Raw genomic sequence first — 70837 nt, 5'->3', positions numbered from 1 at the left:
CTTAAACAAACTATCTATGCATAGGGCAAGATATCAAGATAACCCAAGGCATGCAGGAATGCAGATTCCTTATCGCAGAACATTTGAATTAAGCAGTATCAGCACGTCTGGTCTTTGTCTGTTTTTCTAGTCAAGTAAGCCAATTACTTCTACACACTCTTTGAATGACTATGGGTGGAGGAGTGGGTGACCATGTTTGCGGCAGTGGCAAACACATTCTGTTTGCAAGATGGCTTGGGTGAATGAGGTTTTGGGGGCCGTTTGGCTGAATTGTCCACCCTGCACCCCTACCTGTGTTGGAAGCCACAGCGTGGGTGGGAGGTTCTGTGGTTGTTCGGTTCTTGTGTGTCATTGTGTTATTATGCAAACTTTATCCTAATTTGTGTAGGGTGTCCTGCCCTGCATTTCTCAAGGGTTAATTGCTGGTGATTGGTAACTATTTGTTGAAGTCCTTTGAGGTGAGAAATGCTCTGAGCCAAAGACACAAATGGTCCATGGAATACTTCCTGAGAATGTCCCAAGGTGGCTGTCGCCCTTAGTAACACCCATGCTCATGATGCCAATTAAGGGGTCCCTCCCTGGTTCCTCCACCCAGCCTGAGATTTCATAGACATTAGGGCTGGAAGGGACCTCGGGAGATCATCGAGTCCAGCCCCCTGCCCAAAGGGCAGGAAGTCAGCTGGGGTCATAGGATCCCAGCAAGATAAGCATCCAATTTACTCTTGAAGGTGTTCAGTGTAGGTGCTTGAACCACCTCCGCTGGCAGGGTGTTCCAGACCTTGGGGGCTCGGACAGTAAAGAAATTCTTCCTTATGTCCAGCCTGAAACGGTCTTGCAGGAGTTTGTGACCGTTCGACCTAGTCATCCCGTGGGGCGCTCTGGTGAACAGACGTTCCCCCAGATGCTGGTGGTCACCCCTGATAAACTTGTAGGTGGCCATCAGATCACCCCTGAGCCTACGCTTTTCCAGGCTAAAGAGTCCCATGGCTCTCAGCCTGTCATCGTAAGATCTGTTTTCCTGACCTCTGATCATGCGCGTGGCTCTCCTCTGGACTCTCTCAAGCTTCTCCACATCCTTTTTGAATTGTGGAGCCCAAAACTGGACGCAGTACTCCAGCTGCGGCCTCACCAAGGCCGAGTACAAGGGGAGAATGACGTCCCGGGATTTGCTCGAGAAGCATCTATGGATGCAAGCCAGCGTTTTGGTCGCTTTACTAGCCACAGCATTGCATTGGAGGCTCATGTTCATCTTGTGGTCAGTGATGACCCCCAAGTCTCTTTCTTCTGTAGTGCTATCCAACGTAGCACTGCCGAGCCTATAAGGATGCTGCAGGTTTTTCCTCCCAAGGTGGAGAACCTTGCATTTTTCGGTGTTAAACACCATGAGGTTCTCGTCTGCCCATTTGCTGAGCTTGTCCAGGTCAGCCTGGATCACCCACCTATCTTCTGGCGGGGATGCTTTGCCCCAAAGTTTGGTGTCATCGGCGAACTTGGCCAGTCCACTCCTGACTCCAATGTCCACATCATTAATGAAGATGTTGAACAGGATGGGTCCCAGGACAGAGCCTTGAGGGACCCCACTGGTCACAGAGCACCACGATGAGTGACTCCCATCGATTACAACCCTCTGGGTCTGACCACGGAGCCAGTTTTCCAGCCAGCGGATCGTGGTGGAGCCAAGGCCACAACTGGCCAGTTTGGCCAAGAGGTGATCGTGGGATACCAGATCAAAGGCTTTTTTGAAGTGAAGATATATGACATCAACCTCTTCTCCCTTGTCCAGATGATAGGTCACCTGGTCATAGAAGGAAATGAGATTGGTCAAACAAGACCTACCCGCAACAAACCCGTGCTGGCTATCCCTCAGGATGTTAGCCTGGGCCAGTCCATCAAGGATGGCCTCCTTAATAAACTTTTCTAAGATCTTCCCCAGGATAGAAGTCAGGCTAATGGGCCTGTAGTTAGCCGGATCCACTCTCCTCCCTTTCTTGAAGATCGGCACCGCATTGGCCTTCTTCCAGTCTTCGGGCACTACACCAGAGCGCCAGGAGTTTTCAAAGATCTGTGCCAGGGGCTGGGCTATGACGCTCGCCAGCTCCTTGAGTACCCTGGGGTGCAGATTGTCAGGGCCGGCTGACTTGAAGGTATCCAGCTTCACAAGGTGTTCCTTCATGAGGTCAGCATTTATGGAGGGTAGGGGATCCCCATCACCCGGATCTCCCTGTCCCATAGCAGGCATGGGCATCCCATGGGACTGATGAAAGACTGACGCAAAGTACCTATTTAATAGGTTGGCTTTTTCCTGGGCGTCAGTTGTCAGTTGCCCCATCTGGTTTAGCAGGGGTCCAACATTGCCCTTGCTTTTTCCTCCGGCTTATTTGAAAAAGGACTTTTTGTTGTTCTTGATGCTTGAAGCTAGTTGGAGTTCAGTTGCAGCCTTGGCTTTCCTGGTTTGCTCCCTGCAGGACCGGACCAGCGCGGAGTAATCCTCCTTGGAGGTGAATCCCATCCTCCATCCTTTGTAGGCTTTCCTTTTTCGCTGCAGGAGGTCCGCTAGGTCCCTAGAGAGCCAGGGGGGCTGCTGTGCCTTCTTGCTGCCTTTCCTCCGTGTTGGAATAGATTTAGCTTGTGCATTGAGATCGCTTCCTTGAGAAGCAACCACTCTTCTTGAACTCCCATCTCCCTGGGGTCACGGTCCCTGAGGGCCTGACCAACAAGCCTCTTGAGCTTGTCAGAGTTGGCTTTTCTGAAGTCAAGGACTTCTGTGTTGCTGACTGACTTGCCAGCTTTACGGCGGATGGTGAAGGCGATCAGCTCGTGGTCGCTGTCACCCAGCTTCCCATTGATCACTAGGTCGCCCATTAGGTCGTCCCCTGTAGCCAGTACCAGGTCGAGCAACGCTTTGCCTCTCATTGGCCCATAGACTTCTTGAGTCAGGTAGAGGTCATCCACGCACGAGAGAAAGCTTTGCGACTGCTCGGATTTAGCTGAGTGATCTTCCCACGAGATGTCCAGGTAATTGAAGTCACCCATGACAACCAAGATCCTGGAACAAGCGGCCTCAGTCAGTTCCCGGGCGAACTCCTGGTCAAGCTCAGGACTTTGAGTGGGAGGTCTGTAGTAGACTCCCACCGTTGTGTCCCCTGTGCCATTTTTCCCACGAATTTTTACCCAGAGGGTCTCTAGCTGTCCATGCCGGTCGCCAACATCAGCTTGCAGGGACATGTAGATTATGTGCTCCTACAGTTAGTCAAGGTCTGCAAACCTGTACCTTCTCTGGAAAGGGTTCAGAAGGGGGCTACTTGTATGGCGGAGGGCCTGCAGGTAAGATCTTATGAAGACAGACTGAGGAACCTGAATCTCTTTAGCCTTCACAAGAGAAGGCTGAGAGGTGATTTTGTGGCTGTCCACAAACTCATCATGGGGGGGTTAGCAGGGAATAGGGGATACTCTGTTTACCAAGGCGCCCCTCAGGGTTCCTAGAAACAAAGGCCATAAACTGAAGGAGAGTAGATTTAGATTGGATATCAGGAAGAACTTCTTTACAGTGAGGGTTACCAAAATATGGAATGGGCTTCCAAGGGAGATGGTGCTTTCCTCTACCCTGGAGGTGTTCAAGAGGAGATTAGACACGTACCTGGCTGGGATCACTTAACCCCAGCACTCTTTCCTGCCCAGAGCAGGGGGTCGGACTCGATGATCTAATAGGTCCCTTCTGACCCTAGAAATCTATGAAGGGGAGTGCAACCCAGGGTCTTCCCTCCTCCTTGTGTTGGCTAGGGCTAACTTTTCCCAGCACCCCACACCAGGCTGTTCTCTCCTCCTTGGTCTTTGGGGCTCCCCTGGCCACCCACACAGTCTCCAAGATATGGAAGGCACAACTTGGCACAGCTATGGGTGCACCTTGCCTCACAACATAGCCTGGCAACATGTAGGGTGTCCCATGGGGTCCCTACAATGTTGGCTGCTTTGCCAGCTGCTTCTGTGGCAGCACTGGCCCTGCATGGCCCTGCACACTTTGCCACCCCTCAGTAACACTTTTCTGCACCCTGGATGCTTGGCAGTGGGATGCGCCTAGCACTGCACACTGTTTAATGGTCTGTGAATTCAGGGGTCCCTGGGGTCCCCTCCAAGCTGCAGGTGAGGGCTGGCCAAGCCAACCTTTCACAGTTCCCCCAAAGACAGACCCCACCTTTGTCCCCCCTGGTCCTCAAGGTCCTCCTAGCATCCACCCTGGCTTTCTCTGCAAGCATCCAAAGTTGTTTTGTCCAGCAGCCAAAAATTTCTTTAAGTCTTTGAATTAGGGGCTCCCTTGGCCACCCCAACAGTTTCCCAAGTGATGGGAGGCAAAGGTAGCCACCCTGAGGGGTGCACCCCTGCCATGGCTGGTCAGAAAACCATTGCCAGGCCTGGTCTTTGGTCTTTCTTGCCTTTCCCCCCGCCCTTTTTTGACAGTGCTGGCCCTGCACAAGCATGCATGCTTTGCCACACCTCAGCACCACCAAGGGTGAGCCAAGGGGGGGTTGCATTCCAGGGGCTTCATGGCTCATCTGTCATCCCTGCTTGGGTGCTAGTTCCAGGGTGTCCCCGGCAGTTCCCGCATTGTCATAAGAGCTACCCCCTGACGCTGAGCCCCAAGGAATTTTATTCTGTCCCCTCCCCTCCCCATCCCCATGTGCCATGCTGTTGCTGCTTGGGGATTCCTTGGGTTTCCCAGTACTGGTTAAAGGACCTTTCCTGCCATTTCAAAAATAATTGCAATTGATGGTATATACCAAAAGAAAGGGGAAAGATTCGTCATTTACATAAGTAACTTTTAAAGATTTATTCACCATAGGTTACATAAAGAGCAACCATTACAGGATTTTCAAGGTAGAAAATAAACCTTTGTTGCAAACATGCTGGTGCTGCCCTGGCCATTTTTTCCAAAAGAGTCCCAAAACCCTGTTTAAGTGAGAAATGGGCCAGGTAGTGACTGGCAGGTCAGGCATGGTGGCCACTTGTGATAGCAAAGTCTCAGCTCAGTCCGATCCACAATCTTGCTTTTCCCAGCAGCCAAAAAATTATTTTGGTCTTTGAATTAGGGACTCCCCTGGGCACCCCAGCAGTTCCCCAAGTCATGGATGGCAAAGCCCAAGGGGTGCACTCTGCCATGGCTTGCCAGCGAACCATTGCCAGGCTTGGTCCTTGGGTCTTTCTTGTCTCCCCCCCCCCCCCCCCCCCACCACTCTTTTTGACACCGCCTCCAAGCTGCATGCAAGGGCCAGCCAAGCCATCCTTTCAAGTTTCCCCAAAGCAGCACCCCACCTTTGTTCCCCTGGTCCCCTAAGGTCCTCCTAGCATGCACCCTGGCTTTCTTTAGACAGGGTCATTGCTGCAAGCATCCAAAGTCACTTCGCCTAGCAGCCAGAAATTTCTTTCGGTTTTTGAATTAGGGGCTCCCTTGGTCACCCCAGCAGTTCCCCAAGTCATAGATGGTAAAGGTAGGCACCCTGAGGGGGTGCACCCTACCACGACTAGCCACCAAACCATTGCCAAGCCTGGTCCTCGGGTTTTTCTCGCCTCTTCCCACCTCCCCTTTCTGGCAGCTCCTATTATAAAGCCACAAAAAGGGGTTCTCTCAGCATGAGGCACTCTAGGTCCCTCACCAATGCAGGATGGCACCAAACTTTGGGGCAAAGCATCCCCGCCAGAAGATAGGCGGGTGATCCAGGCTGACCTGGACAAGCTCAGCAAATGGGCAGACGAGAACCTCATGGTGTTTAACACCGAAAAATGCAAGGTTCTCCACCTTGGGAGGAAAAACCTGCAGCATCCTTATAGGCTCGGCAGTGCTACGTTGGATAGCACTACAGAAGAAAGAGACTTGGGGGTCATCATTGACCACAAGATGAACATGAGCCTGCAATGCAATGCTGCGGCTAATAAAGCGACCAAAACGCTGGCTTGCATCCATAGATGCTTCTCGAGCAAATCCCGGGATGTCATTCTCCCCTTGTACTCGGCCTTGGTGAGGCCGCAGCTGGAGTACTGCGTCCAGTTTTGGGCTCCACAATTCAAAAAGGATGTGGAGAAGCTTGAGAGAGTCCAGAGGAGAGCCACGCGCATGATCAGAGGTCAGGAAAACAGATCTTACGATGACAGGCTGAGAGCCATGGGACTCTTTAGCCTGGAAAAGCGTAGGCTCAGGGGTGATCTGATGGCCACCTATAAGCTGATCGGGGTAACCACCAGGATCTGGGGGAACATCTGTTCACCAGAGTGCCCCACGGGATGACGAGGTCGAACGGTCACAAACTCCTGCAAGACCATTTCAGGCTGGACATAAGGAAGAATTTCTTTACTGTCCGAGTCCCCAAGGTCCGGAACAGTCTGCCAGTGGAGGTGGTTCAAGCACCTACATTGAACACCTTCAAGAGTAAATTGGATGCTTATCTTGCTGGGATCCTATGACCCCCGCTGACTTCCTGCCCTTTGGGCAGGGGGCTGGACTCGATGATCTCCCGAGGTCCCTTCCAGCCCTGATGTCTATGAAATCTATGAAATAATTCAGATTATACACTAATGAAACTGAATTAATAACGCTAATTACACTCCCATTGAACTCTAATTATAATGCTAATGAACACGTTTGTGATTTTAGACTCATCTGTCTGGGTCACAAAGTTTCCTGACTCGATCAAAAGACTTCAGGCAGTGGGAAGTTTTTTGACCTTTTAAGTCACGGTACGTCTTCTGAGGTACTTAGGGCCATAATTACACTCTAAGTACACTCAATTAATAATTCTGATTATACTCTAAACTAAATTAATTACTTTAATTACACTCTAATTAAACTGAATTAATAAATCTAATATCACTTCAATTAAATCAAACCACAATAAGCTTTGAAATCTTGGTTCATTTACCTTTCTTGCTATTTAATTTTTAAGGAAGTGTACTGTTTCACGTATCATTACCACTTCAGTGTAGGTCTCAGCAGCTTCAGACTTTAGCATTACAACATTAATGTTTTAATTTTTCATTGTGTCTAGGACATTTTCCTCTGTAATCAAAATATTACTTATGTCTTCCTCCTGCAAAATCTGAAAATACCTTTTTAAGGTTTCTATATGTTTTGTACATCTAAGCATTAGCTGCTGTAACTTCTTGAGGTCTGCAAACACAGCAAATGTCAGGATGTGACATCAAAACAGAGGAATTCATAGTTTTCTTGTCCATGTTTGCTTTCATTGTCGCAAATATTTGACTTCTCTTTATCTTTTTTTCTTCTTAACTGGAGACTCACTCATCTCATGTTTTCCTCCTCTTGCAAGTTTTTGCCTCACCGACTAAAGAAAAATTCCCAATAATCTGTTTTATGTTTTCTTCTGGGACAAGGGATGGCTCCATAAACTCATTTTCAGAAGAAAGAATACCTTCCATATTCTTGTGAGTGGCAGACAACATGGAAAGGTCATATTTGTTGGGATCTAAATATTTGTTTGGGATTCTACAGATGTTTTTAACAGAGAAGTATGTGCGACTGTATTCGCCTTTACATTAGCCTTGCAAGCTGCGCCCTCTTTTCTTTTGCCTGTAGCAACTTCTACAGAGTCATCCCTTTTGAGAGTTGAGCTCAAAGTTTTTATATTATTTTTGTTGGTAAATGTATGTGCTTCAGGGCTGAGGCCCTCTCTGGTGCTTTTAGCACTAAACTACACCACCCCATTTTCCAGCAATTTATTGAGCGTGAATTTTAGAAAGAATGTTCACATAACTCCTGTTCCTTAATTGTTAGCGTTGTATCTTTTAGCTTGATCTTTTCTAAACATGCAGCTTTTTCAGAGAGTGCTTGAAATTCTATTATTCTTCTCATATCTACCGTCACCTTGCAAGCAATGCATTCTTTGCTCACAGTAGCTGAAAACTGATTTGACATTAAAGTGACTGTTGTCTTCAATTCAGAATTAAGATATTCCACCCCATTCTCAGAGGTTACAGTCTCATGAAAAACCGCATCATTGTTTTGTTTTCCTAGGCTTCCTCCTCCTTTCATCAATCTTGGATCCTTAATGAGGGAGATGTTGAACTGTGCCCAGTGGTTAATACCATTTACAGCCAGCCAAAAGTATAAGTGCACTAACAATAGGATTGCTTATGTAGCAAGATGTCACTCATTGAAAAGTGAGACCTCTCACTCCAGGTTGCATTTACAGTCAATAACTCTGTCTCTGGTCACAATTTTATATACCTATATAACAACATTAGCCTAGCTTGACTGTTGTAAGCTAATAAAACTGGATACTACCTCATATAATTACCATTTGTTTTCTGTGCTATTTTTGGTTAATCTTAATCCTGATTTACAATGAAGTAGAGCTTTGTTTTGATACCAGTCCTGACTGTGCAGTTATTTCATATGTAAGCAGCAAATAAACTTCTTGGTATTTAAGAGGTCAGAGCACTGTTGTACAGCTTGCCTGCATGGGGATATATTCTGACCTTTCCTTTTGATTGATGCCAGGAGGAGAATTATTTTAAGACTTAAATCCATTCCCCTTCAGCAATTCCCAGGCAGCAGTCTTTGAACCTAACACTAGAGGAAGAGAACAAGATACCTTCAGGCATGCACACCTTCCTTGGGTTTTTGATGGACAGCTCCTGGACCATCCCATTTACCTTGTCTGTGATGAATAAAGAAATGCTTTAACTGTTTCAATGCCGCCTAAAACTGCATTGTGTGTGGGCATAGGTGACCATGGGGCTCCCAGTAGAATTTGGGTTGAATGACAGGGAGAGCACAAGAACTTCTGTGGGTTGAGTATGGGAAGTCCGGGACACCATTAGGGCTGGATTGCTGTTTGCATGGCACCATAACATTGAAGGGACCACTTGTGGACTGGTAGTGTGGTCTGGGAAGCCCCACGGTCGGACACTAGGCAAAGTGTATTTTGGAGTCTTTGGAGAATGAATGGAGCTGAGTTGAAAAGGGAATTTATGCTTTTCCTTGTTTGCAAGTAAATTTTGAAAAGTCCTTTGGTGAAATCTTATTTTAGTCAAAGTTACATAACCACTACTAAAAGAGTTAAACCAATAGGAAGAAAGAGGCAAAAAAATTAACCTAAATTGCCAGCTTTCTCCGCCCCCCCCGCCCATTCAAATGTCATGTTACAGAGACATGAAAGAGAGAAGAGTACTCTGAGTTTGGAATTGGAGGTGAGAGCAGATGAGGCAGCATTGCCACACACACACGCACAGACACATCCACACCCACCCACCCGAAAATCAAAAGAATCCCGTCACCCCTCTCTTCCCAGATATGCCTAGGTAATGAAAATGAAGAAAGGTACATGCATTGACTACATAGTAAAAAAAGGTATTGTAATAAGAAGAAACCCTAAAAAACTACTAACTGCCTGTAGACTTGAAATTTTATTCAGACCTTGCTCAGCTTTGTGTACACTCAAACTTTACATGAGAACCTGGTGTCCCACAAGATGCCCCCCTAGGGCTACTCTCTATCTTTCTCCCCTTCATCCCTGAAGTGTAATGGGGCTCTCCTCTTGCAGATAGGAGATAGGTGCAGGGGCTTCTGGGCTCTGGGGCCCTGCACCTCTGGCTGCTGACAGGCAGAACCCCTGCACCTATCTCCTTGTCAACTGGCAGGCTTCATGGCCTCAGCAGGGGCTATCAGGCCTGCAGCTGTCACCCTGCTACATCTTAACACACACAGTGTCACCCATGTCACAAGTTTTGCTTGTCCACAGCTTGAGGTGCAGTTTCCCCCAAACCCCTGCACATATCTACTTGAAACTTGGCAGGCTTTGTGGCCTCAGCAGTGGCTACCATCCCTGCAGTTTTCACCCCCTGTGCCTTAACACATGCACAGTGTCACTTATGTCATGAGTTTTGCTTGTTAGCAGTTTGAGGTGCAGTTTCCCAGAACCCCTGCACCTATCTCCTTGAATCTTGGCAGGCTTTGTGGCCTCAGCAACAGCTACCATCCCTGCAGTTTTCACCCCACTGTGGATTAACACACACGTGGCATGAGTCTTGCTTTCAGGACTTCGAGGTGCAGTTTGCGAGAAACCCCTGCACCTATCACCTTGAAACTTGATACGTGTCATACTCTCAGCAGAGGCTAACATCCCTGCAAGTTTCCTCTGAATCAGCCAAAAGACAACAAAGTTATAGATATTTCATTGATTTCCCCATTATACCGTATGGCTGACTCTCCGAATCAGCCCCAAATCTTCCAAAGCGATTTGGCTGAATTGAATCAGAAAAATGATTCGGATCTCCTCCTAATCAAATCTCTGGCATCCAAATCTGCCAAATCCAAATCTGAATCAAATAGTTCCCTGTCTGCACAGGCCTAATCTCCAGCATCTCTTCTAAGGATGGTAACTAGCTTGTCATAAAACGGGATCATTCTGCATGGAGCCCCAGAATGAGAGTTGTTATCCTTGACATGATGGAACGCAGACTTTAGGGCCTTGATCTTACTCTGATACTGTTCCCAGGCATGATTGTAGCCATGTTCCTTCAGTAGTTCAGCAATTTGTTGCATACATTGGCTTATTTCTTCAGTTTTCCAGTTGTGTAAGTACCTTCCTTTCACCCCAAATATCAGTCAGTGCCTCAACTTCTGCATGAGCCCAGTTTGGTCCCCAGCCTTGTGAATATCGGCATCTTCTCCAAGAGACATTGCTTTTTATGTCTCCTCCATAGCCCAACCTTGCCAGGTGAGAGTGTTTGCAGACCAACCTGCTCCCTTATGCCCTGGTCTTGTGTATATCTTCCGAGCAGAGACCTGTTAACCTTTTATGAAGAGATGCATACTAATACAGGTGTGATTGGTTCAATTTCCAGACATTTGTGGCAGTTTTTCCCTTTGGAGTCTAGGCATTGGCATTGATAAACATACTTAAAAAACAATTGTGCTGATGACTGGTGAAAACAGTGGTAAATCACCAGAGGGAAGAAAATCAGATCCTTTTAGAAATGAGCTTGATTGAAAACCATTTCCATTTGATCAGCAAGCAGTCCACAGCTATAACCAGCCTGCACGGGCAGTTTCCACAGGGTGATCATGGTTTTTGCAGTGGTGGGGTAAAAGGGTCTGGGGCACAACATAAACCAAGTGGTGTATTACATATGCTTCACCAGAAATTGTAGAACTGGATCCCATCATGTGCCCTTCTGTCATGGCCGTGCTCTGCTGTGTGTTTCTCTGTCTGTGCACGCCGATTGGCTGCCGGGGCGACCAATCAGGGTGTGAATAAAGCATTACGGACCAACGGACTAAGGCTTTTATAATATTAGAAAGCTGTGTCAAGCTGTGTTAACCCGAAGCAGGACACAGTAGGGCACTGTAACAGGGCCTGGGTTAGATAGCTATTGACATGTAAATGGTGTGAGTATTTTCATGCAAATTGACCAGTTTTGCAGGCTTTGGGGAACAGGGACCGGGGACATCCAGAATTGTCTCTGTGGACTGCTTGCTAAATCTAAGAGTATAGCTTCCTCGATTCCTAATGGACTAAGCAACAAGAAAACAATAATCTTCTTGGCCATAGAAGAGTCACATTGCAGAAGTCTGCTTCTAGAAGAGGAAACTATATGGTTTATGGAACTGGGCTGAAGTCTGTTCAGACTCCTGCAAAGACACGTTCAGATGTCTGGCTCAATGCACAGGTTGATGAAAGGACTGACTGTATGAGGTTCTGACACGTTTGGAAGAAGATGAATTGAGGGCTCATAAGGCTATAGTGGCTTGCTGGCTATACCTTAATGGCAACGATTGCCAGATCTCAGCACACAAAAGCAGCTCAGACTGGTGGGAATGCATTGTTATGTCGACTTGGAATGATTATCAGTAGCTAGAGACATTAAGAATGAGCTGGGACACCTTCCTCCACATAGTATGTTGTCACCGCACATTGAGTGCCAGAAAACTGTCATGTGGAAGCCCATCGCCCCAGAGAGGCAAGTTGCCATGGCCATGATGAAACTGGCCACTTAAACAAGCCTGCGCCAAGTGGCAGATTAGTTCAGTGTGGCTCCCTGCACAGTCATTCTCTAAGTGGTATGGATCACTAAGGAAGATTTACTAACATTTACACAGGATGGGAAGGAAGTGCCCATGATGCACTCGTCTTTCGAAACTCACTGCTGCCTGGGATGATGGAGAAGGGCCAATATGCCTTAGGAATGGAGGAGATTGTCATCTGGGGTGTTTCAGTGCCACCCGTCATAATTGTTGATTTGGCTTACCCAGTCCTGCCCTGGCTCATGAAACCCTACAGGGGGCAAGTGACTGACCCACAAAACCAGACCTTCAGCTATCACCTAAGCAAATGCTGCATGGCTGTAGAATGTGCCTTTGGGTGCCTGAAAGCTTGTTGGAGGTCACTGAACTACAGGTTGAAGGTGGAGCTAGAGAACATCACTGCTTTCATAGCAGCAGCCTGTGTGCTGCATAATATTTGTGAAACAAGGGGGAAATTTTCAGTGAGTCTTGGGCCCAAGACGTGAGGGAAGTGAGAGCAGCTGCCAGATGTACATCGAGACAAGCAGGACGGAGGGGGAGGGGCCCGGGGGTTAGACATTCAAGCAAACTAAATTCTTGGCTTTTAGCAAGGCTTTCAATACAGTATCTCATCCCATTTTCATAAATAAGAGGCTGTGACATAGATGTTTACATGGTCCAATGGGTGGCAAATTGGCTTAGTGGTCGCACCCAGAGAGTGGTAGCTGTTGGGTTGGTATCAGCCTGGAAGGATGCGGGCAGTGGGGTCCCACAGGGTTCGGTCCTTGGACCTGTACTCTTCAATATCTTCATCAGTGACTTGGATGTGGGTGTGAAGTGTACTCTGTCCAAGTTTGTGGATGATACTAAATTGTAGGGTGAAGTGCACACTCCAGAGGGTAGGGAACGATTGCAGGCAGACCTGAACAGGTTGGAAAAGTGGACAGGACACAACAGGATGCAGTACAACAAGGATGAGTGCAGAGTGCTGCACCTAGGGTGCAAAAATATCCAGCACACTTACTGGGTGGGAAGTGGCCCTCTCAGCAACACAGAAGCGGAAAAGGATCTCGGAGTCATAGTGGACTCCAGGATGAATGTGAGTCGTCAGTGTGATGAAATTATCAGCAAAGCTAACCACACTTTATCATGCTTCAGCAGATGCGTGACAAATAGATCCAAGGAGGTGATGCTTCCCCTCTATGTAGCATTGGTCAGACCACAGTTGGAGCACTGTGTCCAGTTTTGGGCGCTGTACTTCAAGAAGGATATTGATAGACTCAAGAGGGTCTAGAGGAGAGCCACTCATATGGTTAGGGGCTCGGAGGACAAGTCGTATGAGGAGAGACTGAGGGACCTGGACCTCTTCAGCCTCTGCAAGAGAAGGCTAAGAGGTGATCTCATGGCCGCCTACAAATTCGTTAGGGGAACGCAGCAAGGGATTGGAGATGCTCTGTTCACCAAGGTGCCTCGGGGTAACAAGGAACAATGGTCAAAAACTGACAGAGGAGATTTAGGCTAGACATCAGGAAAAACTTCTTCATGGTAAGGGGGGCCAAACTTTGGAATGGGCTTCCAGAGGAGGAGGTGCTCTCCCCTACCTTGGGGGTCTTCAAGAGAAGGCTGGACAGGCATCTGGCTGGGGTCATCTGACCCCAGCACTCTTCTGCCTAGGCAGGGGGTCGGGCTCGATGATCTGTTGAGGTCCCTTCTGACCCTAGTATCTATGAATCTATGAATCAAACAGCGGAAGGGGAGCTGTGGTCAGAAATTGCCTGGTGGCACACATAATTGCTGCTCAGGTGGGCGAATGTGCTCTGGAACTGTGCAGCTGGATGTTTTTTTAATTTCATTTCATATTTCATATTAGTCTGGAATTCAATAAAGCCTTTCTGAGAAATCGTTTTGGATACCTTTCTTGATAATGGGGTCTGTGGGTTGACATGTGTTTGCTTGTGGGGGGGAGGTATGGGAAGGGAAGTGGTAATCCTCCATGCAGAAGGGAGGGGTGCTGTGGGTGCGGGACATAGGGGGATGGGTCTGGGGTGGGTGAGGGTGCTCAGTTAGGCCGGCGCCTAAGTGAGAATGGAGTTTTAGCACAAGACCATGGGGGGAGAGGGGATGTGGATGCAGGCACTGGAAAAAAAAGGTCTCTCCTTAGGCAGCCAAAGTTTCTTAAGTAAAAGGTTTAAAATACAAAGGAAAAAAGGGGATTAATGCTGCATCAGCTACACCTAGAAACAAGAGGCAGGTAATTCTGCCGTAATTACCTGCCTCTGGTTTCTAGGCAGGCCTGGATCGTAGTAACCAGAGATGCAGGAAACTGGAATTGACATGCAAAAAGGGTAACTGACAGGACAGTGGCACTGACTGACAAGTTGATGGCACTGTCAGATTTAGCATATCCCACCAAAAGGCAGACGGTTTTTCCTTGGACTCTGCAGCATAAGATGGCTTCATCCAGCCGTACGAATATGCCCAAGCCCAGGGGCTTCAGCGAGGCAGACAGCATGCTCTTCAATGCCTTTGACAGATTGGAAAGGACAATGCACATTCTGAAAAAGAAAAGTCTCCTGCTGATCAACACCGGGTATGAAGTGTTAAACCTCTTGATGAAGGTCCACGAGAGCTTTTTATTCTCAAAGTGGACAATGCTGAGAGAAATCCTAGAAGCTTTGGAGGCATTTGAACAAGAGGAAATGTTACATCTGGAGACTATCAGAGACTTATGTCTAGACTTGGAGGAAAAAAATGGACAGCTATGGGGAGATGAAACCATGTCTGACTTGTCAGAATCATGAAGAAATAACTTTGCAGCTGATGTGATGAGGAGACTGTGTGAGAGAGACCCTAAAAGGACAAAGGAAAAACTTAGCTATTTGCAGTTTAATTCTGAAGATACAATGATGACTGATTGTGTATGAAAATAAAATAAAAAATTTGCTCAATGAAAAGAGTGTGGTCCCATTTTGGTGGGTGGGGTTGCCTGGAAATGGTCCTGGACAAGAGAGCAGGACTGTGACTGTAAATGTTGGCGGTGAAAAAATAGGCATGGAGGGTGGGTGGTGGTGGGTGGGGTATGGTTAGGCTGCCGATCAGTGCCGCTAAGAAAGAGCTAAGCTGTCTTAAGTTTCCAAATTCCAATTCCCTGAGGCAAAATGGCAGGCATGCGCCCCACATCTCACACCATATGTTGGCTGCTATGGTGGCTTATGTTGGCTGCCGGGGGTCCCCTCCAAGCTGCAGGTGAGGGCTGTCGGGGGTTGGGGGGAGAAGTAGATACCATGTCGCCTCATGCACCCCCTGTCTGACACCATGTGCTGGCCGCTTATGAGGGTTTATGCTGCCTGCCATCTCACCCAGTGTCCCGTCTCACCCCATGACACCCCATGTACCCCAATGTCTCAACCCATTTCCTCAAAATTGACTAAGCTAGTAGATTTGTCAGGAAGAGCACCCAGTGAGAGCACCTGAAAATGAATAGCTGGGTGAATGGCAGAAAATTTGGAGGAGTGGAAGGACTGTAATAGAAAGCCACCCGAAAAAAGTAAACCAATCATTCCTAAACTGCCCCCTGCTGTAATTTAGTACTAGGAGGTCAAGAGGGTAAAATTGTTCTGAGATGTCCCCTAACGTATGAGTCTTAAACGCATTACGTGCAAAATAGCAACGTCAATTGTCATGGTACATTGTGAGAGTGAAATAAACCTAGAGAACATCTTTAGCTAGAGAAACCTGATAATGCATACAAGTGCCCCGTGATGCTGCCAAACCCAGTCAGTCTCCCCAGGTGGAGGCAGATTTCTGAGGCAAACTTGACCAGATTTAGAACTGCAGACTGGTTAAAAGCTAATCCAACCAGTTCCAAAAAGGTAAAAGAGGAGAGGTTAACCAACCCCTGGAAAGGTCACACTAGGTAAGTTTAAAAGTGTCTTCTGAATAAATATGTAACTTCCCCTTCTGTGTCTGTTACACAACTGCTGTGCACTTGTATAACAGTGTCAGCAGGGACAAAGGAAAGCAGCCCCTGAAACCATACAGCTTTTTGGCCTGAAAAGACAACCTGGTGTTCTTTCTTAGCAGTCCTGTTCCTGTGTCCTGAATGGGGTAGTTGCTGTAGTCTGCTAGTCCAGCTGCAGGTCCGATATAGCTCAAACTAATCAAATTCTAGTTGGGACAGAATTCAGTTTGGGTAACAGAATTTACATTTACGTGTTGCCAGTTTGAATCTGACCCAGATAAAGAGGAAACATTGTTTTACTGTCAGTTTATATGAAATAGATTGGTGGATCTTGTTTGCCTTCTAATATGTAAGAATCTCTGTTCAAAAACTACTACCACAGAAGTAATTGGTTGCCTTGTAGCCAAATCCTAAAGACCATGGAGTACCTGGACAGTAGAGAATAATGCGTACTCCTAATGGCGAAGAATACTGGCAGGATTTTAGGGACAGGGCACAGCACAGCACAGGACTCCAGTTTGCAAGTGTGTCATTCTGGTAGCTGCTGTTTCAACATCATTATCACAATTTGTAGCTCAGTGGGAAATCGGAAAGCTGAGACAACTGGCCAGCACCGTTGTTGATAAAGTCAGAGTGTTTCAGAAGAAGCAGCCCTTCGCCAATCTGGAACTGGCTCACCATGAACTCTGTATAATGTGTCGGTGGGAAAGGAGATTCAAATCCAGCTAAGTTTTGAATGGGAATATCACTGAAGACGAGTGGCTGTAGTGTTCAAATGAGTGAGGAGAGAGACACCTGAGATGAATGGGACAGAGCAGGGAAACTTCTAAGAAGTACAGGCTGGTCAAGGTTACTTGTTCCGCTGAAGCTGTGGCATTCTCACTCCTGCTGCCCCTTTTCCTGTTGCCTCACCCCTCTTGATGCTGGAGATCTGAGTTTAGCCAGTGCAGGATATGTTGGCTTTCCTCGGTCGAGACTGTGTTACCCTGCTGCTGGGGAGTTTTTACAGACTAAGTGGAAAGCTCCTGAGAACAGTGTGATGAGAAGTTAAACAAATGATGGCAGAACGACTTATGCAGTTGGTGTTCAGTCCTTGTTCATTAGAGCATCTTTGCATAATGCACCTGTTTATCAGTGCAAACCAGAACCTCCCTGCATTGAGACTGTGCATTGGCATATTAGCAGGTTGTAGCTCTGCCAGCTTTATGGGGCTCCTTGGCAGGACTGTACAGGCAGGAGAGGGAGGGATTCTTGGTATCAGAGTTCTCCAACTGCAGCATATAGTAATTTCTTGCATTGAAGAGACTGCTTTTCTTTACCTACTCCCCCTTCCCTTTCCTATAAATGGTCCCTAGTACACATGACAATGTGTGATTATAGTCTGATCCAGCATTGTTTACAGGACTTGGGTTTATTTTTATTTATTTTTCTCCCCTCTCTGTCTCTCTCAATTTAGAAAGAAAAATCAGGAGGGCGCAGCTCCTGCTATCACATTAAATACAGAGAAACTCAGTTTCTCTCTGTGGCTTTCCATGGATCATATACAATAATGTCTACCTTCTTTGGCAAGACAAAGGCATCTGTATTTTGAATACAGGCATGTGTATGAGGAAGCTGGGTTTGGAAGCTGTTTGAGTATAATCAGATACAGGTTTCCCTCGCCAACCACTGGGGTTAGGTTCCTGAAAGTTCCTGTGGTTGGCAAAACCATGGTTGGCAAGACAAAAGGTTTATGGGACAAAATGTCAAGTGGCAGGCTGATGCATGGCCATGGAAAACCGTGGTTACTTATAACTGTATACCGTGGTAGCCAAAATGGTATATAGAATATGAAGTGTGGATACTCAAAACTGTGGTTGGCGAGGGAAACCTGTACTGGGTTTGTGGTTACTACTTGTGGAGATTGCTTTGCTTTAATCAAGCACATTTCTAAAGCACCTTTTCTTTTCTAGGTGTGAATCAAGCAGGGCCTCCAGGCAGAATAGTTTCACAGCCCTCTGGGTTTCATGGAACTGGGAAGCATGATGGGAATGATGCTGAAAGTAGTTGTTCTTGAACAAAAGAAACTGCTGCTAACAAGAAGTGCTCAGTGCCTTCAGTTCTTTTTTCTGTCCCTCTTCAGCTTGCTTTGCTCCCCTTTTGCTGTCAGACTCCCATAGCAAGCCTGGTTTCCTGTGTTGTGTATGGTGTTCAGTTCTGTTCAGGAGCATCAAAAGATAACAGCAGCTGATCTTAGGAGTTCACCATGGCAACAAAATAGGTCAAATTAGCCTAGCAAATTATGGGCAAATTAGACTTCCAGAATGGTCACTTGGCCTCATCTTTCCCTCTGTGGCAAAATGGTTGCCTGTTACTATTGTTGATCATGAAGGAACATGTGCATGTGTTCCTCTTGTCTCCTTCCTACTGTATCTCTGCCAACGTACCTGCCCTTATAGCCTCCAAACCCAACTGTTCCTGGGACACTGGTGAACTGACCTGGTTTCCACAAGGGTAGGAGGGGGGGAAGACTTTGCTGGGATGATCAGGTGCTTAGGACGTGGAACCTGTGGTCAAAGGGGGATTCCTCAAAGCAGTGAGGGGCAGCTTTTTCCTGCCCTTAAGGCACTTGAGGCCTGATGTAAAACCCAGTAAGCAGGAGCTGGGTCTTGGATGCAGGAACCCTCCGGCAACTTGCTGCATCATACCTTGGCATTATGTGCAGAGGAGGTTGGCACCAGCTGGGATTTGCACTGCTATCTGGGTGAAGCAGTAGTGCAGTTTAATAGTGGTATGTAGCTGTGTGTGATGGTATTTGTTCTCAAGCTGATTGGAGAAGATGAGGGGAAGGCAAAGTTGTGATGACACTTTGGTCAATATAGTTTTAATCTACTGCTGGCCCAACTGAAACGAGGAAGGCCTGGAATTTTATTATAAGGTTCTCCTTGCCCCATCTTGTCTCCCAACTTCTCTGCAGTTGAGCATCTCTTTGGAGAGTTTCCTTCTCAGATTTACCAAGGTGGTTTTTATCTGGTCTGTCTGTCACCTTGTTGTTTGTACTATGCCTAGAGTCATCATGTGAGTCTGCAAGCTAACACAGTACATTCATGCAGAAGGAAACCTTCCTGGCCCTAAATAGCTTATGGACCAACCCATGTTGAGAGGCAATGATTTGCCTATGGTCACATAGCAGTCCATAGATTCACAGATTCACAGATATAGGGTCGGAAGGGACCTTGCAGATCTTCTAGTCTGACCCCCTGCCCTGGGCAGGAGAGAGAACTGGGCTCAAATGACCCCAGCTACGTAATTGTCAAACCTCCTCAAAGACCTCCAAGGTAGGAGCCAGCACCACTTCCCTTGGAAGTTGGTTCCAGATCCTTGCCACCCTGACAGTGAACTAGTGCCTTCTAATGTCTAGTCTGAACCCACTCTCTAACAATTTATGGCCGTTATTCCTTGTTACTCTGGGAGGTGCTTGGGGGAAGAAGCTGTCTCCCATTCCCCGCTAGTCCCCCCTAGTAAGTTTATAGACGGTCACCAGGTCCCCCCTCAGCCTTCTCTTGTGCAGGCTGAATAGGTTCAGGTCCCGTAGCCTCTCGTCGTAGGGCCTACCCTGCTGCCCTCTGATCATGCGAGTGGCCCTCCTCTGGACCCTCTCCATGTTGTCCACATCCCTCCTGAAGTGCAGCGCCCAGAACTGGATGCAGTACTCCAGCTGCGGCCTGACCAGTGTCGCATAGAGGGGGAGGATCACCTCCTTGGCCCTGCTTGTGATGCATCTGTGGGTGCATGACAAGGTGCAGTTAGCCCTATTGACTGTGTCCACGCATTGGTGGCCCATGTTCATCTTGGAATTGATAATGACTCCAAGTTCTCTCTCTGCCACCGTGCTTTCGAGAAGGGAGTTTCCCAGCCTATAGGTACGCTGCTGGTTCTTACTGCTCCAGTGCAGCACCCTGCACTTGTCAGTATTGAATCCCATCCTATTCTCATTTGCCCACCCCTGTAACCTGTCCAGGTCCAGCTGTATCCTGTCCCTCCCTTCTAGCGTGCCCAAATCTTGGTGTCGTCCGCGAATTTAAGCAGGGTGCTTTTCACCCCCTCGTCCAAGTCGCTGATAAAGAAATTGAACAGTGTGATCCCAAGGTCCGAGCCCTGGGGGATTCCATTGCCCACATCCCTCCAGGTCGAATATGACCCGTCCACCACTGCTCTCTGAGTGAGACCCTCAGCCAATTAGCAATCCATCTGACTGTGTAGGCATCAGTGCCACAGTCACCTAGCTTTCTAATGAGAATGGGGTGGGTGACAGTGTCAAAGGCCTTCCTGAAGTCCAGAAACACTACATTCACTGCGTCCAATGATTTTGTGACCTGATCATAGAAGGCAGTCAGGTTGGTCTGACAGGACCTGCCTCTAGTGAACCCATGCTGGTTGCCCCTGAGCATCATCCCCACTGCTGGTCCTTCCCACATGTGCTCCTGGATAATCTTCTCAAAGAGCTTCCCTGGGATTGAAGTAAGACTAACGGCCCTATAGTTGCCTGAGTCCTCCCTCCTCCCTTTTTTGAAGATGTGGACCACATTGGCCCTCTTCCAGTCATCCAGCACCTGGCCAGAGCACCACAAGTGTTCATAAAGCCATGCCAGGGGCCCCACGATAACCCCTGCTAATTCCCTCAACATCCTGGGGTGGAGAGCATCTGGATCTGCTGATTTGAACACATCCAGCCCCTCCAGAAGTTCTCTAACCTGGTCCTCCCTGACCCTAGGTCTGGCGGAGTCTCTCGTGAGTCCATCCCAAATCTCGGTGGGGGAGTCCTGGTCCCTGCACAAGAAAATGGAGGCAAAGAAATTGGTAAAAAGGTCTGCTTTTTTCTCTGGTGCAACCACCAGATTGCCTAGTGTATCCTGCAGGGGCCCCACATTACCCAGTGCCGCCTTCATACTCCCTGTGTATTTAAAAAAGGACTTTTTGTTGTTCTTGATCCTTGATGCTAGCCCTAGTTCCATATCTGCCTTAGCTTTCTTAACAGCCCCCTACAGACCCAAGCGATGGAGGTATACTCCTCTTTGGTGATAGCCCCTCCCTTCCACTCGGTGTATGCAATCAGGCATTCCCAAATGTCCTTGGTGAGCCAGGGGGGCTTTTGGGCACTCTTGCCCACTTTGATTCTCATTGGGATTGTCACCCCTTGGGCTCTGACTATCGTCTTCTTAAGGAACGACCACTCATCTTGGACACCCAGTTCCCGTACTCTCCAGGACCCCAGTGCCTCTCCGATCAGTCTCCTCAACTCATTGAAGTTGGCCCTCTGGAAGTCAAAGGCTACTGCCTTGCTGCAGGCCCTTGACACCCTGTGCTGGATGGTGAATTCCAGCAGGCGGTGGTCATTGTCACCCAGGTGGTCAAGAACCTGGAGTCCCCTCACCAGGTCGTTGCCTGTGGCTGAACCTTCCTGACACTCAGTCCAATGCCCACTCTGAGGCCACACTGCTTCTTGTGCTGTCTACCCATAGCAAGTTGCATGCCACACAAACCTAGAACAGATTTTTTCCTCTCTGTCCCACTTTGAGCAGAGCAAAATGTTCAAGTTTGCATTTGCATGTGTGTGTATTAAGGTAGAGAGAATCTCCACAATTGCCTTTGAACTTGCATGCACCTGAGACCACCTCAAACATGGAAAGTAACTACTGAATTTGTACTTGTTTCAAAGGTGAAGGACTGTGAAGAGCCTGCAAGTTCTGAAGCAGTGAAGATTTTGGAACTGGGGGCCATGAAGCGGCTTCCATAGATTGCTTGTTGCATCTCTTGTGACTTGAAGGGAAGGGGTCACAGAACTGCACAGTGGACTGCACAGTGGACCTGCCTCTCTCTTATGACATCCACCAGAGTGACCCTGAAATATCTGTGCCTTCAGGAATCCTGCCGCATTCCAGTGGTGGCACCGAGACTGACTAGAATCTGATGACAAAGGATACTGAGCCAGGCACTATGGGTTCCCATCTGTCTGCTTGTCTAACTCAGTGCACAAATATACCAGTGACAATCATGAACAGCTATAGAAGTCTTGACTAGAACTGGACTTACAGAACCAGCTAGTTACAGGCAGTGGGTTGTTGTGCTGAACAGCCAAAGTCTGAATCTAACCATTCCACTCCTAGTAGGTTAACAATCCTCCAGCCCCCTGCCCCTCAAAAAGAGGGAATCGTATAATTAACACCAAAGAGATAGCAGAAGTGCCCTATCCAACATGCTGGGCCAGGGTTCTTTGGCAGATTGCACTATTTAATATCCTGTGGCAGCAGGGGCCATTCTTAACAGTGCCTGGAGCCCTGGTAAACAGCATAATACATTTTAGGGTGTTCCTTTCTTCTGTATATTTCAGCTGCTCCTCTTCAAAGAAGAGGCAAGAGACTGCCACCCCACTCTGCCCAGGGGTCTTGAACTTCCCCCTCATACTCCTTGTTATCCTTTTCTCTTTCTATCCACCCAAAGGCTGAAGATAGCCAGATGAGACATGTCACGGGTGGGATTTAGCCTGCTCTTATCCTATTTTGTGTTTACTGCACCAGGATGGATAGACTGTAAATCCCTTTCCACAGGGCAGTGAGTGAATCTTTTCCTACGTCAAGGCAAGACCTTGATTGCAGTGCCTCTTTCTTCCCTGATGCCTGAAGCTGGTACCTCCTTCCTTGTTCCCAGGATGTTTAGTTAGAAACCTAATTGCACACAGGCTCCCTAGGTCTGGAGCTGTGGTTATCTCTGGCAGCAGCTATAGTTTTTATTGGCAGCCTGGGGCCAGATCACTAGCAGAGGCTGAACATCTTCACTGGAAGGGTACAGTGCAACTGTTGGGGTTGGAGATTTTTTCCCTGCAGATATTACTCCTGTGGCTGCTTGCCAAGTGCCCCTCTCCACTGCTGCTGTGACAGCAGGAATATCACATTGGTCCATGAGGGAGGAACATGGCCCTGCCAGCTGTCCTTGCTAAGGATGTAGCTGCAGAACACTAGGCTAAAGGGTAGCTTGAGAGAGTAATAGGTCAGGATCCCTTGTCCTGCCAGGTGCCTGGGTGCACAATGGGCCGCTTGGATGACCATGCCAAGAAGCGGATTGTAGAGCTGCGCAAAGCTGGGCTGAGCTTCCGCAAAATCAAAAAGGTCCTGGAGCTGGACAACATCCGAGTGACCCCCCAAGCCGTCTACCTCTTCCTGAAGCGAAAGAATGTGGAGCCTGCCCAGTCCCCAACTGCCTCCCATCCCCAGCCAGCCGTGGGCCGGGGGAACAGGACAATGACCATCAATGGATCTGGCTGGGAGGATGAACAGCTCTGGAACTTGCTGCAGGAAAATGAGACTGAACAGAGCAAGCAGCTGGAGCCGGTGGGCAGTAGGCAGTCGGGTCCCAGGTCCCCAGTGCCCCCTGGAGGAACTGTTGTGAGCTGTGAGAGGCTCTCCATCCGTGACAACCAGGACAGCAAGGAAGGCATCAAAATTGTCAGTGTGACTTCACTGTGCAAGGACAGTGGGCAGTTTGGGAATGTGTCTGCTGCACCAATGGGACCCTCTCCAGGGTCACAGCTGACCCCCAGTAACAGTAAGGCCTGGCTGTTTCCTATCTGTTAGATTTTTGTATGGGATCAGGTGGGCTTCCTCACTTCCACATGCATCCTGGAGATGGCTGAGCCCCATGGTGGCTCTGAGGGTCTCCACTTATATCCCAGCTTTCCAGCCCCAGACAAGCAGGCAAAGCTCAAAGACCCTGTGGTATGTTTGAGGTGGGGAGGTGTGTGGTGACACTGAAAGGCTTAGACCCTGTGGTGGGAGTTTGGGGAGAGTATGATGAAGGGGTCTTGGCTGTCTTTGTAAGGTGTGTATTTTGGAAGTGACTCTCCATTCATGGGCCTCATGTCATAGTCTCTGGCTACTCTTCAGTCAATGCAGGTGATGACTGCTCTGTGACTCAACCCTCTCCTTTGAGCAGCCGCTCAGCTCTGCTTCCACCGGCATCCTCCCAGCACCAGTTGAACAACAGGGGGAAAATATTTCTGCCCCCTGCCAGGAACCCAGCCTTAATTGTGAAGAAGAAGATTGTAGATAGAGCCATCCACCTCCAGAAAAAGGTACAAGTCTGGGAAAGGCAAGTAGGCTATTGGGTGGCTACTGTCCTTTCCTCCAACAAAGCAAAGAATCTGCTTAGGAAAGATGTAGGATATTAGAATGGCTCTGAAGTGCTGGGGATGCAACCGCATCTCCCCCCCACCCAGCACAAAGTGGCTCTGTGGAAATCGTAGCTCCTGTGTTCAGGAGTAACAAGGACTGTAGGCTGCTATCAGGACCTCCTCCTCATCTGGTCTAATCCATGGAGTTCCAGGAACGGGAATGTATGGCTTTCTAGCATAAAACCCAGCTAGACAAAGCCTTGGCTGGAATGATCTAGTTGGGGATGGTCCTGCTTTGAGGAGGGGCTTGGACTAGATGACCTCCTGAGGTCCCTTCCAACCCTAATTTTCTATGATTGTATGAAATGCAGTGGACAATCCTGAGAGGGAACTGGTGGCTCAGGGAAAGGCATCCTTGAGGTACTGCTTTGCTTCAAGAGGCTAATGTTTTTTGACCACTTAAGAGCCCTGTGTCCTGTATTTGCTACTAACTTGGGGAAGTCTCTTCCTGTCTGTATGCCTTAACCATTTGCCAGAGGAGGAAGAATGACGACCTCACGGCAGAGGTAGGAGGCTGGTCATGAGAGATGGAAAAGAACTTGGAGGCCTCTTCTGAGGAGGAATTCTAAACCCTCTCCTAACTGAGGGGATGCTCAAGGAACACCTACAAAATAGGCAGATGATGTTCCCCCACTAATCCCCGCCCCCTTACTTCAGACCCTTGTAACTGGGGTAACCCCAGCCTGCACAGAAAATGTTCACTACTCTGCCAGCCTTGAAAAGATCCTAGTTTCTGGAAGTGCCTGGCCTGATGGCCCTGAAGTCTGTGCTGCTTGGGCTTCCAGAGAATGGGTTTAACCCCCAAAGAAGACTGCAGAAATGTCTCAGGTGATGGTTTTGTTTCATTGAGGTCTGTGCTTGAGAGCTGAGTTGGATGGGGAGGGGAATAGCAAATGGTGCTGCAGGTCAAGCTTGAGGGACAGTAACAGATATGAGGGGAGGGGGCCTATGGCTGTGGGATGCTGGTCAGAACACAGTCCCCCTCTATTGGTTGTGTGCACCACACAGCCTCTTCGGCACTAGGCTCATTTGCAATATATCTTGTCTCACACAGGTATGTCTGATGTTTGTATTTCTCCCATCCTGACTAGGTGAACATTCAGAACGGGCAGAATCCATCTGGCTCTACAAGTGTCCTGCCTTTTGTGGTAGGAGTGCAGCCAGGCAGCCAGCCTCCCAGAATGAACCCAGCTACCATGGCAGCTTCCACGAACCACCACACACAGGCAAGTGATATAAGGTTGATGGGTCCCAATACAGAGTACAGTGTCATTGCCCATGGGGTGAGTGAATCTGGAGCTTGCCTTTAAGACCAGGATGGAGCACCACCACAGAACAGGACCTGGCATGGTCAAAGTCTGTCCTTCACTTGTGCTCTTAACAAGTCCGCGAGTGGACTCTGATCAATTAGGGGCCCAGTAATGGGAGGCAGTGATAGCAAGTTCAAAAGTAAGCCTGAGAGAGGATGGACTTGGCAAACACCATTCTAGTGGCAGCACCTCTGCTCCAGAGTAAAGTAACAGCAAGTCAGAGGCAAAGCTGAACATGACCAAGCCTGATGTTCTGCATATGGGAAAGCCACATGCTAGATCTGCCATTGCTGGAACAGCCTGCTGCAGCCTCCATTCCTTGTCCCAGGTGTCTTGCTAGCTGTAGTGAACTCCACTGTCTCCTATCAGGGGAGGTTTGGGGAAAGAGGGTCCATGAGCTTGCCCAAATGAAGAACCCTTCTCCTGAGTAGCCTGCAGTGAAGTTTGTATCTAGCCCCCACCATTTCTCTTCAGGCTGCTGACTGCTTTAGCCTCCTATGAGAGCCTAACTAGAGACTTCTCCCATCTGTCCTAGAAGGTTTGGGGGTGGGGGGGTGGGAATTGCCCTGTACTGGAAAGGCAGGAGTCACCTGGCTAGTATATCCACACAGATTCCCAAGCCCCCTTCCTTGCCTCCCAAGAGATACGTTTCCTACCAGACCAAAATATCCTTGGGCCCTTTGTAGACAGCAGTTTGGCCTTTCATTTCAGGTACTGCATCTTGTGGGACTTGGCATAAAGAGCACACAAGATCTAAGGTGTATTGACACGTTTAAACAAAAGTACTTTCCCAAAACAACATATGTAATGTACCATCCTCATTTCACTTCAGGAAAGGAGAGAGAGAGAGACCTAGCAGGTGTAAGGCATGCTAAATGTCTGCCAATGGTAATCCAATAGTATATGGGAACAAAGGAGGGCTGTAAATTGGTCCAGACCACAGTGGGGTTCAACTGCCTGCACTAAGGCTGGTGCTAGCAGGCTGCTTCCTTTCCTCATGTTCCTACCCAATAACTCAGATAGTGTCCTGACTCAAATAGGTCTCTCCTGCCCAGCTGATTCCCCAAGGAATGGCTGCCCCCTCAGTGCCTTTCTGATCTCTTTCCTTCCTCCCTCAGGTCAAAGATGCCAGCACTCAAACTGTCCCGCTCAGTGGTACTAGTCCTCTGGGCAGTCAGAACTCAGTGTGGGGAGGGCAGATGCTTGCCATCTCCCAGAACCCTCTTGCCATTGTCGAGAAGCTGGATGCACTACATTCAGAGATCCAGAAACTGACTCACACCATGCAGGCTGTGCTAGAGAGGCAGTGCAGCATGGAGCGCCAGCAGGACCAGCAGCAGCGTTTCCAGCAAGAAGTGCTTATGATGCTTCAGCAGCTCAGCTCCACAGTCAGCCACGGAGCAGTGCCAGGAAACCAGCCCTGTGTCCCTTTCAGCAGCATGGCAGATCCTTCACCCACTGTACCAAACTTCAGCCAGTTCAAGATGGAGATCATCTAATGCAAGATAAAGGCCAACAGGTCTCAGTAGTGGGTCTAGGAAGGAGAGTGGCAGCAGGGACCAACTAGTAGAAGATCCTAAGGGACATGGGCATTCTCACTGCAGATGGCTCCTGACACTTCCTGCAAAGGTAGAATGCTGGGCAGCCAGTACTACCTTGAGGCTTCATCTGCTCTGATCTAGTTAACCAGGAGCTGCTACCTGCTGGAAGAGGCACATGCTGATGGGAAGTTGTAACCAGCTTGTTTTAAAAGAAAGCCTTAATTCTACTCCTCTGTGCAGCAAGTGAGTGCTGGCTTGGCCAGCAACATACAGGGTCAATTGCTGGGGTGTTCCAGCTTCAGTGTAGCAAAAACACAGTTTGGCTGTAGGCTGCATGCTCTCCTTTGCTCAGAGGAAACACCTCTTAACGTTTACACTCTTGGGGGAATGAGCACCTGGAAAACCAGCCTGGGAGGACACTTCATGCTTTTTCCTCTTATGAATCTCAGTAAAGTCTATATGCGCTCTGGAACCTCCTGAACTCTGTTCCTGGGTAGGTTAATTTGCACCACCATCTCATCTACAGAGAAGTGCTTATATTGAAGTGCTGCTGACTTTCTGTCCGCCCCGCTCCAGTACTGCTTATGGGGACTCAGCCCTGACCTTCAGCTATCCCTGCTTACTCTGCTCTGTCATGGCAACTAACTCCTCAGCTTAACACTGTCTGTTGCAATAATTCTGGTCCTCTTTGGATGTCTCTACATATGCAATTGTGGCGCCTGAATAAACCATGGAGCTTATTTCATAGATTTCATAGACATTAGGGCTGGAAGGGACCTTGGAAGATCATCAAGTCCAGCCCCCTGCCCCAGGGGCAGGAAGTCAGCTGGGGTCATAGCAGCCCAGCAAGATAAACATCCAAATTTCTCTTGAAGGTATTCAAAGTAGGTGCTTGAACCATCTCTGGCGGCAGTCTATTCCAGAACTTAGGGGGCTCGGACTGTAAAGAAGTTCTTCCTTATGTCCAGCCTGAAATGGTCCTGAAGGAGTTTGTGACCATTTGACCTTGTCATCCCCTGGGGTTCTCTGATGAACAAACGTTCCCCCAGATCCTGGTGAGCACCCCTGATAAACTTAGAGGCGGCCACCAGACCGCCCCTGAGTCTGCGCTTTTCCAGGCTGAAGAGTCTCATAGCTCTCAGCCTCTCATCATAAGGTCTGTTTTCCTGACCTCTGATCATGCACGTGGCTCTCCTCTGCACTCTCTCAAGCTTCTTCTTATTGCTTTGGAGTTAATTGCTTCTGGGTGCACATTCAAATGGCATGCCTGTGAGCAATTAACTCCAGAGCAATAAGCTCTGCAGTTTACTCTGGCAAAGCATGTGGAGCCCAGGCAGAGCAGCTGCAGTTGGCAGGGGACCCAGGGAGTCATCAGCCTGCCAGCTCAGGGCTGCTGCTCCGACCCAGTGTGTTGCAGAGAGACTGGTCTGGGCATGAGGGAGCTTCAGTGCAGGGCTAGCTGCCAGGCAGCCCCTGCACTGAAGCACCCTTGTGCACCAGCCAGCCAGCCAGGCAGTGTCTACACATGTACTGCTGCAGGGTTTTATACTCTGCAGCAGGATAGTACTTGTAATTTACCAGTACTATCCTGTTATGGAGTAAATTAATTTATTCCAGCCTAATAGAGGTGCATGTGTAGATGCCAAGATGTTTACTGCTTAGCTAATTAATCAACTGCACAGTAAACATTTTGTGTAGACATGCCTTCTGGATGTTAAATGAGTGCCTGTGGCAGCAATTCATGTATGGACAAAAAAAACCAAGCCCATTCAGTGTTTGACCAGCAGAGGGCAATACTAGCATGCATTATTTTCTGCACTTGGGCAATAAGCTGGCCTACTAAGCTCTTCTCTAGTGGAGGTACCAGTTCTCCCTTTAAGTGTTCAGGGACAGAGAGAAGACTCCACTGTCTGGAGTGGCTGCTACTTTTAGAGCCAACCATTTACAGCTAGGGCTATTTACCCACCTGAGGCAGAAATACTGAATAGTTTGGGGCATGTAAATATGGTGCCTCTGAACCATATTCAAGCACCTATCACAGGATTGGTGATACAGGGGAAAGATAGCGTTTTCCCTACATGTACAACCATAAGTATGCAAATTAAGAACTGGACTTGCTGGTAAGTTTACAGCAAGGATAAGACAGCCTCACTGTTAATCTTTCCTTTGCCATCTCTCCACTTACCCCCAGCAGCAAGTCGTTTGGAGATAAGGCAACCTGCTTCCTTCCACCTTACCCCTCTCCAGTGGTGCATACCCAGAGTGAATCCCCTTCCTTCAGCATGTCAGGCTGTTTCCAGACCCCTGCAGTAAAAAGTGCTCTTGGAGCCCTTATAAAGATCATTTCTTAAAATTCTTTTAGTCAGAGGCCAACAGAAGTGTAAAAAAATAAGTGTACAAAGCTACATTCTCAGGATCCATGCAACAGTCCTCATAGGAGGGAGGTGATGGCTTTGGACAGATAGCTTGCCTACACACATAAATATGCAAGCTCTGCCAGCCCCTGCCCATGATGATTAATCTTGCTAGAAGAGTTCTGCCTCAAAGTTAGAAGTCTGCTGCAATCTGCCTGCAATCATTCATTTCAATGTTGGTATAATTCTGAGGATACCTAAAAGAAATGAGGGGAAACTGTGAGGTTAACAGCTGTCCTGTGAGAAGGAGCAAAGAGCCAGCCCCTCAGACACTAAGCCTGGTTGTTAATCTCATATAGTGGCTGTAAAATTACTGTATAAAATCCAGCCCTTTATGGCTCTGATGGCTTTTTCAAATCCTTTTTGAATGTGGGTTCAGGGGTTTTTTTGGGTGAGATGTAAGGATTTTTTTCCTTTCTCATACTTAAACACTGACTATAGCCCCATCAAACTGAGAGAAGCTTATAAAAAGAACATCTCTGGTAGTTACTAATTAATATCCCTTAACATTATGCTTACAGAAAGTTACTCTGAGAGGAATCTGTTTCACTGCTGCTATTAAGCAGATACTTTTTAATGTTTCTTTTGTCAATGGTAACATGGTAGTGACAGGAAGATCAGGATTGGCTTAAATACCTAATTTTGTACCTGTCCCCTCTCTCCACCAGTACCATGCAGAAAAGCAAGACAGAGTAAGAGGTGCCAGGACAATAGGAAGACAAGATGTCTTCTTACCTTTTGATGTAATAGAAGGCTAAACCAGCAAGCACAAGTATGAGTAGTAGAGCTCCCAGGACAAAGAGGGCAATCCTCCAACCCTCTAAAGAGGCTGCAGAGGATGAAGAAATGGGCACTTAGATGAATTATACAAAGTCTTATTCAGCTTTCCTAATTTCCCTTCAGGACAGTACATTCCTAACATGAAGACTGTAAGAAGCTTAAATTTTTTCCTTCCTCTTGGATTTATGTCCCTGGAGGAAGCTCATGGCTTTGCTGGTGGGGGGTAAGAAGTGGTAGGCAGTCCCAAAGGAGGTAGCCATTCTGAATGCCATATGATTAGGTACATAAGGACCCCAAAAATGCATTCCTGTTACCAGAAGGAGATTATTTTAGCAGAAGGATATACTGTGTTGAGGACACACCACTGATTCTGCTCTTTGGAGCACGTATCTCTGGATGCAACATCTCTGTTCTACTTTGTCAACACATGGACATGAGGTTCCTGAATATGAACTAAATGCAATTTATAAAAAGCCATTTGTAACTTATTCTGCATTTTGGCCAGTGCGTCTAGGCAGGGTCAGAATTATTAGGGTACTGGACCCAGTACCAGCAAAGCACTAAAGCCCAAAGTCAGAAGTGTTTAGGAACCCCACACAAATATATTTAAGTAGAAGTTAGGCATAAATACCTCTATGAATCTGAGCCTTAGATGTAATAAGCTACCTCATCCCTTTTGACTAAGGAGAAGCTGCTGCTTCATGTTACCCTCCCATGCCCCCCCATCTCTCTCAGGCCCCATTGGCTTCTACTGGACTAGTTCAGAGAGCTGAGATTCTACTAGTCTAAACTGTCCCCACAATCTCATTTAGTTTCCAACACAGACATTCTAGCCCCATTATTGCGCCCATGGTGCTTGCTTTTCTTTACTCACTGACACCTGATGCCTCTGATGCTGGCTCTTTTGGAGTGGCACACTCGACATTAGTCCTGAGCATATTCCCATCCACTGACAATGGATGTGGGCTGGAAGTGAATTCTTTCCGCCAGCTGATGATTTCATGTTGTTGCTTCAGTGACCTGGCCCACACCTGGCCTGAGAGCTTCAATATGGAACCTATGCAGGTGAAGTTAAGTTCTGTAAGGAAGAGTGCAGAATGCAGCGTGAATTCCGGTGCAGAGTGAATGGACTGTGTTGGCATGATGCAGCAAGGTTTCTGGTGTCTTAAAACAAAAGTTTAGGTTATTGCAGTGCAATCTAATTCTAACCAGTTTGCCTCAAACCCAAACCCTAAACACCAGAGCTAGTCAACACCCTACCTTTCATCTCTAATTCTCTTCAGATTCTGGAGAAGACCTAGGTGTATTGTAACCAGCCTCCAACTCTGAACTCAATTTTGTGTTGTGCCTTTTTGGTATATCATAAAAACGCCAATCGGATAAAACTCGACAGACTTTGACCTGAACAGGAGATGCAGCTTCCAAGGTCTCATCTTTGGAAAATAAAAAGAAATAGGAGCCACTCCCTTAAAATTAATACCTCTCACATCTGTCAAGAGCTGACTTGGCCTATGAGTTTCAGGAGCAGCTAGTAATTCTGCATGCCTTGAAAGGACTTAACACCTCCTTAACCATCCACAGAAATCTGAATTAACACTCCAGGTTGGGCCATATAAAAAAAATCGGGTGTCAAGTGTATGCTGCAGTCAGACTGCAGAAGAGAGACTCGTGTTATTTATCCAAATCTGTGTGAAATATCACTTGGTTAAAAAGCCAGGATTAGGGAGCTTTCACAGAACACAAAGGGTAGCACTAAACTGGGCACGTCTACATGAGACACTAACTGCACAGTAGCCTAATAATACTGTGCAGCAACATATCGTGGCACAGACAGTGCTAATACATTACTATGCAGTATTACTAGACTGTTGCACAGTAGTGTCACTAAAAAGGTCTTTGCTGCTGCTACTATGCAGTAACTCTGGTTACTACAAACTTACTTAGTACTTGGTTATACATGTACTAAATTAAATGAGCAGCAACCACTTTGCATTAAAGACATGCCCACTGACACTGAGCTCCAGTGGGAACTGCCACGTGTGTCTGAAATTCTCCCATCGGTGGCTGTTCCCTTTCCTATAGTTTGTGCGGCAAAGTTATCTCTGCCTTCTTCCTAAGGCTGTTTGACAGGTGCAAAATCAGCTGGAGGAAGGAGTAAGATTACACAGCAAGGGCTTTTTTTTCTTTTTAGCCCCACCCTACAACACTGGCTACTCCACTTCTGTGAGTTGCTCATGTCAGATCATCCCATTTCCCTCCTTATAGAGATAACCCTGCCTCACTCACTCTGCTACTCCCCTCACACAGGAATGCGTTCAGATTTCCGATTGAGGGGCCAACAGCCTGTGAGAGGAGCATTCAGTTTGAGAATAGACCAATGGTTCTCAACCTTTTTAGACTCAAGTCACTCCTTGGAAAATGACTGTAATTTTCACTTGTTTTTTGATTACAGAAAAATGTTAGAGCAATTTTTTAGTTACAAAGACCCCAAAAAGACCCCAACATATTTTTAACACTATGGATTCCTATTTGAAATGTCTAGGTTTATTTTGTGAATCATGTTTTCATACCTAACAGTGCTAATATTGCGTTGTAACCTTGAAAGGATCTCAGGGTGCCATGGCACCTTGGTTGAGAATAACTGGAACAGACCATTTGCTTTCCCAAATGGGTGCTTTTACACATGCTTTCTGACATACATGGAGAAGAAGGGGCTCCTTCACTGTCATTTTAGTCAAGTTACAGGACTCTATTGGCAAGGGGTTGCAAGACAGGAGATATTATGAAGTGGATAAATAAAGGTGGGTGGTATTGGCACTGACCTTGTAGATAGAACTGAGAGACTCCACAGGAGCAGTTCTCTTCTATGGATGTCATCAGTACCTTCTCCAGGCTGTCTAGCATCCTTTCAGGGTTTAGAGTCCATGTAGAGCAGTCTGAGGGGGAAGAAAAGGTTATTAGAGCATGTCAGGTTGAAGCAATTAGCTTGCAGCCAAGCATGCAGTCTCACCTGATCTCAGATGCTAAACACAGCCAGGTCTAGCTACTACTTGGATAGGAAATCATGGTCATAGACAAAATTAGAGGGGTGAAGAGGACAGAGTTGCAGGAGATCCTGAAAAATGATTCCACCTTCCTCATACCAATCTGAGCTTGTCCCATAGCATTCATGGATCCACTGGGATGGGCACAATTTTCTACAAGCCAGACATAATGAAGACGGTGACAGATCTATGCTCATGTGGCATCACCTGCAACTCCCCCCTGAACTGATAAGGAGCTGCATGCTCAGTCCCTCTAATTTATACCAACATCTTTATTTTGGACTGCTGTGGATGTGTGTGCAAGTTTTACTCGCTCACAGAGCTGAAACCCCATGCCTCTTACCTCCAAACCCAAATCATAACTGGGCCCCTGGAACTTAAGGTCCATTAGCAAACAAACTAATGTCAAGGGAGAAGGAGAGACAGGTCCTAAAATGTCTTTCCTGAATACTGCAGGAGGTTGTGAAAGGGGAAAAACCATAGTTCTCATTTGCCTGAAAGGCAGATAGTTGTTTGAAGGTAGCCACAGAGGGCTACAGTCTCTCTCATGCATTAAGTAGGCCTCAGCTAAGAGTCTCTAAAGATAATGGATTCTTTTCTGTGGCCTACCATGCACCTTGGACATAGAAACACCCCTTGATTTAGCCCAGCTTTGGATGAATTAAAGTTTTTCTCAACACTGCCTTCCGTGGAACTGAAGACATTGTCATATGTTCAGTCCCCTACCCAGAGGTTTGGGGCTGTGTAACCCTTCATTTCTGTTAAGTCAGTTAGACCCAGTCTTTCTCAACAGTGCCCCAGTTACGTATGACATGAGGGAAGATTTCCTATCACTGCTGAAAGGCCAATAGACTTTCCACCAAACTGCAAAGGAAACCTTAACAAGATGGTTCAGCCACATTTTGACAAGAGAATTACGTACTGTAGTCACCCTTACACACACCCTATTGGCAGGACTGTCACTCCCAGCCTATGAGTGCTATGCCTTTTCCTTCCCACCTTATCCCAACACCAGCATTGCGAGGCTGCATTCACACCGTGCCCCTACATCTGAAGCACAGCCTGAGCTACACTCCAGGGCACATAATTCTCAGTTCTTCGTCTCTTCTGATCTACATGAAAATGGACTCAGCAAAAGCATTTCCTTTGAAATCAGGCCTCAATTTCTCTCCAAATCCCCTCCAACCCCAGGTGGGATAACAACTCTGCTTACTAGGTGTCATCAGGCATATACTGAGATCCTCAGCAAGCGACCTCAGAGGACAGATGTTCTCCAAACCAGGTGTAGGGTCTGAGACAGCATATACAAGTGTAGTACTCATATTGCAACAGCGGCTCAAAGAGACTGACCTGTACCCAAAAAACCAAAAAGAGTCATGTTTCACTAAAACAGCATTTTGTGGACTTCATCACACTTGAAAACTACGGAGTCCCATCTCTTGCCAACAGATACTCATCAGAGGTGGGACAGTTGCTGGAGTAGGTGTATTGTGGAAAACAATCTAAGCAGTTTTCAGAGATATGCTGAACCAGTTGCATAGACTCAAAAGGAATAGAACTTTTGACAGTCTGGCAGTAAGGGGGCTCTCTGGATTCTGACATTTGACTGCAACTTCCAGAGAGGTACTTGGGGAGGAAGGTTGGATCTCAGAATTACAGAGCTTCAAAGTTCCAGAATGAGTCAGGTCCCTAAAAAGCATCTTGACACTGATGATGTTCAACACACAGACTTGCAAGACACACAGCAGCATTTTTTTAAGTCTTTAGAACTTGAGCTTTTTCTCTGTGGCCCTCCAGGCTATGCCTCTACTTACATTTTAAAATGAAATCAGAGATGCTTGCAAACCAACACAAGTCCATGCTGGGTCTTTCAAGCACACTTTATATAGCACAAGTCTTGCAAGAAAACTGCATGAGTTGACAACACTTCACCTTGAATTCATCTCATGATAAAGACAAAGACAGATTCTTTTACCCAGAGGAAGAGAAGCATGAACTGTTTCTCATTACAAGAGAAAAAGAACCAAGTAATAAAGTTTAAACACTATTTCAGAACTTGCAGACTGATGCCCAGCAACTCCAATGTATGTTTCAGGAAGCAGAAAAATTTATTTATTTTTTTAAACGAAAGATATAAGGAAAGCATGGCATTTCAGTGAAACCCACAGGTGTCAGGTCTTTTTCTCTTTTACATAAGATTTACCTATTAGATAGGAAAAAGCCAATGCTGGTAATTATTTACTGCCTTTTTGTCATTCACATCCTTTAAGAAAAGGTCAGAAATAGAAAATGCATTAAAAATTCTTATCCCAGTTGATAGAATCCTGTAGCACAGACAGGATTTAGAAATGTAATACAGTACTGTATTAAATAGAAAGAATTCTTAATTGCTATAGAATCCTATTTATCTCTCTCTTGTTAAGCTTTAGGGAGCTCATCCATAAGAAAGATGATATTTAAAAAAACATTTTTGTGTCTTTAACAATTTACTTTTCACTAGTATTTGCTGTGGAAGACATGCCTTTTGTGTATAGTTGACTCATACAGCTCGGTTCTATGCTGAGCCATCAATGTAAGATTCTAGTCTCATCAGTTCACACTAAGGGAGGTGAGAAATATTTTCCTTTAGTGGTCCCCCATGCTACATTCTCAATTGCATCATCCAGTCTGGATCTATATTTTTCATTACAAGTACTATGACAGCATTTGCCAGAACCAAATAAAGACCTAATGATTAGACCTGTTCTCTACCAGCAGGAGGCTCCCAGCATAGAAAACCTGGAAATATTTTCAATTGGAGGCTGTTAAGTTTGAAATCAGGAATCACCTCACCTGTCTTTTGGACAAGGCAAAAAATGTGATGGTCCGAAGAGGTCCAGCTGTCCTCTGCCTGTGCTTGACTTCCATGTGTAAACCAAAGCATCCACCAGGTTCTCAAGGGTTGCCACCATGCCCTGAGGACTTCTTCCTTGATGGCGGTTGTACACTGCAACAGCACTGGAGCCCTGCCTAATGGAAAGGGCATCCTTGACAGGTGGCAACAACAGATCTGGAGATAGGGGGGAGAAGCTGGTGAATACTGAGCCTGTGGCAATGAGCAGCACCCTGCAAATGGTAGCAAAATAACTGGAATAATTCAAGGTGACGTGCAGCTGCTAAAGAAACTACAGACTGCAGGTTTCCCAGCATCTCTGAGATGTAGCAGGCTCTTTACAGAGCATAGCAGGAATTTGAGGCAAATAAATACCAACATTAGTACATGTGACAAACACCAACCATAAGATATTCCAGAAGGGGCTAGCATCACTATAGGACACTGGTGCAGATACTTAAATATAGCCATATGTTACACTAAAAGTATGGAAGGACTGACAGTCATGGAGACTGGAGGTCTCTGCTTCTCTACAGATCAGGTGTAACATCAAAGGAAGTATCTTTCCAACACCCTCTTGTCAGCGAGCCTTGATGCCAACATGGAAAGGCCTCTTCTCTAACAGTGAAAAGGGAATTCAGTCTCAACCCTAGCCCTAATGAAGGCTATTCTTAGGAGCAATTGAATTATATGATTACTGCTAGTCCATTAGGAGCTTATATCTTTGGTGCTTTCAGTCAAGAGACAAAAATGCAGGTTGCTTTTGATCTGGGCCAAATTGAAGCCAGTGTCTTGGGGAGAAGTGACTTCATATTCCATTACCTCAATACATTCCCAAAGTCACCCAGTGTTCACCTGTTTGCCCACCTAAACCAGGCTTCTTCAATATACCCAAAGAAAGCCCAGTGTCAGACTCAGAATCTGTGTGAAGGAATCATCTGCTCTCTTACAGCCTTACCAGGTGTGGGTCCTCCTTCCGGTGCAATTACAAACAGACCCGTGTTTCTGAAAGTGCCCTTCAGTGGGATGCTGGAATAGGCTTTGCCATCTGTTCCAGAGAAGAACACCAAACTGTATCCTCCTAAGTTGGCTCCAGGTTTCCCCTTCAGCTCAATGAATTGATAGGGGGTGGTGCTGTTGGTCAGGCTCAGCTCGTTGATAAGGATGGGAGGGGTGCTGGAAGGCATCACTGAAGAATTGGTGCAGTTGTTCTCCCGGAATGGTGTAATCACAGTCACCTGATGGGGACAGAGGCACCAACCAATCTGTGAGGGTGGGTGGGATAATTTCTATACTCACAGCTAAACATCCCCAATCCCGTGCACAATTTGATGCCTTTGCCTCCATCTGAGGTCTCTGCTAACTGACAGGTCATCTCATTGGATTTTTGTTGTCCTTCTCACTGTAATACTGCTGTCTCTGCTTCTGTTTTCTGGACCAAGTCTTTGTTCCACAGGATTATTCTCTTTCCTAAGAAGAGATCAATATATCTTCTCCAAGCCAGCATCTAGCGTCACCTCTTCCCTACAGCCTTCTCCCTCTGTGCTGAAACTGCTTAGAAACAAAAATTCTGATGGCTCACCACAAATCTCTCCCCCAGCATCTACAGATAGCATTGTCCTGGGACCTTGTACTATTCTCAAGATATTCCTTCAACTGCTATGGACTTCCTACCCTTTACTATGGCATATTTGTTGTATGCCCTTTGCCCATTCCCTTCTGTTCATAAGGCTTTTCCAACAGTGGCAGGGAACCAAAAAAAACCCCTTATAAAACTTTACCAAATGAATTTTGTGTGGGTTCTGTATATTGCTAAAAGAGGGTTCCATTGGAAAGTAGAAATTTAAAAAAGAGTTACCGCCACTCAGCCCAGCCAATTCCATTTCAGCACAATCTTCTAGCTACTTTCAGGGAATTTAATTTAATTTGTACCATATTACCCAACACAGGCTGCATCTACACAAGATGCTGACTGCGCAGTAACCTGAGGTACTGCACAGTAGCACTGACAAATGTCTTTTTTGGGATGCTGACTGCGCAGTAGCCTAATGCTACTGCACGGCAGCATCATGTTACAGTTCTTGCCACACGATGCTATTGTGCTGTAGTATTGGGCTACTGTGCAGTCAGCATCTTGTGTAGATGTGGTCACAGAGGGTGTATATCAAAACGTAACTGAGTGTCTAATTCCTAAGGAGGTGACTTCTGAGGAAAGGCTGAAAAAACTAGGGTTAGTTAGTCTGGAGAATAGAAGACTGAGGGGGGATTTGATAACAGTCTTCAAAATACCCAAAGGAAGGTTATATAGAGGATGGAGACAGAATTTTTTGTGGCTGCAGGAGTAATGGCTGCAAGCTGCAGTAAGGGAAATTTAGGCTGGAGTTTAGGAAGAACTTTCTGACCATTAGGGTGGTGAAGCATTGGAACAGGCTACGAAGAAGCTGTGGAATCTCCATCCTGGAAGTTTTCAAAAGCAGGTTAGACAGACACTTGGCTTGGGTGATTTAATCAGGGATAATCCTACAATAAGCAGGAGGCTGGACTAGATAACTTCATGTGGCCCCTTCCAACTCTACTTTCATATGATCCTAAGATGCCTTGCAAGTTCAGCACTTGATTCAGAGTAGTGTTTGGGATTTCTCAGGGTCAGGGCATTTGTCATCAAGGCTGCTTGGTGTTAACCATGCCTCCCCCCGCCCCCCCAATGCAAAAATGCACTTTACTAGAAGAAGCAGTGCAATACTTCAGCTCAGCTAAAGCTGATTCAATCAACTATTAGATAAAAGTGCTAAAGCCCCTGATCTATACAGACACTGTAGGGATGGGCCCAGCTGCCTCTTCTGGGCATCTGCTGGGCTTGGCAAGGGAGCGCACAGAATTTCAAGTAAAATGCTGGCTTTTATTTATTTATTTTAATGTCTGCAAGCCGCCCAAGTGTTCATTTTGCTGATGGACAGCTAAGGGATAGTTATCTCTCAAAATACCCATCACCCTGTTTTTGTTTATTAGCAAACTGATTGTGGCTTTTGTGGCATGTTGCCCAGTGAAACCCAGCCTTCTCATCTATTATGCCAATTATCAGAGACAAGGGGGAGTGGGGACAACAGAGCCAGGGACAGCCAACCCCAGAGGGCACTGATGACAGGCTTAAGTTGATGTGAGACTGAACTGAATACAACAGAAATCAACAAAAGACAGCCCTGGCCCTCCCAGATGTCTCCTGCCCCATACCTGGAAGCTGCTGTGGAGCCTAGGGGTCAGGCCATTGCACCGGCTCAAAGACTCATCCTGGCTACTGTGGGAATCATCTTCGTACAGGATATTCTGCCCTGGGGCCAGTACTCTGAGCAACTTATCTGCCCTGTCAGATGCCCGGGAAATGTACACCACTGCATCCACCAGCCCCTCCTCCGTCACTACCATGCTCCCTCTGTAAGAGGGGGTGGTGCTGTAATAGAGGGCTATGGCATCTGCCCCGTTCTGGATGGTGTTCGGAGGCAAAATGATCACAGGTTTTGGAGTCACTCCCTCGCTGCCCACCAGGAAGTAGCCTTGTTCATTGGTATGGTAGCCGGTCAGGTTCACCACTTTGTAAGCCTGGTTGTTTTTGCCATTATAAAGGACCAGCCAGTAATCCTTGAGGTTAAAGTGTGTCTGCCCAGTGTAGAATAGTTCAACATACTCTGTATCCTCCCGGCCACCTGGATTATCTGGATTCACTTCATTGATGAGCAGTTTAGGCAGTTGGGAAGGTGGCTCGTGCATCACTGCTGGCTTCTCCGATGAAGCACCTTTAAAAGCAAACACCTTATCAACAAAGTTGATTCAAAGGGGTCTTCCTCAGTCTAGGCAGGGCAGAGAGCTTTAGGCAAAAATCCCATTAGAAACTTGCATATGCTGCACTGTGGCCTAGGTAATTAGTAGGGGTACACTGATAGAGATTTTTAGTGCCGATACCCAGACCTGCATATTGATACCGATGGCCAATCAATATGCAGGTCTGGCTGGTAAAAGGATCCGGCTGGTGTAAGGGAAGGGGCGAGGGGAGAGGGAAGCGGTGCGGGGGGGCAGATCGAGGACCCTGCGGTGAGGAAGGGAGAGGGGCTGGAGTAGATGCTGCACAGTCAAGGCAGACTGTGGGACAGAGCCACAAGTGGCTCATTGTGGGGGGGGGGCAGCTCCTACCTCTACATGCACCCCAGGAGGGCATGGGAGAGCGTGCCCCCTGTTCTGCAAGAACAAACAAGGCAAGAACAAACTGCTGCTGCAGGCTAGGGCTGGGGACAGTGCTGGGCTCTTCTCCTAGGGGCTGGGCCAGTCTGTGAAGGGTTGGCTATCAGACTGGAAGTCCAGAAGGGGCTGGCATACTGAGGACCATCGGCCAACCCTTTTTTATACTGATGGGTGACTGCTGGTCCACAGTATGCTGGCCACTTCCAGTCTGCAGTATGCTGGTCCACAGTTTGCCTGTCCACGCATAGGTGGAGGGAGAAAAAAAGAATTGGGGGGACTGAGCATGTGCGTGCATGTGTGCATGTCCCCCTGCTGAAAGTCTGCAGGAGAAGAGGTGGGGGGAGGGGGAGTGAGGCTTGGGCTGGGATTGGGGCCAGAGCGCGCTGCACCCGTGTGGCCACCCCTTCCCCTGTGCCAGGGGTCATTGCCCAGGGCCAGCATCCACCATCCCGTAGCCCTGCATCCACCCTGGCTGTCTCTCTGCACTAGCCCTGGTCCGGTCTTAGTCCCAACCGCCCGGATGTGGGGGGCAGGGCCCAGAGCTTGATTGGAGCCAGCCTCAGCTGCGCCTCCAGACCAGAGGGGGCAGAGCCCCTGGGACACCTGCACCTACCCTGCCCAGGAAGAGTCCAGTGGCTCCTCCAGAGCTGCGGTGCTGGACAGCTGATCTTTGAATGGTGCAAGGGCAGGCTACAGTTGCGCTCTGCCTGCTCCACAACTCCGCCCCTTGCTACAGCCTTTGAAAGCAATGAGGTGCCATGTGCATCCTGCTGCTGAGCAGGCCAGGCAGTGAGCCACATGGTGCTGCTTTCAAAGGCTTCAGCGAGGCACAGAGGCAGGGAGCAGGGAGCCCATGCAAAGATCAGACCTCCCCACCATTTGGCTACCCCGTACCACGTCTGTGGAGGAACTCCGACTGTCCCATGACCCAGCCAGGGCCCCATTCACCGTGAACCCCAATCCCCTGCGGTGTGCACTGCAGCAGGGGCCATTTGCCCACGCCCCTGGATGAGCTGCTGGGCTCCCAATGCCCCACAACCTGGCCCAGCTGAGGCTCCATTCCCCATGAATGAGGCAATCCTCACAGTGAAGCAGGGAGTGGGGCAGGGGTGAATGATTTACCCCTGCCCCTACTCCATTCCCTCCTGCACTGTGGGGGTCTCGATCTGCCTCCCCCAAGCCCAGGCAGTCAAGAGAAATGTACTGGTGTGCTGTGCTGGGCCAGCTGCGATCCCAACACACCCCTCCCACCTGCTGCAGCAGCCTGAGGCCGAGCTGCCCTGGCATTTGTGGGGGCTGAGCCCCATTAGCCCCCACTTCCACTGCCTATGGGTCCACAGTCACTTCCAGTCCACAGCCACTCTCAGTCTGTGGCCACAGCCACAGTCTAAAAGTTTGGGAACCACTGTGATATGGGACTGATGTATCCCATCATGTCTAGTATTTAGGGTTTGTACAGTGTTCTGAAGATGCTGGGCCAATCTCAGAGGGGAGTACTGGCTAGTGTAACACACCTCCTTCCTGCCTCCTCATCGGACACATCTACATATGCATTTGATCTGCGATCAGTTTATTTGTGAGTAAACTACTCATGAGTAAATGCTCCTAGGCAGGCATCAACACATGCAGGGACATGGGAGCAGGTTTGCCTCTCCTAGTAGCAAACTGCTCCCACTTCCTGTAGCCCTGCAATGAGCCCCTGCTGCCAGCAGGGGGAGCTTGAGGCTCCCTCTGGGTGCTAGCCCAAGGCCTGACATGGAGCACGGGGCCAGAAGACAGCTATCTCTTGACCAGGGCTGGGACATTGTTCCCTGTCCCCCAGGGGCTTCCTGCTGCCAGGGCCAGGACAATGTCCCCCTGCCACAGCAGCAGGAAAATCCCAGCCCTGGCTCTTTGATCAGGGCAGAGGACTTGGAAAAAGCTGCAAGGGAGGAGCAGATCTCAGCCCCCTGCCCCAATCTGCTGGTGGGGCAGCTAGCAGCAAGCCCCTGGTTGGGTGGGGGTTCTCGCTAATAGTTTCCCCAGGTGAATGGGGTAGAGGGCTGTGACCTGCTCCACCCCTGCAGTTCTTTCCAAGTCCTGTGCCTCAATTGCCCAATCAGGGTGTGGGGCTGGGACCTGCCCCTGGCCAGGACAGTTCCCAAGCTCTGCTCCATGATCGCGGGGTGAGGACTGTAGAGCCTGTTGCCTGCTCAGCTCTATGAATACAGAGCTGGGCGGGGAGCAGGCTCCCCAGACACCAGCAGCAGGGAGCTCCCAGCACCAGCTCCATGATCATAGGGTTGGCACTGAGATATCCTTATCTCCCAGCACCAGCTCCATGGTTGTGGGGCCAGTGCTGAGAGATCCAGCACCCTGTTCCTCATTCACAGTGGCAAGGCAGGGGCTGGGAGATAAGAATTTTCCAGCCCTCGCTCCCTGATTGTGATCTCAGAGTGGGGGGGCTTGGAGGTCCCTGCTGCCAAGGCAGGGGGACGTAGACCCTGCCCAGGGTTTGGTGGTGGAGCCCACCCTGGCAACAGGCAGCTCCCAGGGGCAGGGGACAACCTCCTGTCCCCTGGTAGCCAGCTGGCAAGGAGCAGATTTGCTCCTGGTTAGGCATCTACATGAATACTCATGAATAAATTTGCTACTTGCATTTGCAGGTAGCAAATTTATATTCATGACTAGTGAGGTTTACTGTACAGTAAGCATGTGCACATGTAGATGTAATTCTATGCTGGATCCAAGAAAATTATACCAGTTTAGGGCTATGTTTTTTCTGTCCAATCTTTGCTTACACTGGTGTAAAGGCTGACTACATCACTGTAAATACATCATGCCAATAAGCTTTGTGTATTATTATTCATAGAATGCTTTCCATACCTACCTAACAGGGGAAGTGTCCTCATTCTTCCTGAAAGTTATGGCAATCAACTAGTTACCTCAGGTGCCTATACACATAAACAACGCATGCTCCCAGCAGCTGGCGAGGCATGGTGGCGGTAAGTGGGGAGCTCCCACAGATGCCACCAGCGGTGTCAGTGCTGAGGGTTGTGGGGGGTGGTGAGCAGCAACCACCCACAGGCACTGCTGACAGTGTTGGTGGTTCCTTTTCGTAGGGGGTGCACTGCCACACTCAGGAGGTGCACGTGCATCTGTGTGCACCCCGTACATGTTACCAATGCCTGTACATGAATGCATGGAGCCTGGGAAACAAGCAGGAAGAATTGGAAGTCCTTATACAGTCCAGGAACTATGACATGATTGGACTTGGTGGCAGCTCGCATACTGGAGCCCTGTCATGGATGGGGACAATGTGTTCAGGAAGAACAGGCAGGGAAGAAGATGCGGAGGAGTTGCACTTTATGTAAAAGAGCCATATGATTGCTCAGAGCTCCAGTATGAACCTGGTGATAAGTTTGTTGAGAGTCTCTGAGTTAGGGTCAGAGGAGACAGCAACAAGGTGATGTTGTGGTGGTGGTCTGCTATAGGCCACAAGACCAGGAGGATGTGGTGGATGAGGCTTTCCTCATACAGCTAGTGGAAGTTTCCTGATCACAAGCCCTGGTTCTCATGGGGGACTTCAATCACCCTGACATATGCTGCAATAAAACAGTGCACAGGCAATCAGAGGTGAGGCATCGGGGGTGCATGAGGGTGCACATCCCCCCCAAGGGTGTTATCATAGAAGTAGGGTTGGAAGGGACCTTGTAGATCTTCAAGTTTGACCCCCGGCCTGGGCGGGAGAAAAAACTGGACTCAAATGAGTCCAGCCAGGTAGTCATCAAGCCTCTTCTTAAAGACCACCAGGGTAGGAGCCAGTAACACTTCCCTTGGAAGTTGGTTCCAGCTCCTAGCCGCCCTGACTGTGAAGTAGTTCTTGCGGATGTCTAATCTAAACCTACACTCCAATAATTTGTGTCCATTGTTCCTTGTCATGCCAGGAGGCTCTAGGGGAAACAGTGTTCCTCCAAACCCTTCTGGTCCCCCCTAGTGAGTTTATAGACAGTCACCAGGTCCCCCCTCAGCCTTCTCTTGTGAAGGCTGAACAGGTTTAGGTCCCGCAGTCTTTCATGGTAGGGTCTGGCCTGTAGTCCCTGGATCATGTGGGTGGCCCTCCTCCGGACCCTCTCCATGTTGTCCACATCCCTCCTGAAATGGGGCGCACAGAACTGGACACAGCCTGACCAGTGTTGCATAGAGGGCTTTACTTGAGATACACCTGTGGATGCACGACAAGGTGTGGTTAGCCCTGCCGACCGTGACCTCGCATTGTCGGCCCATGTTCATCTTGGAGTCAATAATGACTCCTAGATCCCTTTTTGCCTCTGTGCTCTCAAGAAGGGAGTTTCCCAGCTTATAAGTGTGCTGCTGGTTACTACTGCCTAAGTGCAGCACCCTGCACTTGTCAGTGTTGAAACACATCCTGTTTATGTTAGCCCACTCCTGTAACCTATTCAGATCTTGCTGCAATCTTTCCCTCCCTACTAGTGTGTTGACGCACCCTGACTGGCCGCGCTCACTGTTTAGGCAATGGGGGGGAGGGGGGCAGGTGGAAGCACCAGTGCCCCCCCGCAAGTGCCGGCCAATTGCTGCAATCACTGCAGCTGCTTCCAGGAGCGGCTGCGGCCGTGCTTGCTCTCAGAAGTGGCTGCACCCGCTCCTGGAAGTGGCTGCAGCAATTGCAGCCATCGGCTGGCACTTGCAGGGGGGCACCAGTGCTCCCGCCTGCTCCCCCTGCCCAGGACTGCCCACAGGGGACACTCCCCTCAGTCAGCAGGACTGGTTGCAGGGGGGGCACATGCTTCCCTTGATTAGTCGGCACCAGTCACCCATGGAGGCAATCCGGGACATTTTTGGAGAGTGTTGGGGACAATTTTCAGATACAAGTGCTACAGTGGTCAATTAGGGGCCATGCTTTTCTTGACCTGCTGCTCACAAACAGGAAAGAATTGTAGGGAATTTAGTAGTAGATGGCATCTTGGGAAGCAGCAACCACAAGATGACTGAGTTCAGGATCCTGAGAAAAGGAAGGATGGAGAGCAGCAGAGTAAGGACCCTGGACTTCAGAAAAGAAGACTCTGACTCACTCAAGGAACTCTTAGGCAGGATCTCCTGGGAAGCCACTCTGAGTGGGAGAGGGGTCCAGGAAAGCTGGCTGTATTTTAAAGAAGCCTTACTGACAGTGCAGAAACAAACCATCCTGATGTGCAGAAAGACTAGCAACTGTGCTTAGCAGGAAACTCTTCAGTAAACTGAATCACATAAAGGAAACTATGAAGTGGAAACTTGAACAAACAACTAGGGAGGAGTATAAGAGTGTTGTTCAGGCATCCAGGGATGAAGTCAGGAAGGCCAAAGTGCAAATGGGGTTGCAATTACCAAAGGAAGTGAAAGGTAACAGGAGGATCAGGGAAAGTATGGGTCCCTTAATGAATGCTGGAGGTAACCCATGACAGTGATGCAGGATGCAGAAAAGACTGAAGTACTCAATGCCTTGTTTATGTCAGTCTTCACAGGCAAGGTCAGCTCCCAGAATACTGCATCTGGCAGCCCAGTTTGGGGTGGAGGTAAGCAGCCATTAATGGAAAAAATACAAGTTAGGGACTACTTAGAAAGACTGGACATATACAAATCCATGGGGCCAGATGCATGGGCAACTGGTGCCTCCTACTACTGGTGGGGCACCAGCGGCCAACTGTCAACTGGGGGTGGGGGGTCCCCAGTGGCTGATCACCAACTGGGGGGCCAGGGGCAGAGGGAGAAAATTTTTGGGTAGCACCCTCCTCCCCCCACATTAAAGTCTGCAGGGGAAGGGGTGGGGGAGGAGCCATGGCAGGTAGCAAGGCTGGGGTTGGCACCAGGCAGGGATTGGGCTCAGGGCAAGGGTCCGCTGCAGCCGTGCAGCTGCCCCTTCCCCCATGCCAGGGGTCATTGTTCGGCAACCGCGTGCACCACCCCGCAGCCCTTCACTGACCCTGACTGCCTCCCTGCACTGGCCCCAGTGTGGGCCCAGCCCCACACTGCCCAGGGAGGCCTGGAGCTGGAACGGGGTCAGCCTTGGGTGCACCACCAGGCTGGAGGAGACGGAGCCCCCAGGACCCCTGCCCTGCCCCATCTAAGTCATCCCCAGGAAGAGTCCAGTGGCTCCTGCAGAGTCGCGGTACCAGAGAGCCATGGTGGGCATATGCCCTCCCCCAATCTTTGCATGGGGCAAGGGCAAGTTGCAGCTGAGAGGCATGCTGGGCTCTGCCTGCTCTGTGCCTCACTGAAGCTGTGGAAAGTGGCATGGCACCATGTGTGTCCTGGCCCTGGGTGGGTTGGGCGGTGAAGAACATGGAGTTGTGCCGCACTGCTTTCAAAGGCAGGATGCCGGGCTGGGTCATAGGCCAATCCCCACAGCACAGCAGAGAGCAGGGCAGGGGTGGGTGTGGATGATTCACCTCTGCCTCTACCCCATTTGCCCCTGCACTGTGGGGGTCTTGATTCCCTCCTCCTTGCAAGAAGAAACCTTACCTATCTGCCTGCTGTGCTGGGCTGGCTGCGAGCCTGGCACACCCCTCTTCCCAGCTGCAGCAGCCTGCAGCCAGGTTGCCCAGCAGCAAACCCGGAAGTGCCGCTGGCACTTCTTTCAGGGGGTGCACAGCCACTGCACCTGCATGCACTGCCTATGCGTCGCCAATGGCCAGATGGGATATACCCAAGGGTGCTGAGGGACTTGACTGATGTGATTGCAGAGCCACTGGCCATCATCTTTGAAAACTCATGGCAATTGGGAGACGTCCCAATTGACTGTAAAAGGGCAAACATGGTGGCCATATTTAACAAAGGGAAAAAGTAGGATCCAGGGAACTACAGACCAGTCAGCCTCACCTCAGTTCCTGGAAAAATCATTGAGCAAGTCCTCAAGGAATCCATTTCTAAGCACTTGGAGGAGAAGAAAGTGATTAGGAACAGTCAGCATGGATTCACCAAGGGCAAGGCATGCCTGACCAACCTGATTGTCTTCTGTGATGAGGTGACTGGCTGTGTGGACATGGGGAGACCATGATTTTAGTAAGGCTTTTGATATGGTCTCCCACAAGATTCTCACAGGCAAGCTAAGGAAGTACAGGCTAGATGAAAGGACTGTTAGGTGGATAGAAAACTGGCTGGAGCATTGGGCTCAGAGCGTGTAGTCAATGGCTCGATGTCTAGTTGGCAGCCGGTATCAAGTGTGGTGCCCCGGGGGTCTGTCCTGGGGTCAGTTTTGTTCAATATCTTCATCAACAACCTGGAAGATGGCATAGAGTGCACCCTCAGCAAGTTTGCAGATGACACCAAGATGGGGGGAATAGTAGATATGCTGGAGGGTAGGACTAGGGTTCAGAGTGACCGAGACAAATTGAAGAACTGGGCCAAAAGAAATCTCATGGGGTTCAACAAAGACAAGTGCAAAGTCCTGCACTTAGGACAGAACAGTCCCAAGCACCAGTACAGGCTTGGGGCTGACTGGCTGGGCAGCAGCTCTGCACAACACGACTTAGGGGTTACAGTGGACAATAAGTGGAATATGAGCCAACAGTGTTCCCTTGTTGCCAAGAAGGCTAATGGCATACTGAGCTGCATTGGTAAGTGTGTTGCCAGCAGGTCAAGGGAAGTGATTATTCCTTTCTATTCATCACTGGTGAGGCTACATTTGGAGTAGTGTGTTCAGTTTTGGGCCCCCCCACTACAGAAAGGTTGGACAAATTGGAGATAGTCCAGCAGAGGGCAATGAAAATGGTTTAAGGGCTTGGGCACATGCCTTACGAGAAGAGGCTGAGCAAATGAGGCTTATTTAGTCTAGAGAAGAGAATAAGAGGGGGTTTAATAACAACCTTCAACTACCTGAAATGGGGTTTGAAAGAGGATGGAGCTAGACTTCTCAGTGGTGGCAGATGACAAAACAAGTTGCAACAGTCTTCAGTTGCAGCAAGGGAAGTTTAGGTTAGATATTAGGAAAAATTTTCTCACTAGGAGGGTAGTAAAACACTGGAACAGGTTACCCAGACAGGTTGTGGACTCTATATCCTTGGAGGTTGTTAAGATCCAGGTAAAGAAAGCCTTGGCTGGGATGATCTAGTTGGAGATGGTCCTGTTTTGAGCAGGAGGTTGGACTAGATGATCTCCTGAGGTCCTTTCCACCCCTAATGTTCTATGATTCTATAAAAAGACAGGGGGATGTCCTACCCAGCCCAGCCACTATTAACCTGTAGCAGCAACAGCTGAGATTTGCTGGTTAACCTATGATAGCAAGCTACAATGGATGGAGAGGGGCAGATGGGACTTCAGTTGGAGTTGGAGCAATGCTGCACATTTCCCATCCATCTATTTTCAGACTCTCTCTGAAAGGGCCAGAGCTATAAATCCAGCTGGTTTTTCCCTTGACTCAAATTACAGTGGGTACCTGGTGGAGACTCTGTCACATGAGCATCCTTGAGACAAGCTTTCTCCATTGTGGCATTCCAGCTGCTGAAGTTTGCTGCCTCTGGGCTCTGCAGAAGGCTTCTGAAGGCCTGTGCCAGGCTACTCAGCTGCTGCGTGGATTTGGCAGTCAGGAGCATGCTGAACACAAGCCCCATGGCTTGGCAAGTTGCACTGGGATCTGAAGGAAATAGAGAACTTCATCAGCTTTGTTGCAGCCATAACTCTGGAAGGCACCTGGAGCTTGCCAGCACATCTTCTGTTGCCACAGCCAGCTCCCAGAGGTATCATTTTGCCATAGAACTTGTATGGATGCCAGCATACCATAGGATTCCTTTCTTTTTCGTGTCCTTGTGACAAGGTATTTAGAAGAATTTGCAGATTTGTTAGAATCTGTCAAGGCCATGTTGTGAGCACTTCTACTTTGGCCTCAAACTTGTGACTTCTGGGCTGCAGTCATAGAGGATTTGCACAAAGAAGCTCTGTATGATCAAGCCTATTCAGAAGATCTAGAGACAGCCTGCAGCCTGTGGGTATCACCCCCTCTTTGTACATGAATCTGTCCCAAGGTGGATTTGCCACTGTCAGAAGGATCTAACCATGGCTAACTGAATGGGACTCCTCTTTGTCCCCCTGGTCAGCTGTGCTGGCTGAATTCTTCCTGGTCACCTTTTAAACAGTAATGCAGAGGTTCTCAAACTGAGTGGTTGCGCACCACCAATTTAAAACAATACAACCTTAAGTACCACCAGCAACTTTTTCAGTTCAACCTTAAGTACCACCAGTGCATTTTTGTCATATAAAGTAATTATAATAAATCTGCTAATGCATACCACTGACAGGCTGTCTGTGTACCACTGGTGGTACACATACCGCAGATTGGGAACCGCTGCACTAATGAGTTGAACATCCAGATCACACCATAGGTTGGGCAGAGCCGTAACAGTTTTGCCAGTGCACCTCAAGAAGAAAATCTTCAGAATAAACCTCTTCCCTGTTCACTGCAGTGCTGTATTAGAGAACTGCATTAGTCTCTCTATATACAATATTAATGTGTTATACTAGTGAATATTTGAGTGTTGGTCGGGTCTAATATACTTCTCATCTATCATGCTTAGAAGACTAATATGCTTCTTATCTCTACAGAACAAGATACTGAACTAAGTTTGCAGTGAAGCCAGTGTACACTTAAAACCAAACACCTACCCCCCACAACCATCCGAGTCAATAAAATCTGAAACCTGGAACAACAGGTCAGAATGTGGGCACATGGGCAGTAACACAAGGACGTATGGCACAGCACCTGGTTATACACCACTAGCCAGCACTATTCATTTCCATGAGGACCAAATTCACCCAAGTTTAAATCAGTTGGATTCCAACTTCAGAGACAGCAATCTAACAGCAAAACCAGGGCTAGAAATTCAGCAACATGTGAACATTAACCTGCAGGAGTCTCAGGGACCACCTGTCCACATACCCCTCACCTTTGAAATATGCAACAGACGTTCCACAGTTGCATAGTTTGTCAAGGGCTTGAGCCAGAGCCATCTGTATCTCATAGGACCTCAGGACCCACTGCTGACAATCTGGGAAACAAAACAAATGAGGAGTAACCTGAAAAGGTGAACTACCAACCAATAAGAATCATATGCTCAGGGTTATTGCCATTTGGACAGGTGGACCTCTTTGCTGGGCCCAGCACAACATGACCAGTAAGAATGCTAGCTTGCAAGGAGTACAAAGGTTGGGAATCAGGAATGAGGAAGTTCACCCCTGAAATTAGTTAGCCAAGGCAAAATTACTGTTAGAGGAAGGAACATGAAAGACAATAACTTCAATTTAGTGGGGCTAATGGAAATCTGGTGCAGCCCTACCCATGACTGTGCGATACACATTGAGGGCTACTGGTTTTACAGACGGGACAGAGTAGGCAGAAAAGGGGGTGGGGTGGCTCTCTAGGTAAAGGAGCACTATACAGCTACCCTAATCAAAACAGGATCAGAGGAGGAGAAAGTTGAGGCATTGTGGGTTATGATACATGGAGATTGAGGGGAAAGGCACTTGGTGGTGGAGATCTGCTACAGATCAAGAGGAAAAGCTAGACTTGCAATTCTTGAAGCAACTCTCAGAGGCCGTATGGTCTAGGGACGTGGTTGTCATGGGGTACCTAAACTAACCTGACATCTGCTGGGAGGAGCAGTCAGCCAAATCCAACCATCCACATAGGTTCTTAACCTGCATGAAGGACCTTCACCTAAAGCAGGAGGTATACGGTCCCATTAGTGGGAATGCCTTACTGGACTTAGTGTTGGCTATGGAGAAGGACCTGGTAGGGGAGCTGCAGATTCATGGTCACCTTGGGGACAGTGACTACCAATCAATTGAATTCACCTTACATCTTAGGGTGGGTAAGATAACTGGTAGGGTGGAAGTGCTTGACTTTAGGAAGGCTAACTTCAGTATGCTTAGCAGTTTAGTCAATGACACACTGCAGGATAGGAGTATTGGTGGGATGGGAGTCCAGGAAGAGTGGTCATTTCTAAAGGAAGCAATCCTTTGGGCACAGAGGGAGACTATCCCAGTATGAGGGAAAAGGTGGAAAGGAGCCAACAAAACTTCCTTGGCTAAACAGGAAAATCCAGGGTAGCCTAAGGGCAAAAAAGGAGGCATATAGGCAGTGGAAGCAGGGGGAAGCTACCAAGGAGGAGTATACCTACCTGGCCCGCACTTGCAGGGAGGCAGTCAGAACAGCCAAAACAACTACAGAGCTGAGGCTGGCAACACAAATTAAAGACAAAAAAAAAAGTCTTTTTTTAGGTATGTAGGGAGTAAAAGGAAAGCACATGGCAGCACAGAACCCCTACTGAACAAGAAACAGCAATTAGTGACAGACAGGGCAGACAAGGCTGAGCTCTTCAATGAGTTTTTTGCGTTGGTGTTTGTGAACAGGGGTCAAGATAAGCCTGCTAATGGATGGGCATCAGGGGGACTGCACCAAGTCACCAGCTGCTGATGCTGACTTGGTGCAGAGCCACTTAGATGGACTGGATGTGTTTAAGTCACCAGGCCCAGATGAGCTGCATCCAAGAGTAGTGAAGGAATTGGCCAGTCTCATAGCAGAACTACTGGCACGCTGTCTGACCACTTGTGGTGCTTGGGTCAGGTCCTGGAGGACTGGAAAAGGGCCACTGTGGTCCCTATTTTCAAGAAAGGAAGGAAGGAGGATCAGAGTAACTATAGGCCAGTCAGTCTCACCTCCATCCTTGGAAAGGTCTTTGAAAAGATTATGAAGGATCATATTTGTGGGAGTCCAGCAGGAAAAATAATGCAGCAGGGAAACCAGCATGGATTCATAACAGGTAGATCATGCCTGACCAATCTGGTTTTGTTTTATGACAGGGTCACAAAATGCTTAGATGCAGGAGTAGAGGTGGATGGTGTTTTCTTGGATTTTAGTAAGGCCTTCGATATGATATCTCATCCCATTCTCATAAATAAATTAAGAGGCTGTGACATAGATTTTTACATGGTCCAGTGGGTGGCAAATTGTCTTAGTGGTCACACCCAGAAAGTGGTAGTTGTTGGGTCTGTATTGACCTGGAAGGACGTGGGCAGTGGGGTCCCACAGGTTTTTGGTCCTTGGACCTGTACTCTTCAATATCTTCATCGGTGACTTGGATGTGGGTGTGATGTGTACTCTGTCCAAGTTTGTGGATGATACTAAATTGTGGGGTGAAGTGCACACTCCGGAGGGTAAGGAACAATTGCAGGCAGACCTGAACAGGTTGGAAAAGTGGGCAGGACACAACAGGATGCAGTACAACAAGGACGAGTGCAGAGTGCTGCACCTAGGGTGCAAAAATATCCAGCACACCTACTAGCTGGGAAGTGACCCTCTCAGCAGCACAGAAGTGGAAAGGGATCTCGGAGTCATAGTGGACTCCAGGATGAACGTGAGTCATCAGTGTGACGAAATCATCAGCAAAGCTAACCGTACTTTATCATGCATCAGCAGATGCATGACAAGTAGACCCAAGGAGGTGATGCTTCCCCTCTATGTGCCATTGGTCAGACTGCAGTTGGAGCACTGCATCCAATTTTGGGTGCTGTATTTCAAGAAGGATGTTGATAGACTCGAGAGGGTCCAGAGGAGAGCCACTTGTATGATATGGGGCTTACAGGACAAGCCCTGTGAGGAGAGACTGATGGACCTGGACCTCTTCAGCCTCCGCAAGAGAAGCCTGAGAGGTGACCTTGTGGCCACCTACAAATTCATTAGGGGAATGCAGCAACGGATGCTCTGTTCACCAGGGCGCCTCTTGGGGTAACAAGGGACAATGGTCACAAACTGACAGAGAGGAGATTTAGGCTAGATATCAGGAAAAACTTCTTCATGGTAAGAGTAGCCAAAATGTGGGGTGGTGCTCTCCCCTACCTTGGGGGTCTTTAAGAGAAGGCTGGACAGGCATCTGGCTGGGGTCATCTGACCCCAGCAGTCTTTCCTGCTTAAGCTGGGGGTCAGACTCAATGTTCTGTTGAGATCCCTTCTGACCCTAGCATCTATGAATCTATGAACTTTCCTCCATGATCACCTGCCTTCGTGAAACAGGAAACCTGAGAGTATGTCAGACCTCCTGAAAGTGCTCTGGTCCCCACACTTCAAAAAGGATATAGAAGAACTAGAGAAGGTACAGAGAAAGGCAAAAAAGATAATTAGTAGTATATAGGGGCTTCCAAATGAAGAGATACTGAAAAGGCTAGGTCTATTCAGTTTAGAAAAGAGACACTTAAGGGGACATATGATAAGGGTTTGCAAAATATTGAATGGTGATGAGAAAGTGAGTAGGGATTTATTATTTACTATCACAATGTAAGAACTAAGGGTCACAAAATAAAACTACTAGGTAGTCAGTTTAACAAAAGGAAGGTCTTTTTCACACAGCATGTAATTAAAGTGTGAAGCTCACTGCCACCAGCTGTTGTGGAAGCTGACAATCTAGCCAGATTCAAAAAGGGACTGGACAAGTTCTTGGACAATAGCTATTGAGCACAGGAGTTAGGGATACAATCTCAGAATCAGAACTTCCTAGACCAGGGGTGGGAAATTATTTCAGGCAGAGGGCTGCTTACTGAGGTTTGGCAAGTCATCAAGGACCACATGACAGGCAGCCAGGGGCAGATAAATATTACTTTTCTAAATTTTTTAGGGGCCCCGTGGGCCAGACAGAATGGCCTGGTGGACTGCATCTGGCCTGTGGGCCACATTTTGCCTGGCCCTGTCCTAGACCTTAAATGCTGGAGGCTGCAAGTGAGAGAGGAAAAGTGGCAAAAACCCTGTTTGACACAATTCACTCTCCATTTCAGCTTCCTATCTCTCCCACTGGGACACAGGAGCAGTTCTCACAAGAAAAGCATGCCCTTCCTCTTCCAACAGGCCAGTCTCATTTCCTTGCTCCCTGTTTCATTCACTATTTATTACTCAAACTGTTGTAACTCCACAGAACATGCACCACTGGAGGCTTCTGACTAATGGCTGGGTAAGTCAGCATAAGCTGGTCTATGGGAGATGCTTGTGTCTGGTCTCTCACTCTCTCAGCGGGACGCAGCAGCCACGTGTGGTGAGAAACAGTAGAGCAAAACAGCTCACATTTAAGATGCAGGCAAAATCCTGGGAACAGGGATAGAGCCCATAGCATAGACAGATGCACAGAGTATAGCTGTTTTGCTCTTGTGGGAAGCAAATACTCTTACCAGAGGTAGATTCTGTTCTAAGGTGGGGAGAAGAGGAATGAAGAAAATAGCAGAAGTGTCAAGAGTGATCAATTACCAGATAAGGAGGTTAAATTATAACTGGGTCTGATGCAGTTGACTCAACAAGTCCCAGTGAGGCTTCCTCCTCATCCATAAACAATGAGCTTTTCCCCACCTTTGGAGCTGGAGCACTGGGGCACTGATCTTTGGTTCTTTTCTATCAGAGAAGGGGTTTCCCCCACCTCATCTATCTGTCCACCTAATTTCTTCCATTCATTTCCTCATTCTACTGACCACTCTAACCCCAGCCTTTCCTTACCTCTGCTGACTACACTCGCTTTACCAGAGGGCTGAATATATTTGTCAGTGGAGCTGTGGAGCAAATCACATTCAAATCCCCAGTGGCAGATACAGGGGGGCATAGCAGCACAGGAACATCTCGCTTCTGACTGTGCACCACATGGGCAGCGAGCTCCCTGATCTCACTGGCATCTCATCACAGCTTCTGCTGGGAACTCTGTATGGTATGTGCCCTGTGCTTAGAGCTCATGAGCTGGTCAGTGCAGGTTATGGCCAGAGCCCCTGCTCTTACAGAGCTTCAGAGCCCATTCGATATTCTTCATCTCTCTCTCCTGCCTCCCCCTCTCTACCCTCCCAATTCACTGGCAGGGGAAAAGAGGCTCTGGAGCCCTGTGGAGCCCAAGGACTCTGGTTACAGCCTGCACTGAGCTCGGGAATGCCCTGGGACAGTGAGATTTCAAAAGTTCTCTCACTCCACATTCAAACCAATCCAAGACCTTTTCGAAAGCTAAAGAGAAAGCAAGCTATCCCAGAACAAGTGGCCAGGACAATTGCCTCAGGTAGGGGAGGCAGAGATTTAAGTCCTTGGTCTGAATCAGTCAAAGGACTTGAAACTTTTGCCAGAAGACTTTCCATCAGTTCTGCCCACTGGCTCCTCTTTACCCAAGGGTATACTGCATGACTGACTTGCCCCTGTATCTATTTGGGACTGCTGAGGGGTGGAGAACCAGCTGGTCTTGTCTGGAATGACAACAGTGGACTGTGGGAAATGGCATGGAACTTATTTTGCTAGTGACAGGATTAGCATAAGGGAGCAATAACTTTTTTGGCAGGGCAATGGAAGGTTTAAATGGGCCAAGGTGTTCTAATCCAGGATTTAAATCAAACACTTAGCTGGTGAATGGGGTGATGCTACTGTCAGGCTTCACTAAACTTAAAAATGATACAAAAAGTAAAGGGTTTCCACCATGTCACCTATGGATGATGGCCATGACCAGAGGAAGAGAGGTCATACAGGACACCCCCAATGTTGCCAGGGACTCATTTATGTACTTCTCAAAAGCAACCAAGACCTGCTCAAGGACAAGTGTCAGATCTCCTGGTTCAGAAAAGAAAAGAAATACTGCAACAAAAAGTCCATCAGGTAAAACTTAACCCCTTCCCACCTTCCTGTAGGGCTGCCTTCTCACCGTTTATTCTCATAGGCAAATTTCCCTGGGGTCAGGATCTCCAGAAGCTCAGGGTCCACCCTCTCATTGTTCGTGTACACCAGTGCATCCAGTAGATTGCTTGTAGACACTGCTTGCCCCAGTGCAAAGCTGCTACTGTTCCCAACATACAGGGCAATGGCATTGGAGCCAGTTTTAAGAAGAGGTCTGCTGGAGTTATTTGGGAATGGCAAATCAACTGCATTCCAGGAAAGAAAAAAACACAGATTGTGAAATATACAGTGATTGATACAACCACCTTGGGGAGCTGGCAAAACTCCCAACATGAAGAGAAGCAGACTGCAGCAAAGAGCAGACAGAGCTTAGGGCTTATATCAATTTCTACCTTGCATTCTAACCCTGACCCTTCTGCCCAGGAATTTGTAGTTTCATTTCTCATGACATTTTCTTGTTTGCTGAAGTTTATCATTTGTGGTTGAGTTCAGATAAGAAATTTGGCAAAAGGGTTTAGTAGAGCTAATTCTGCTTGCATAAGGGACATGACTCTAATTTATGTGTTGTAATCAGAAAAATATTAACAAACCCCAACACAGGAGGAAGAGGGGAAGGGAAGTGCTCCAAAGTGATGTAGTTCAAACTTGGCTTGGTATTTAATTCTCAATAAGCTCTGCATAAGGAGCCCAGCATGAAAGCTATATATACTGTAATGTGTATACTGTAATATAAGTATATATTCTATATACTTATAGAATAAGGCTGGTTAAGAAATCCCATTTTAGCTTTAGCATTTAGCTGAAAAATTGTGGTACAGAGGCCTAAGCACAGAGAGATGGATATATCTGAAAGATCTACCATAGCTCTGATGCATTTCCTGTTTTTTTCCTCATTTTATTCAACATTCTATTCCCTCCCCACTGAAACTACTGAGGATTTAAAGATAGTATATTTATAATACTGTTAATACTACTAGTCTCTTTTGAAAAACTTGATCCCTCACAAACAAAAGATGCCTAAGCAGATAATCAGAAGCTGTTTTCAGCCTCTCATCTGCAAATGTTACCTCTTCTATTACTGTCCTGGGAACCTGGTTCCATACAGACTTGCATTATCCTAACTGAAGTATTAACATCAGACTCCTTGGAGGTTTCCCAAGGAGGTTTAGAACTAATGGACTAACCAGGTCTATCCCTATTTAGCTTGAAATCTGATAAGATCACAGCATAGATTCATAGATTGTAAGGGGCTGAAAGGGACCTCAAAAGATCATCAGGTCCAGCCCCTGCACTAGGCAGGGAAGACAACTAGGGGTCTGGTGACCCCAGCAAAGTGACTGTCCAGTCTCCTCTTGAAGATTGCCAGGGTAGGTGATTGCACCACTTCCAGAAGGAGTTTGTTCCACAATCTAGACACCCTGACTGTGAAGGAGTTTTTCCTAGAACTGATCCTGAAGCAGCCTTCCAAGAGTTTGTATCCATTACTCCTGGTCTTCCCCATGGCTGCCCTGGTGAACAGTTGTTCACTGAGCTTTTCATGTATTCTCCTGATGTAGTGGTAAGCTACTACCAAGTCCCCTCTCAGCTTTCTCTTCTTTAGGCTGAAGAGGCCGAAGTCCCTCAGACTCTCCTCGTATGGTCTGTCTTGCAAGTCTCTGATCATACGAGTGGCTCTTCTCTGGACCCTCTCAAGTTTTTCCACATCCTTGTTGAAGTGCGGCACCCAGAACTGGACACAGTACTCCAGCAGCAGTCTCACTAGTGCTGAGTACCGTGGAAGAATCACTTCCTTGGTTTTACATGAGACACATTGGTTGATGCATGCCAGACTACTGTTTGCCCTCCTGGCTACAGCATTGCACTGACAGTTTATGTTCATAGATTCATAGATTGTTAGTGGCTGGAAGGAAACTTGCAGATCATTGGGTCCAGTCCCCCCATTCTAGGCAGGAAGACAACTGGGGTTAGGTGACCCCAGCGAGGTGACTGTCCAGTCTCCTCTTGAAAAACCTCTGGGGTAGGTGACTATACCACCTCTGGAGGGAGTTTATTCCACAGTCTGGACACCCTGACTGTGAAGGAGTTTTTCCTGGTATTAAACCTGAAGTGGCCTTCCAGGAGTTTGTATCCATTGGTCCTAGTCCTCTCCAGAGGTGCTCTAGTGAACAGTTATTCACTGAGCTCCTGATGCACTCCTTTGATATAGCAGTAAGCTGCTATCAAGTCCCCTCTCAACCTTCTTTTCTTTAGGCTAAAGAGGCCCATGTCCCCCAGCCTTTCCTTGTATGGCTTGCTGTGTCATATGGGTGTCTCTTTTCTGGACCCTCTCAAGTTTTTCCATGTCCTTATTGAAGTGTGGTGCTCAGAACTGGATGTAATACTCCAACTGTGGTCTCACCAGTGCTGAGTACAGCAGGAGTATCACTTCTTTAGTTTTATACAAGATGCATTGGTTGATGCATGCTATTTGCTCTGCTGACCGCTGCCTTGCACTGACAGCTCATATTAGTGCAATGGTCAATCATTACCCCTAGGTCCCTTTCAGCGTGGTGCAGGTCAGGCTGTTACCTTTGAGCCTGTATGTATGTTGAGGGTTGTTTGCCTCCAGATGAAGCACTTTACACTTAAAAGTGTTAAACTTCATCTGGTTCTGGTCTGCCTAACTCTCGATCTTGTCCAGGTTCACCCGTATCTGCAACTTATCTTCTGACATGACTTCACTGTCCCATAACTTGGTGTCATCCACAAACTTGGCCAGCGAGCTTTTCACTCCCCCATCCAAATTATTGATAAAGATGTTGAAAAGCACTGGACCAAGCATGGACCCCTGAGGGACATCACTGGCCGCTTCATGCCAGGAAGACACAAATCCATTAATGAGAACTCTCTGGGTCCTACCCTGTAGCCTGTTTCCCACCACTGAACCACTGAGCAGCTGAGCCCACAATCTTTCAGTTTTCCCACAAGGATATTGTGGGATACTAGATCAAAAGCCTTTTGGAAGTCTAGGTATATAATGTCAACCTCCTCTCCCTTGTCCAGGTGGCAAGAGACCTAGTTGTAGAAGGAGATGAGATTGGTAAGACAAGACCTACCCGTGATGAAGCTATGCTGGCTGTTGTTCAGGATCCTACCCTCTATGAGTGAGTCACACATATACTCCTTGATGAGTTTTTCTAGGATTTTCCCTGGGATAGAAGTTGGACTGACTGGCCTATAGATGCCCGGGTCCTTCCTCGTCCCTCTCCTGAAGATGTGCACAGTGTTGGCCCTCTTCCAGTCCTCAGGGAATCTCCCCTGAGCACCACAGTTTTTGGAAAAGATTTGCCAGGGGTCCTGCAATGACCTCAGCCAGCTCCTTCAGCACTCTCAGGTGAAGTTCATCCGGTCTTGCTGACTTATAAATGTCTAGCTTTTCTAGATGGTTATGCATCAGCTCAGCGTCGATAGCGGGAAGGCTGTCATTCCCACCATGCCTCATGTGAGCCTTATCTTACGTATTTTTCCCCTTGGTCCGGTGAAAAACTGAAGCAATGTGGGCATTCAGGAGTTTGGTTTTCTCTTGGCATCGGTTACCAGCTTTCCTGGGTTGTTAAGCAATGGCCCCATGCTTCCATTCGTTTTCCTTTTGCTCCCTACATATCTAAGGAAGAACTTCTTATGGTCCTTCATGAAACAATATGATTTATTAAATAGTTTTAATCTACTTTAACAGATACCAAACACCACTGACGGGCAGCTGGTTCTGCTAGTAGCGTAACTAAGGTGGGGCAACCAGAGCACCAGCCCTGGGGGGCTGACTTGGGCAGGGGAGGAGGAGGTGGAGGGAAAGGGGAGGTTAGGGAGAGGGAGCAAAAATACAGCTGCTGCACTGTTGGCCTGGCCACTGTCACAGCCAGCAGCTGTTGCCCTGAGCACCACTGCTTCTCAGGGCACAAAAACTGCCCACTTATGCCTCTGGGGTCTGTAGTAAATGTAAAGCAGCACCTTTCTAATTTACTGCCAGAACACAAAATGGACAGTTCCAAAAAATGTCTTACTAAAATTGGGACAAGCAGGATTTTCAAGGGAGGCTGTCAATTTAAAAATGGTCTTTGGACAGAAAATACTTTCTCAGTTGTTTCAGCAAGTGGGACTTCAGGTTACTGTTAAAAAATTAGAGAGAGATTAAAAGGAACTTTCTTTCTTTCAGCAGTACTTTCCATTTCCTCTTTAGCCAGCCTGCACATTTGTATGAGCCCCTCACCGCCTTACAGGACAGACACAAAAATCTAGCTAGATGCTTATCTGCTGCTCCATCACCCAAGCACCTCTCAGGCATTTAAAGGTATTTCTGCAGAGAATCCCCCATGAAGAATGGCTGTGCTACTGTCCCCAATTTACAAATTAAAAATAACTAAAACATGGACTAGGTACAGTAGGGACAATAAAGGACATAGATGCCTGACTTTTACCCATGTCCCCTTTTAAAGATGCATGTCCAAAGCTGTAATCCTAAAAGCTCCTGATTAGCTGCTATATAGCTCTAGAGGAACGCAAATGCCAGTGGTGCTTCCTGTTTCAATGAAATTCTGCTTCTCTGTGCACCCACAAGGACCTTAATTTGACAGAGCTAAGCCTCTGCTTTCTTTAACACACAGCCTGAGGAGGAAATGGTGTAAAACATCTCACTTTTAGATCATTTCTAGGTCATCAGAACATTTGGTTAGGAAGTGGGAGACCTGGTTCAATTCTCTCCTGATGGGGTTCAAATCTCTCACCTTCCTGGGGAGTGCTGTGAACGAAAGGTGATAGGGGTGCTCTTCCCCCCTCCTGGTGAAGCGATGCCACTGGGCAGACAACAATTCAAGATGTACTGGGCTAATGAGAGCGTGCCATACTGGTTAGGGCACTCTCCTGGGGGGACTGGAGTCCTGGGGTCCAGCTCTTGCTCTGATAAACTTTCATTTGAAATGTGAAAAACATTTCTTGGAGCAAGGACCACCACCCAGGGCTCCACCTCTCAGAAGAGAGCCTGAGCCGCAAGACGTGCCCCAACTTCACTGGCCCACCAAATCTGTAATGTTTTTCTGTGCAGTGGAACAGCTCAGTTGTGAGGGGAGGAAAGGGGGCTGCTCAGAACAGTTTATGGCCTGGTGGTTACTTAGAGGTGCTCTCTTGGAGAGCAGGGATGTAGGTTTAAATTCCCTGACTAAGAGGAACAGATTTAACCCAGATTTGTCACCTTCTGGATGAGTGCTCTAACTCCTGGGCTGTTATATGAAGGGAAAAAAGTGCCACTTTCTCTTCTAGCTGCGATCTGAAAGCACAAATCTGTAGGGCTGTGCAAAATTTTGGCAGCCATTTCGTTTTGGAGGTGTTTTGGCCCATTTCAGCACCCAAAACACTGAATCTAAAATTAAATGAAAGCCTCCGAAGCAAAACAAAACCATCCAACATGTTTTGGACATGTTTCAGAAGTGCCCCCTGGGAATAGTCCAGCACAGCCCTGCAGCCCTTCTTTTAAAGTGCCGGAAGGCTGGGGCCAGGTGGGGGATGGGTCCAGGCAGGGCAGCTGGTGAGTGTGGGGCTTTCTTAAGTGCCAGGAGGCTGGGGCCTGGCAGGGGATGGGGCTGGGCAGGGCAGCCATGGGGGCTTCTGTGGCTCCTCCCGTCAAGGCAGAGGCAGCCACAACCGGATGAGCCATGGGAGAACCTGCCACTGCTCGGCTGTGCCTGCCCCTCCCCAGCTGATCTGAATCAGCACCAAAACAGCGTCGAAACTCTGAAACAGATTCGACTGAACTGAAACAGAACAGTGATCTGAAACACCAAAACGTATCACTGTCCTCTGAAACAGCGGAATCTGAAACCAAAACGAAACAGCCATTTCACACAGCCCTATAAGTCTATTCAGTTTTCTGAAAGGAAGAGCATAGACCCTTGTCTTCCAAAGAAGGGTCTGGGCTGTGGATCCAGAGGTAAGCTATCTGGGGAGAGAGGGAGACAGGATTTAAGTCTCACTCATGCCCTCAGCATTTGCCCACTGACTATCTCTACATGGGTGCATACTGACTTAGCATGCTGGCTGTTTTAAAATCATCCTGAGGTTCCTAACTCTCCCTATGAACTCTACAGTGATCTCAGACACTTACCACTGGGTATCACTGCTTTCACACCAACCTTCTAAGTGCCCACATCCTTTATTAGATCTGAGTCTAGGTGACTTACCACAGGCCACACAGGAATCTTGTGGCAGCATTTGGATTTGAATGTCAAGCCAGCAACCTGAGCACTGACCATTCTTCCTCTCAAACACAAAAGGAAACAGTGACTGCAAACCACAATGACTGGGAGGGAAAAGAGCTGAAACTGCCTTTGGCTCCTTTGTTTTGGGTGGGTTAGATTTTAAGCTTTGAATAGAGGACTGGAAAAGGCACCATGCCGCAGGTCACTGGCTCCAGTCCTCTGCTACCCCAGAGAGCTATATCATGTAATCCCTTTCATAAACTAAACAAGCTTCACCTTGAAAAGAACTTCAGCCTCTCTTTAGGTGATCAAGCTGGTCTTACAAAAGCATCCAGGGTAATCACACTGCCTAAAGTTAAGTTTGCAATGCAAGGACCAGATAGTAAGAGATAACTCATCCCAACTCAAAAGTTTTGACACAGGCAGTTGTGATACAAGACATCTGTGGAGTCAGCATTTCCAGCTGCCCAATTCTTCCTTTGGTGTGGCCAATTTCTGTAAATATTTGTTCCCCATCTGTTACCCTAAAGGAAGTTTCAGAAACTGGAAGGAAGTCCAATTCCCAGCCCAGTAAATAGATATAAGCCTAAGCTGGTTGTTTCATGTCTGGTTCAAAAAAGAGAAGAAAAAAAATTATGCTGGTGGGTTTTTGTTTTTGTAGTTCCTTTTCTATTGTTTTTTGGTGGGGTTGTAGGAAGAGATTTTTAAGGACAGGGAGGACAACACCAACCCTCCACTTCCACACTGGAGTGTCTCACAAGGAAGGACAAATATTACTCCCATGGAGAAAAGGGCACAGAAGGGAGAAAAGTAATTAGTTCAAAACAGGACAGTGGCAGACCAGGAAATGGAGCTTGCTCACCCACCTTCATTGCCTCTTCCTGAGAAGGTAAATGACCTGGTCTTCCACAGTCCCCAAAACACCCAGCAGCAAATCATTAACACAAAATTCCTCAAGAAGGTTCACCTTTGGGATGTACTTCGAGGGACAGCAGGAAAGGAGGGAGACTGGTGATTTATTTGTACTATCATAACACCTCAGGTCCCCAGCTGGTCTATTGAAGTGGACAACGTAGAAACCCAGAATGAAAAAGACATTTTCCCAAAGTGAAGGACAGATGCTTTGCTTATCTCATACCCATAATCCCATCTTGCAGACATGCACAGGCCCCAGCAACCAGAAGCCTGGAGTCCTACCTGGGGTTTTGTTTTGGACTGAGCCAATCAGAAGCAGGCCATCTGGAGAGGTTTTGCCATAAACATCCATGAGGAAATAAATTTCTTTGGTCAGCCCTTCAATCAGCACCAGAACTAAGTCCCTCAGCACAGTGGAAGGTGGTCCTTGAAGCTCTATGAATTCAAACTCCCCAGGAGAGGACATGGGGTGGACTTCATTGATCAGTGCAGCAGAAGCATTCAGCTGAGAAGAGGGAATGCAGTGGTTGTCCCTTCCAGGACTGGGCATTGCCACTTGAAAAACCCACTGAGAATCTGTTCCATGGCACCTTTCTATTGACTCATCCAAAATCCTGAAGTCTGGGTCCTCCAGGAATGCATCCCTGTCAGGGGTCAAAACACTGAGCAACACATCTGCCCTGTCAGTCTTCTTAGACTTATGGACCAAGGCATCCACCAGACCATTACTCGTGACCTGCATGCCTTCCTGAAAGTTCTCTTTCCCATAATACAGGGCAATAGCATCAGGGCCATTCTGGATAGTATTCTTAGGAAAGATCACGGAGGGGCGAGGCTGTACTGTGGAGGACCCAATGAGGAAGAAGCCTTGGCTGTCCGTGGTGTAGCCCTTGAGGTTCAGGACTCTGTAGGCCAGGTTTCCATTGCCATTGTAAAAGATGAGGTAGTAGCCATCCAAGGGGGCTGTTTGACCACTGGTGTGATATAGCTCCACAAACTCAGAGGTGTCTTCTCCTGGGTTGTCTGCATTGATCTCATTTATCAGAAGTGCATGCTCTGTTTTCTGGTCCCTGGGGTTCTTGATGAGGTTCTGAGCAGCTGCCATGGGGAGCCAAATGCACACCATGAGCATCACACCAGTCAGCTGCCCAGCTCCCATGCTGGAGGCTCCCATCTTGGAGCTCTTCCAGGTCTTCAGGGACAAGGATTTCTGTTCCAGTTTGACACAAGAGGGAAAAGGCTATGCACTGTACCACTAGCTAATGGAATTCTATTCAGCACCGCCGCTGCTTTGCCATTATAGAACGGCAAGGGAAGGCCTTGGATCCAAGCACAGACCAGAGAAGGGAGACCACGGCTCTCTGGGAGTCCGATGCATGCAGAGGACAGTGCAACAGCACAGATGGGAAGTGGATCAGTAGGATGTGAGACTGCCCAATTCCACCTTTTGGAGAGAAGAATAAACATAAATTACAGAGCCCAAGGAACACAATAACATTAACCATTCTTGGTGGGTAGAGGTTCCTGCTGCAAGTCAGCAGTTCCCAAACAAGCCTTACCCAAAACTTCACATTTCAAATGCCACCCTTCTTTTCTTGTACCTGCAATACAAGGGAATTTTAGCAGCGATAGTCTGCCCTGGAACTAAGCCAGCCAAGGTCTCAGTGTGAGGTCAGGATCAGGTTAACATTTTTGTCCCTCTGGGCCCATCTAATTCATTTCAATTAACAGACCATAATATTAAAGATATGAACCAATGTCCAGGGGCTGGGGTTGCATGGGCACTAAGGTGCATGGTCGACAGCCTAGAGGTTGCAAGTTTGAGGCCATAGCAGAAACACACTCATGGTGCAGCCTGTCAGATTCCAACAAATCTGTGAATTCTGCTAAATACATTGTCACAAGGACATGAAAAGGGAAGTACTTAATGTCCTTGTCAGGTGGATAAAAAGAAGAACATGTTTCCTGGGCTGGGCTGGAGCTGCTGTTCTTGCTACATCTACAGGCATCCATCACAAAGCAGCTCTACTGACTGCAGTAACCTCCCAGGCCTTCACTATAGTTCTGAGCAGCTGTATCTATGTGGTGACCTTACTGGTCCAGTAGCAGAACCTCAAAAGCTTACTGGGCTATTTGTGTGGGCTGCCTCCTAACCTGGAGGCAGTATAGCTGTACCAGCACAGAGCTTTGGATGGGCCAGTTAGCGGCAGGACGGGTTAAATTAGTCTGAAGTTCCTACGCCCATTAGTATACACCACACAAATTTAGGGCTGTGTGTAGTTGCCTTTTTACCTCTCCTTGCATCCAAAGTTTCTAGAGCAAGTTGTCCTTTCATTATAACTCTGTTAGGGCAGAACATTCACTCTGCAGCTACAGGGTCAGGGTCCAGGTCTAGGTCAAACGGCATGCTCAATGCACTCCAATGGGCCAGTTACTGAAACCAACAGCACACAAGGCAGTGATTTAACTAGCATCATATTAGACCACCTTGACTCTACAGCGTGAATGACAAAAATACAAATCTGAGTCAAAAGGGGACAGCTTTCAGCATTAACTCAGTGCAGGGCTGAACCTTACACCTCAGGAGCTGCTGCAGCACCCAGTCACCACCGAGCCACTGCATCCCTTGGAGGCCTAGCAGAGGAAGAAGCAAAATTAATGTATTTGGTAACTGCTGTTTCCTTTGCTTCTTCACCCACATTGTCTGCCAAGTCAGCACGTATTCTGTTTGCATCACTTTTGCACTTTTGCACTACTCTAAGCCTTTCATCTTCATAACTACCACCAAGCATAGTACCACTATAGCAATACTGTTAGAGGCCCCAAAAAAGCATTTCCCACAAAGCTGCTCTCAGAAACAGGCATGTAGTTAACAGAAATTGGAGGCGGGGAGTAACTGAGAAAGACATCAAAAAGGTCAGACCTATTTTTTCCACTTCCTGAGCATTTCTATTAACAGTCACCAGTATCTGCCTAACCCAGATAACCTGAGCACAGTGTAGATGTGTAGTCAGCTCCAGTTACGTGGTGAGCATGATTACTACAACCTCTAAACCAGGTGAAGTGATGCCCATGACTAGGAGGAAAAAATCCTATTTTCACATCCTGCACAGATGTCTGTGACATTCCCTTTGGTCATACAGCAGGGCACTGACCTGCCTTTCCCAGTGTACTGGAAGTCTTTTATTAAAGTTAATTTGACCTGGTTAGAGAAGGGAAGTGCACACACCTAGCTCCCCAGCTCTTTCTGGTGTCCCCAGGTAGCGTGCAAAGCAGCAGCCCAGTGCTGTACACAATCCACTGCCTCTTGAAGATGCAAGTCACAGCAAATCTGGAAACATCTACCCCTGCAGTGCAAAAGCCTTTGGGAGTTCTTTGTCCCTCTATCCACATCCATGCTGCCATCTGGGGTGTGACTGCAACCTGAGTAGACAGACCTGAACAAGCTGTCATCTGACTAGCCTGGGTACCAACAGCGGTGAAGCAGCCATGACAACATAGGCTTCAGCTGCCTGAATAAGCTCCCAGGATCTCCACTTGTCTGTATCCTGCCACGTCTTTGCTGCTTCTGTCAGAAGTGACTCCTGGAGGCTGATAACCAGCAACTTGAGAGGCAGCCCAGATACAAAGCTGCCAGTGCCTCTTCATTCAAAAGGACAGATCATGGGGGGAGGAGGGGCTGTCACTAAGGGCTCCCCTCTTGGGCGGCACCTCTAGACACTCCCTCATAGGCTCTTTCCTCGCAGCTGCTGGCAACCTCTCACCCAGCACATGCCGCTCCCATGCTTCCAAGGCATGGCAGCCCTCCACCCAGCCCTGTCTGCTCCATCCCTACTCAGTGCCAGGAATATCCCTTCTCCTCGAGGGCTCTGATCAGCCCTGGAACAGCCCTGTGCCGGGTCTGGGATGCTGTCCCCCTCAGGGCACAGAGCTGGCCAGAGACAGAGAGGGGCCAGAGCAACTCCCCCACCTGGTCCCCAGACCACAGAGCAGGCTGCCCCCTCCCCCCTGCAGCTGACTGCGGAGCCTGGGTGGGGAGAAGCCTCCCCCCTTGTCCTCAGGGCTCTGGGCACCGGCAGGGAGAAGCCGTAGGGAAACCGGGACACAGGAGTGTCCAGAAGAAGCTGTCCAGAGAGAGGCGGGGAGTCGTTACAAGGCTGCAGGCCTCGCAGGACCCGCTCGGGGTCGAGCCGAGCTCACAGCTCAGCCTGCAGCGTCGGGGCTGCGGCTGTCGCTGAAACCCCCTGGGAGGCCGCCCGGCGCTCGCTGCCAGGCTGGACGGGGCTTTTCTCGGCCTGGCCTGAGCCGCAGCCCGCGCCCCGGGGCAGGGGTGAGGGAGGCGAGGCCGGCGGGGCCGGTGCCAAGGCTGGAACTGCCCCGGGCTCGCGCCCTGCCCGCCGGGAGGGGGCAGCCCCCGCGCCCCGCCCGCCGCCCGCCCGGCGCCGCTGCCCCCGCGCCTCGCGCCCCGAGCTCCAGGCGGGACGGGCGCGGCGGCGGCTCCGGCCCCGCGGACAAAGGGCAGCGGAGGCCGCGGGACCCCGGCCGGGCAGTCCGGCCCCAGCGGCGCTCGGTGCGGAGGCGCTGCCGCTGCTCCCCGCTCCGGCCCCGAGAGACCCCTGGCGCCTACCTGCGGCCCCCTCGCCCCGCCGCAGCCCCGGCCCGTCCGGGTGCCGCCACCTCCCCGCGCCGGCCGAGCGGGACAGGAAGCGGAGCCGGCGCGAGCGGCTCTTTGAGCGGCCGCCGGGGCGGGCGGCGCGGGAAGGGGGCGCTGCCCCGGCTCGCGGCTCCCGGCCCCCGGCCCGTGCCACCGCCTCCTGCTCCCGCCCCCCGGCCCGGCCCGGCCCCGAGCGCGAAGCCAAAGGCGGCGGGAAAGCCCCTCGCCCGCCGCCGAGAGGCGACCCCCAGGCGCAGCGGGCAGCCGCCTCCGGGCGGCGCCCCGAGGGCAGGAGCCGGCACCTCGGGCGCTGCCCCCGGCGGGGCCGTCCTCCCGTCGAGGCCAGCTAACGGCCCGGGGCAGGCTGCGTCTTTCGGTCTCAGGCTGAAGCCACAACAAATATCGCTTCAGCGGGACGAGCTAGAAACAGTGAAATGGGAGCTTCATGAGCAGGAGCAGCCTGGCCGGGCTGGCGGGACGTGAAGGCCCGCAGAGAGGAGCGGGGTCGCCAACCGCTTGCGGGGGCACCAGGGAGATGACAATGAGCCATGGAGTCAGCTGACTCACCTCAGCACTGCCCGCGCAGAAACGCTGCTGCCACTGCCAGGCGCTTGGTTTTAAAGTGGGTGGAGCAGGAATCAAAGTCGGGGCGGGGGCGAGTGCACGAGTGGATCTACCCTTTCTGTGTCAGCGGGCTCCTCTAGAGCAGAGGCTCCCAAACTTTTTCTTATTGCATCCCCCCTTCCACATTTACCAGCGGCCAGATAGGTTTTATATTTTAACCCCATAAATGTCAGTTATGGTTATAATTAAAATTAAATCTGCCATTGCACCATTTCTCTTGCATACCCCTCAGAGATGTCTTGCGTGCCACCAGGGGTATGCGCACCACCGGTTTGGGAACCCTTGCTCTAGAGCCACTCACAGAATCTGCACCCCGAAGTGGCCAAGGGACCACGCTTTGAGAGGACCTCAGCTGTGGCTCTGAGCCCAGCAAGCCAAGGGCTGGAGCTGGAGCCTAATTTCCATCGGCCTTCAGCACCAAGGCTGAATTGTTAGGGCTGGAAATTGGCCATCCTGTTGCCTGCAGCCCCTGCTCATTTCATCTGAAAACTGTAAACAGATGTTGCCCCAAGATAAACTGTTTTCTTGCAGGGCACAATGCCCTGGTTCATTTCTGGTGTCCTGAGGCAAAGCATGAAAATCCATTAGGGATAAGAAGCAGCAACAGTTTCTTCTGAGACACTCCAAAGTGCATCTGAACAGTTGTCTTGGAAAATCATCTCAGGATAACCAGCCCAGATGGTCCCCAGAGCATCCCATAAGACACCACGCCCACCCCAATCCTGGCCACTTTTGAACTTGAGGTAGCCACTCTAGCCCTGGTGGCAGCACTCATATGGTTAGGGGCTTACAGGACAAGCCCTATGAGGAGTGACTGAGGGACCTGGACCTCTTCAGCCTCCACAAGAGAAGCCTGAGAGGTGACCTTGTGCCCGCCTACAAATTCATTAGGGGGATGCAGGGCACCTCTTGGGGTAACAAGGAGCAAGGGTCACAAACTGACAGCTGATTTAGGCTAGATATCAGGAAAAACTTCATGGTAAGGGTGGCCAAACTTTGGAATGGGCTTCCAGGGGAGATGGTGCTCTCCCCTACCTTGGGGGTCTTTAAGAGAAAGCTGGACAGGCATCTGGCTGGGGTCATCTGACCCCAGTACTCTTTCCTGCCTAGGCTGGGGGTTGGACTCGATGATCTGTTGAGGTCTCTTCTGACCCTAGCATCTATGAATCTATGAAAACCATAGATGCACACATCCAATCCACCCATCCTCAGTCCCATCCACTCATGAAGGACATCAGACCAATCATTCACACATTGAGCCAAGGTCCATTTTGGATACCCACCTCCATCCATCTATCCACCCATCCAACCTACAATGATGGCTCCACTACCCTTGCCATCCTTGACATTTGCAAGTGCAGCACCAATTGGACCTGGGAGAAGGCAGCAGATCTCCTTGCCATTTGAAGAGAGGTCAAGCAGTTAGCAGATACTCCATTCAAGCCACTGAAACTAGGCGGTCTTCAAACAGGTCACTGCAAATAGCAGCATATGGGCATGACCTTGACTGAGTACAGTGCTGCTCCAGGTGCAAGGTATTGAGGCAGCAGTTCATGAGAACACAGGACATCAGCCATGTGCCTGGCACATGCAAGAATACATGGGCTTTCCATGAGGACCTGTCCCACATCCTCACAGTGGATGACACGGTGCAGTTCACCACATAATGGACGCATTTACATTGCCTAGATCAGTGACAAACTCCAAATCCACCATTGTTGAAAGCACACAGACCTCCCAGGTGACTACAGTGATGCCCCAGGAGATGTGTCATGTTGAGGACTTGCAGGTTGTCATGGACAGCAGTACGGACTCCATGATGGACCTGCCTCACAAAAGACTTGGGCTAACTTGCTGAACTTCAGCCACCCTTACTGACAAAATTAAAACTATGCATAATGTAATAATGAGTTGCTTACCTCATCTGCCCCCTACTGGTCAGGGATGGAGATGCCCAACTATGTTAGAGGTCATCCAGGTGATCCGTGTTTAGACATTTTGCAGTCTACCTCAGATATTGCAGAGGCACCTGTCCTAAAATCTCTGTGTAGTTCCCAGAGGTGAAATGGCGTGAGTTTGCACCTAACAGCCAGCATGCCTTGGCCCAAATCATTTTGAGTGCATTGGACTCACACACAAGGGATGCTTTGTGAGTTCACTGAATTGAGCTTTCTGACACCTCATGGGAGAGTATCACCCAGACTGCCCCAAATGGAGGGAGAGTCTGCTGCAAGGATCTTAGTACTTTGAAACCTTATGACAGGGGTGGGCAAAATGCAGCCTGCAGGCTGGATGCAGCCCACCAGGCCCTTCTATCCAGCCCTCATGTCCCCTAAAAAACCTAGAAAATTAACATTTATCTGGCCCTGGCTGCCTGTCATGCAGCCCACGATGGCTTGA

At 48.5% G+C, this 70837-nt stretch overlaps 2 protein-coding genes across 3 annotated transcripts; one reads left to right on the top strand and one right to left on the bottom strand.

Annotated features, from left to right (window-relative positions):
• Positions 1 to 14171: 14171 nt before the first annotated feature.
• LOC149854830 (uncharacterized) lies at positions 14172 to 26989 on the top strand. Of its 2 annotated transcripts, XM_090024835.1 has the most exons (5): positions 14172 to 20813; positions 21673 to 23555; positions 23894 to 24081; positions 25272 to 25406; positions 26609 to 26989. In XM_090024835.1, the coding sequence occupies exons 2-5, from the start codon at positions 23039 to 23041 to the stop codon at positions 26987 to 26989; spliced, it is 1221 nt and encodes a 406-aa protein (XP_089880961.1). In that variant the 5' UTR covers positions 14172 to 20813; positions 21673 to 23038. The 2 variants fall into 2 exon arrangements, with proteins under 2 accessions (XP_089880961.1, XP_089880959.1); XM_090024833.1 differs by lacking the exon at positions 14172 to 20813 and having other exon boundaries at positions 21510 to 23555.
• Positions 26990 to 29505: 2516 nt separating this feature from the next.
• On the bottom strand, positions 29506 to 68258 carry LOC149854829 (uncharacterized). Its single transcript, XM_090024692.1, has 13 exons — positions 67787 to 68258; positions 63442 to 64603; positions 56044 to 56262; positions 50289 to 50390; positions 48785 to 48982; positions 39373 to 39932; positions 37100 to 37379; positions 36102 to 36318; positions 34483 to 34619; positions 33048 to 33161; positions 31100 to 31303; positions 30181 to 30274; positions 29506 to 29642 (listed from the first exon to the last, which is right to left on the bottom strand). The coding sequence occupies exons 2-13, from the start codon at positions 64331 to 64333 to the stop codon at positions 29579 to 29581; spliced, it is 3081 nt and encodes a 1026-aa protein (XP_089880818.1). The 5' UTR covers positions 64334 to 64603; positions 67787 to 68258; the 3' UTR covers positions 29506 to 29578.
• Positions 68259 to 70837: the final 2579 nt, after the last annotated feature.

The sequence above is a fragment of the Crocodylus siamensis genome, chromosome 12 (assembly GCF_052110815.1).
Source record: "Crocodylus siamensis isolate JL-2025a chromosome 12, ASM5211081v1, whole genome shotgun sequence".
Taxonomy (NCBI): domain Eukaryota; kingdom Metazoa; phylum Chordata; order Crocodylia; family Crocodylidae; genus Crocodylus; species Crocodylus siamensis.
The sequence above is the reverse complement of the archived record's forward strand: the minus strand, read 5'-3'. Positions and strand labels throughout refer to the sequence as shown.

Coding starts and splice junctions, on each gene's coding strand:
- LOC149854829 (XM_090024692.1), bottom strand. CDS start 64,333: ATGGGAGCCTCCAGCATGGGAGCTGGGCAGCTGACTGGTGTGATGCTC. Junction 31,304..33,047: donor CTCTCAGTTCTATCTACAAG/GTCAGTGCCAAT, acceptor TCTTCCTTACAG/AACTTAACTTCACCTGCATA. Junction 30,275..31,099: donor ATCAGAGGCATCAGGTGTCA/GTGAGTAAAGAA, acceptor CATCCTCTGCAG/CCTCTTTAGAGGGTTGGAGG.
- LOC149854830 (XM_090024835.1), top strand. CDS start 23,039: ATGGGCCGCTTGGATGACCATGCCAAGAAGCGGATTGTAGAGCTGCGC. Junction 23,556..23,893: donor ACAGCTGACCCCCAGTAACA/GTAAGGCCTGGC, acceptor GCTACTCTTCAG/TCAATGCAGGTGATGACTGC. Junction 24,082..25,271: donor CCATCCACCTCCAGAAAAAG/GTACAAGTCTGG, acceptor CATCCTGACTAG/GTGAACATTCAGAACGGGCA.